The 72,089-nt window shown below is 40.2% G+C and overlaps 4 protein-coding genes across 4 annotated transcripts; 2 read left to right on the top strand and 2 right to left on the bottom strand.

Annotated features, from left to right (window-relative positions):
- The first annotated feature begins 1,190 nt into the window (after positions 1–1,190).
- Positions 1,191–8,577, top strand: LOC128469656 (olfactory receptor 6B1-like). The gene is made up of 2 exons (XM_053451499.1): positions 1,191–2,104; positions 8,544–8,577. Exons 1-2 carry the CDS (start codon positions 1,191–1,193, stop codon positions 8,575–8,577), a joined length of 948 nt encoding a protein of 315 aa, XP_053307474.1.
- A 21,253-nt stretch (positions 8,578–29,830) lies between these two features.
- LOC128469762 (olfactory receptor 6B1-like) lies at positions 29,831–34,430 on the bottom strand. The gene is made up of 2 exons (XM_053451593.1): positions 34,355–34,430; positions 29,831–30,780 (listed from the first exon to the last, which is right to left on the bottom strand). The coding sequence occupies exons 1-2, from the start codon at positions 34,428–34,430 to the stop codon at positions 29,831–29,833; spliced, it is 1,026 nt and encodes a 341-aa protein (XP_053307568.1).
- A 7,418-nt stretch (positions 34,431–41,848) lies between these two features.
- LOC128469866 (olfactory receptor 6B1-like) lies at positions 41,849–47,785 on the bottom strand. The gene is made up of 4 exons (XM_053451694.1): positions 47,755–47,785; positions 45,620–46,447; positions 45,437–45,447; positions 41,849–41,923 (listed from the first exon to the last, which is right to left on the bottom strand). Exons 1-4 carry the CDS (start codon positions 47,783–47,785, stop codon positions 41,849–41,851), a joined length of 945 nt encoding a protein of 314 aa, XP_053307669.1.
- Positions 47,786–53,573: 5,788 nt separating this feature from the next.
- Positions 53,574–54,515, top strand: LOC128469956 (olfactory receptor 6F1-like; the record flags this gene model as incomplete). Its single annotated transcript, XM_053451801.1, has 1 exon — positions 53,574–54,515. A coding segment is annotated over one exon (942 nt), but the record flags the coding sequence as incomplete, so codon positions are not given.
- Between the last annotated feature and the right edge of the window lie 17,574 nt (positions 54,516–72,089).

Consider the following 72,089-nt stretch of genomic DNA (forward strand, 5'->3'; position numbering starts at 1 on the left):
GGGGGCAGCTAGTCAGGTTTCAGCATGTACTGGCTGACTTGGCATGATAGGAGTGTGATTGCTAACAGCAATCACAGTCCCATTATGCCTAGGTTCCAGCACTTACACATCCATGCTATCACACACACACAAATTCATTCACAGATTCATTCCCTCAATCTGACATACTCATTCACACAACCTCCCCCACCCCCTTACAGCTCTCGATGCCGATCACAGACTTCAGCAGGGGGCGCGGCCTCCCTCGTTCTTCCCACAGAGGAAGCAGGACTGGAGCAGAGAATAGACCCTCCCACAAGTAAGCAGCAGGGCTCTTGTGATCCTGGCTGACGATCTCACGCGGGCCGCACCTTGAGGTTCCGCGGGCCGCATTTGGCCCGCGGGCCGCATGTTGGACGCCCGTGATATAATGTCTGGGTATAGATTTACTGAAGATTATTTGTTACCGTATAGAACATATTATTTAGCCTGACAAGAAAGCTATAAAATAATTATTGAAATATATCACTTTTCTTTTTTATATCTCAGTAAGTCGTCCCATAAAAATATATTTTTCAAATAAGCAAAACTCTTGAATTACATTATTGAATTATTACTAACCAAATTGTCTCTTGCTAGGATAGAACACAGCAAGCGATAAAGGACTTCTTGCTCGGTTCCAAGCATACAGTTATTTTTTCCTTGTGCTGATTCTTAATTTTATTTTTTTAGATAATGCAGTTTGTTTCCCAAAGTGTATCTGGCAAGATATTGATATATATCAAATAATTCAATTTGTTCAATTTTAAAAGAATGTATGAAGGATTGAAATATGCCTTACACATGCTTTTTAATATGCATTTATAGTGTGAAGCAAATGTCTAGATTTGAGAAGTGCACTGTCCATTATAAGGACATCATAGTATAAAACCAAAATCTTTGAATTGTGGATGCTTTCAATTCTAAACAGAATTATTTATAGGTCATACATTCTACTATCACATATATCTATATTTCATGTATTTATTCAATGCCATGTTTGTATATGTTCTCTGTTATATTTTATGTTCTAATACAACCCAATGAGTCCAAGCATTTATCAGTCCAGATTAAGTTCATGGTATGTTTTTTTCATCATCAAATGTTCTAAACTGTTCCACTTGATATGGATAGATAGCTTTTATTTAATGAATATCCTAAACTATGAAACCATGGGTCTGGGAAATGAAAGTGTGGTGACAATATTTGTAATTTTAGGATTTCCTGGAAGTCCATCATTGCAGTACTTGTTGTTCTTTTTACTATGTATCACCTATATAATAACCCTTCTCAGCAATATTGTGATCATTGCTATAATATGTAAAGAGAGATGCCTTCACACCCCTATGTATTTCTACTTGCGCATATTTTCTTTATTGGAAGTCTGCTATGTCTCTGTTATTGTCCCCAAGATTCTGACCACCATTACTCAACATGGGAGACTTATTCCATATTCCAGCTGCATCACACAACTTTTTTTCTTCTTCTTTCTTAGTTCCACTGAATGTTTTTTGCTGAGTGTCATGGCTTTTGACCGTTATTTAGCAATTTGTCATCCCCTACGTTACCCATCTCTTATGGACATGGACATGTGTTGGAATTTAACAATATGCTCATGGTTTGGTGGTTTCATTACTACCTTTCCTCCAATACTACTGATCTCCAGGCTTCCATTTTGTGAAAGTAATTTAATCGACCATTTCTTTTGTGATGCACCCCCTCTTTTAAAACTTTCATGTGCCGACACAAATCTGAACGACCTCTTGGATTTTATTTGTGCTTCTGTAGTAATAGTAACTTCTCTCATAGTGACTCTGATTTCTTACCTCTATATTCTAAGAACTGTTCTGAAAATGCCTACTGCTAAGGGGAGAACAAAAACATTTTCTACCTGTGGCTCCCATTTAATTGTAGTCATTATTTATTATGGGGCTGTTATATTTATGTATGTGAGACCAAAGGTGGGTTTTACCTTCAGTCTCAATCGAATAGTGGCAGTGTTTTACACAGTAATTACCCCTATTTTAAACCCTATTATTTATTGCCTGAGAAATAGAAATGTGAAAAGTGCATTTAGAAAACATCTGTTGTTGTTAAAAGATTTACAGTAACCATTCAATAAACTCTCCACATTTCGAGATCTGTTTTTCAAGATATAACACACGATTATGTTTCTTTATGTTACTTATATTGATTATCTAGTTTTATTGCCTTGCAACATTATGAGGATACTAATTTCACTCTCTTTATGATGACAAGCTTGTTTATTGATATAACCTGCTTTATATGCAGGCCCGGATTGACTTAGGGGCTGATGGAGCTGCAGCTCCAGGCTCCTACCTTAAAATAGGCCCAGTCAGGACCCAGCCTATGCCTATTAACTTTATTTAACATGGAGAATGTTAAATAAAGTTAAAAAAAACCCAAATGTTTTAATTTAAGCTCTGTGCGGCCGCAGACCCCTAAGGCCGGCCCCTTAGAGTGGCGGACCCGGTCGCAGTTGCGGTGGGCTTGAGGGGCCCTGCGTTAATGCGGCCGTAGAGGCCGCATAGGCCCAGTCCTGACTGGACCTATTTTAAGGTAGGGGCCTGGAGCTGCAGCTCCATCAGCCCCTAAGTCAATCCGGCCCTGCCGCGGGCCCGGTCGCAGTTGCTGCTTGCTCCGGCAACAAGGTAAGTAGGGTGAGGGAGGGGGGTGCAGTGAGAAGGGGCAGAGGGGGGTTAGATAGTGAGAAATGAGGAGAGGGGATACATATTGAGAAGTGGGGAAGGGGGTACATAGTAAAAAGGGGGAACATAGAAGGGGCAGATAAGATGGGGAGAAGGGGTAGTGTGAATGCGTATGAGAATGAATGAATAAATGTGTGGATGAATTGTGTGAATGCGTATGACAATTAATGAATTCATGTGTGGATGAATTGCTTGAATGATTTGTGAGACTGCATTAATGAATGTGTTAATGATTTGTGTGAATGAGTGAGTAAATGCAAAGATGGTACTTGAAGGGTGGGCTTTAACAATAAATAAATAAATAAATAAAAATGGGCTGCTCTGGCTTAAATGCCCGGGCCTATTTTTTGTCCCAGTCCGGGCCTGTTTATATGTTTGATTGTGATAAATCTATTGGTATTAGATTGGTGAATTTGGATTCATACGAATTGCAAATTTACTGAATTTTGAAAAATTAGGCCTTTCTTATGAAGCCCTGAAAGCGAGGCCAGAACCCAATTATACAAATTGCTAATTTTTTTAAAAATATATTTTAATATAATTGATAAGACATAACAAGACAAAACAATATGCTAAAAATAATAAACTTACAAAACATTGACAAGTGTACATTGCCCAATCAATATCTAAAGTACAATCTTTTCATTAATTCCCCCAACTAAAACATAAAGGGGGAGAGAAGGAGAAATGAGGAGGGGTCCAATCTTTTTATAGGAGGTAATATCAATTTATTGAAGGGGCCTGTAGATCTTCACATTAACACCTATCTGTAATATATCGGTCCCAATCTATCCATGTCTGTTGTAAGGTTACATTAAAGTCTTTTTCCATCTCTAATTGGTAGGTTATTTGCTTTTTAAAAACTTCCCATGAAGGTATATCTGTGCTCTTCCAATTAAAATGTTTGCGGCAGCTAGAATCTGTGTGAGGGTATAGATGCCCCCCAACTGTCCCGATTTGGGGTCTCTGTCCCGCCATCCCGCCTATCCCTTCCTCTGTCCCGCTTTGGAGCCGGGATACCGGCAGCCGGAGGAGGCTTTTAATCCCGTTCGCAGCTGCTCAGCGGCTGTTTTGAATGCTGGCCAGCAGACCAACATTCAAAACAGCCGCTGAGCGGCTGCAAACTGGATTGAAAGCCTCTTCTGGCCACCGTCGCCTAATGATATGAAAGGGGCTGGCATGCGCACACTGCACCGCCTGATGACCGTACCTCAGCTCTTCGTCCCACACCTTTTAAGACCTGGGACGAAGTGCTGAGCTACGGCCGTTGGGCGGCACGGTGCGTGCACGCCAGCCCCTTTCATTTCATGAATGCCGGCCTCTACCTGCTGCCCCCACCAGACATCAGGGAGTCAGAAGCAGTGGTATGGGGGCATAGTGTTATATGGGAGGCATAAGGCTTTTCTGGAAGCAGAGTGCCCCATGGTATGCCTTTCAACCCCCTTTATGCCACTCTGCCTGCAAAAATGCATTTTAACCCCTATATGCCACTCTGCCTCCAGACTGGCATATAGGGGTATAAGGCATTTCTGGAGACAGAGTGCCATATAGGGGGTATAAGGCATTTCTGGAGGCAGAGTGGCATATAGGGGGTTTAAGGCATATAGGGGGTTAAAAGGCATATCATGGGGCAGAGTGTCATATAGGGGGGTATAAGGCATTTCTGGGGGCAGAGTGGCAAGCTTGCGGGCAGATGTGCATAATTGGGAGGCAAGTTGGCAAATAAAAGGAAATAAAAACAAAACAGAAATTTCTCAATCATAGCTTTTATTAAATATGAAAACATAGTTTACATGAATTAATAAAGAAAAAAAGTTTCTTACAAGAATATCGTGAAGAATAATGTGATCACTGTTTTGCTCCACTGAATAAAATGGAACTTTTTCATCTAAAAATGTTTGCAGTAGAAAATGTTTTGATTCCAAAATCAAAGGGCAGTGTACATGTATGTGTGTAAGGGCAGTGTATATGTGTGAGTGTAAGGGCAGTGTACACGTATGTGTGTGTAAGGGCAGTGTATGTGTATGTCTAAGGGCAGTGTATGTGTATATGTGTGTGTAAGGGCAGCGTACGTGTATATGTGTGCGTGTTAGGGCAGTGTACGTGTATATGTGTGTTTATGGGCAGGTGTGTGTAAAGGCAGTGTATGTGTATATGTGTGTTTAAGGGCAGGTGTGTGTAAATGGAGTGTGTAGGAGTCCTGGGAGGGAGGCTAACATTAGCCTTTTTTTTTTTTTTTTTTTTTAAGACTTAAATTCTCCATTTATTCAAACATGCATTTAAATAAAAGTAAATATAAAAAGTGGTGGAAAATTGAATTGCCCCTCTTTTATCACTCCGTCAGAATCACAGGGCAGCAAAGTTGGACTGCTCAATGTGAACGGAGCTTCATTCCCAGTTACTATTACAAGAGTTACACTAACCAAAAAAAAGAAAACATCAATAGTTTAAGCAACAGCAACCCGACGCGCGTCACATTGCTTTTATTTAAACCACTGACGTTTTATAATAAAAAGGGCTACATAAAAAAAGAAAGTACAGTGTGATGATCGGCATTTTAGAAGGATTAAAGAACCTTAATATACCATAAATTCCTTTTTAGGAGTGCTGGTCATACGCAACTCGGCATGGCTGTTTTTTTTTTTGTTTTTTTTTTTAAAAAGCAATTTTTATTTTGTCAATAGAAAAGATGACTTCCAGAGAGCTCAAATACAGACAATACACGACATCGTAGATACAGTATACATATCAGGACAACCGAGATGATCACATTATAGGGGGCGATGTGAATAAGCTGTAACACAATAACAGACCCGTGCCGTGACGCCCGATTAACCAGGGCCCAGAAAGGCGTACATTAAGCTCACAGAATGTCAGCGTTGGTGAGTCTGGAGCAGGTGTAAGCCTCGAAAACCATCTCCAGAAAGAAGTCCGGAGAAAAGAAGAAAGATAAAGTCAGAAGACAAAAGAGAAGTACCGAAAAAAGAAGAGGGGAAGAAAAAAAAAAAAAAAAAAAGAAAGAAACGAGATAGGGGACAGTCGAGAACCTCAGAGCCTCAGCAGCCATAGGTCAGATCCACGGGAGTGATGCAGGCGACATCCCAAACTTCTCCATCCATGGTCCCCAGGTGAGAAGAAAAATATGGGACTGGTCATGCAAGTAAGCCGTAATTTTTTCCATCTTCAGCATATGCCAAATTTTAGCTTCAATAACGTGCAGCTCAGGAGTGCCAGATTTCCACACTTGGGCAATAGCAAGACGGACCGCCGTACAAACACGAAATATAAGACGTTGTGCTGGTTTAGCCAAAGCGTCCGAGGGATAGCCTCTACAAAGAAGGGCCGACCAAGGCTCGGGTTGGAGGGATTCCCCAAGTGCATCGCTCAGCAGGCTGAAGAAATGGGCCCATATCGGCACAAGCTTAGGACAGGTCCACCAAATATGTAGTGGGGTCCCGGCCTCGTCACAGCCACGGAAACATAGAGGTGAATGCGTCGGGAACATACGGTGCAGGCGTGAAGGAGTAAGATGCCAGCGAGACAACACCTTAAAGCAATTCTCCTGGACAAGGGTGCAGGCGGTGACTTTCCAAACGTTCTCATAAATTTCCCCCCAATCGGAGGAATCGAGGGTTTGATCCAGGTCGGTCTCCCATTGGCTTTCAAAAGAGGGTGAGGACGGGTATTTCACCCCCAGAATATGGTTGTACAGTAGGGAAATCGATCCACCGATTTTATGGGAGCGTACACATACATATTCATAAAAGGTAGGAACATAATCCGGGTAGCGCTTGAGAAACAGAAGGAGAAAATGAGAAATCTGGTGGTACCGAAAAGTTTCAGACGCAGGGATGTTGTGCAATGATGTCAGTTGCTGGAATGAGTAGGGTCGGTTGTTCAGGAGCAGGTCTCCCACTGTAACGAGTCCCTTGTCGACCCACCACTGGAACGGGCGAACCTGAAGACCTGCTGGGAAATCACGGTTTTGGAACACCGGTGTCAATCGAGACCCATTGTCCATAAGCTTATATTTGCGACGAACCCGGTACCAGAGAGAAAAGGAATGTAGGAGGGTAGGGCTGTCGGAGAGCCTGCGTTTATCCAGGGTAGGAAGCCACATAAGCCATCGGAGATTCGCCCCAGAAGAGAGATCAGACTCCAGCTGAACCCAGCGCGCAGGTGATGGGCGCACCGAGAGGGATAGAAGCATAGCCAATTGAGCCGCAACATAGTATTCATAAAGGAGGGGAGCGGAAAGTCCCCCAGCCTTCTTCGACCTATAAAGGGTCGATCTAGCAAACCTACTCCTTCGGCCCTGCCAAACAAACCTCTCAATAGCCCCTTGAAGGCCCGCAATATCTTTCCGATGGATCGGCAAGGAGATAGAACGAAAAAGATATAACAACTTGGGCAACAGAGTCATTTTCACAGCATAGATTCTCCCCATAAGTGATAGAGCGTAGGCGGACCAGGTGGTGAGATCACGCTTCAGGGTCTGGAGTAGCGGCGGATAGTTGGCCGCATACATCTGCTGATGAGAAGGGGTGATATTAATGCCCAAAGACCGTATGGCGAAGGGCTGCCATTTAAAATCAAAGTTAAGGGAGAGGAGCTTCACCGTAGGGGAGGGAAGGTTAACATTTAAAGCTTCGCATTTGTCTGAATTGATTTTATATCCTGAAAACCTCCCGAACTGGCCTAGCAAGTGATACAAATTAGGTAGGGACGTGAGTGGGGATGTCAAAGAGAGCAGAACGTCGTCTGAAAACAGGCTAAGTTTGTAGTCCCGGCCACCCACAGTAAGACCCTTAATATCCGGGTGTCGACGAATGGCCTGAGCTAATGGTTCAATGGCCAGTGCAAATAGTAGTGGCGAGAGGGGACAACCTTGGCGTGTCCCTCCCTTAATTGCAATAGACCGAGAGCGGAACGTGCCAATATCCACCACGGCAGAGGGAAGCGTATACAAAGCCTGCGCACCTTGCAAAAAAGCCCCGGAAAAGCCAAAGGCCCGCAGGACAGACCACAAATACCCCCAGTCCACTCGGTCGAAGGCCTTTTCTGCGTCCAGAGACAGAAGCATCATTGGTGACCCGAGTCTCCGACACGAGTGGACCAGGTTCAAAGAGCGCCTAATATTATCCGGGGCCTCCCTCCCCGGAACAAAGCCCACCTGGTCAGGATGGACCAGAGCGGGTAAGACCCCGTTTAACCGGATGGCGAGTACCTTGGCAAAAAGTTTCAAATCAATATTAATAAGGGAGATGGGCCTATAACTGGAACAAAGCGAAGGGTCCTTGCCCTCCTTGGGAATCATAACTATCTTGGCCCTCTGCATATCCACAGAGGGACACGCTTCCCCCTTAAGGAACAAGTTAAATAATGCGGTCAAATGCGGAAGAAGGCATGCAGCAAAAGATTTATAATATTTAGCGGTGAAGCCGTCGGGACCCGGGGCCTTCGGATTTTTAAAACACTTAAGGGCAGCAGAGACCTCATCCACCGTTATAAGAGCATTTAGGTTAGCTAAGGCCGAAGGAGCAAGCGAAGGCAACTTACACTCAGAGAGAAACTGTTGCAGGTCAGCTGATAGCGAAGCCTCAGAGGAAGCTTTCTTGCCGTCGTATAAATGAGAGTAGTACTCCGCAAACCGATCCGCAATGGCTCCAGGGTCAGAGGTCAAACAGCCTGATGTTGTCTTTATATGACGTATAGTCCGGGAGCGAATGAGGTTCTGTAGCCTCCTTGCCAACATAGTGTCCGGTTTGTTAGCTTTCTCGAAAAACCGTTGTTTAGTGCGGAGAAGCGCTTTAGTGGTGTCAGAGGATAGTAACAAATTAAGTTGGCCCCTGGTGGAAACTATCTCCTGAAGAAGACGAGAGTCACCGGAGCTTTTGTGATCCGCCTGAAGTCTGGATAAGGTGGCCCCAAGGTTCTCTATCTGAGAAAGATGTTGCTTCCGTTTGGCCGAGTTCAGAGCTAGGAATTGTCCCCGAAGAACTGCCTTGTGGGCATCCCAGGTAGTACTGAGGGAAACTTCCGGGGTCAGGTTCTCCCCGAAGTAAGTGGTAATGGATTGGCTGATGGTCTCACGAACAGCAGGGTCGAGAAGGAGGGAATCGTTGAGTCGCCAGAAGGGGCGCAGGTTTGGAGGGAGAAGGCCGGCCAGCGAAATCTCAACCATGGCGTGATCCGACCAGGAGATCTCATGTATCTTAGACCCAAGAAGCGATGGGAGGAGGCATTGATTGAGGAAAAAATAGTCCAGCCTAGAATACATTGTGTGGGGGTGTGAGAAAAAGGAATAGTCCCGAGCAGTAGGGTGTAGGAGCCTCCATGCATCAAAGAGTCCAAGTGACTTGACAAAGTGCTGCAAGGGTTTAAAAATAGAGGTCGGGCAGGTCCGGGCCGTCGAAAGAGTCCTATCCGTGTAGGGATCCAGAACTGAATTAAAATCTCCGCCAATAACAAGACCACCCGGCGGGGTCGTGAGGAGTAACTGTGCAAGCTGATCGAAGAACGCCGATGTCGGGGGGCTAGGAGCGTACACGTTTACAATCGTGAGCGGCTGATCGTTAAGCAATCCGTCCAAAGGTAGGTATCTTCCCTCCTGATCAGAGAACTTGTGGAGGACACGAAAAGGAAGTCTCTTGTGTATGAGAATGGATACACCATTATGCTTATCCGGAGCTGCAGAGTGAAAATGCACAGGAAACCGTGAATCCCAAAACCTGGGGAGACATCGCTGTCGGAAGTGGGTCTCTTGGAGGAGAACGATGTCAGCTTGGGAGCGTATATAATGCCTCACTGCCATACGTCGTTTTTGCGGGGCGAGCAACCCCTTCACATTGTGGGAAACTATCTTCAGCCCGGGATGATGTAAGGCGGCCATTTGTCAGACGGCTGGGCTCGGAGGAAGAGAAAAAAGAAGAAAGAAAGAAAAATAAAAAAAAAAAATAAAAAAAAAAAAAAGGGGGGGGAGAAGTAGAAAGGGAGAAGAAAGAGAGGAAAAGAAAGCAGAAAAAGAGAGCACCAGTGGGAAAGACCACCAGGAAAAGAACAATACGAGGTAAGAGGAATAGACTCAACCCGAACGTGTCTATATCGAGAGAAACACAGGGGAACCTGGAGGAGGAGGTAAGAACGACACCCCCCCGACAACCATCAAGAAAAACCTTAATACATCAATGGTAATATTAAGCAACAAAACAAACCCGATCAGGGCAATAGGAGACAACAACCCCTATGATGGACCCTGGCTACAACATACCCATAACAGATTCAAACCATGCAGGGACCTGAGTGGCGGAGATATGAGGCGAGTGTGGGTGAGAAAAGAAAAAAAAAAAAAAAAAAAAATATGTGTGAGATCGTGTGGAGAGTGTATGAAGGCACATCGGGCAGGTAGCAGCTAGAGGAGATGGACAGCAATGAGAAATGCCCAATATAATAATAATAATAAAATAAATAAAGAAATAAATGTAAAAAAAAAAAAAAAAAAAAAAAAAAAAAGGGTGTGCGTGGAGAATGTGCGTGCATGTGCAGGATACCATATGCAGGAATTGAAATGACAGTGTGTAGTGTGGAGAGATAGAAATATGTATACAGGGCGAATAGTGAGTGATACTCTCATGTAGCACAGCAGCGTGATATCCAGGACGGGATACGCACATATACAAACAAGTGGGGCACACCATGGCGTGTCAAAGATAACAGGCGTGCGTCAGAAGGTAAAACCGCAACCCCAGTACTGGTGAGGGGCAGCGGCGCACATTACGGCGACGACGATAAGTAAAAATTAAAAAAAAAAAAAAAAAAAAAGGGTGTGCGTGGAGAATGTGCGTGCATGTGCAGGATACCATATGCAGGAATTGAAACGACAGTGTGTAGTGTGGAGAGATAGAAATATGTATACAGGGCGAATAGTGAGTGATACTCTCATGTAGCACAGCAGCGTGATATCCAGGACGGGATACGCACATATACAAACAAGTGGGGCACACCATGGCGTGTCAAAGATAACAGGCGTGCGTCAGAAGGTAAAACCGCAACCCCAGTATTGGTGAGGGGCAGCGGCGCACATTACGGTGACGACGATAAGTAAAAATTAAAGAAAAAAAAAAAAAAACCAGTAGTCCGAAGTCCCACGAAAACTATAACCGACCGGAGCAATAAAGAAAGCAAAATAAACACAAATTAACGCGAATCGAAAACTTAGCTATCCTCCATGATGAGAGCAGGTACGATCCCCAAGGCGCACGTTGAAAGAGCCGCAGGGGTCAACAGGATCTAAGCCATTCCCGAAGGTGCTTCAGGGCCATCAGCCGGGTGAGGAGGCGAGCGGTTCAGCTCCAGAGCCCGTGGGGAGCGTTCCTCCGGTCGGGGTGAAGTTGCCGTCTCGGGAGGCGGCCGGTCCAGGCTAGCAGGCGGTCGGAGTCCCAGGCGGCGCAGGAACGGCCCAGCATCGGAAAGCTCCCGTAGTTGCAGAAGCAGACCGCCTTTCTGTACCAGGAGCTTGAAAGGGAAGCCCCATCTATAAGGGACCCCACGCTCCCTCAGGAAATCTGTTAGCGGTTTCAGGGCCCGGCGCTTACGGAGTGTTGACGGGGCAATGTCCGCGTACCACACCGGGGCAATGCCATCCAGCTCCGGGGAAACATTCCGTGTCGCTCGGAGAACTGCCTCTTTTGTGGTAAAATAGTGGCATTTGAGGACGATGTCCCTGGGAGGCTCGCCGTGTCCCGGCCTGGGACGCAGAGCTCTGTGGATCCGCTCCAGGCGCAGCTCCTCGTCCGGTACATCGGGCAGGAGTTGCTGTAGCTGGCGGTGAATATATGAGCGAATGTCCGTCAGGGTCTCCGGAACCCCCCTCACCCGCAGATTAGAGCGCCTAGAGCGATTATCTATGTCTTCCACCGCGTCCTGTAGGTCAGCGCACGTGGCCTCCAAGCGGGCAATGGCGTCATCTCGGTCCCGCTGAGCCGAGGTAAGGTGATCAACCGCTGCTTCAAGGTGGACGGTCCTGGAGGCTAGAGCAGTTAGATCTGCTGAAATAGCCGACAGACCGGCTTTAAGATCAGATTGCAGCTCCTGCTTTACAGATAACATGCAGGCCTTGAGGTCAGCGATGTCACTGCGTGTGCTTAGGCCTGCTGCATCCGCGCCCTCTAGGCCTTCACCCCGCGCAGCGTCCTTCCTCCTAAAAAAGTCTGGCATCTCAGAGGAGGCCCCCGGTTTTCCACTCCTCCGGGTGGACATCTCGTTGCTGGACGGCAGGGCAGCAAAAACGATCGGGTAAGGCTATTTTTAAGGGCTGTAAAAGCTGTGGTTGCCGGGTGAGAGCAGGAGCTCACTCAATGTGCGTCCATCTCCCTCAAGCACCAGGACACGCCCCCCAACATTAGCCTTTTTTAATTAAAAAAAAATCTCTGCTGCTGTGGACTACTCTTCCAATGATGCTCAGCTAGCATCTGCAGCTTTACTGTTGCTGCGCCTCCCATGACGCTCAGCCAGCATCATGGACGTAGTATGTCTGGCTGAGCCTTATGGGAATTCAATTCAATGCGTTTGTTATTTTTAATATGCATGACTGTGCTAACAAAAATAAAGCATGTTTTAAGTGGCGATGCAAGCGCAACATTTTAAAGTGCAATTGCTTGTATGGGTGAGTTCCGCGAGATTAAAAAAAAAAAGTGTCCCACTTTCACATTTTGAAATTTTGGAGATCTCTAGCGTTTAGCCCAGAAAATCTTAAATTAGTGCGCAGACCATGTTCCAAAACAGATTTAGTTTAGGGCACTCCCATCAAATGTTGAAGAATGTTCCTTGGCGTGTACCACAACTCCAACAGGTAGGAGAAGAATTCTGGGTACATTTTATTTAATTTATTAGGAACCAAATACACCTTTTTAAATTTGGGATTATTCTTAACCAATCAGTGATCAGAATCTTGATATTTAGATCTTTTTCCCATTTAGTAGTTATAGGTACGACATCTTCAGATATTAATTCCTTATTTTCCATGAAAACCTCACTTTGCAAACACGTACTCATCCTTAATCCCTGTCTCAGCATAAGATTTAATCCCGGTATGTCCTTATCTGCTTTACAGGATATTTTGGACAAAAGGCTTTTAATTCTTTGATATTTAAAGATTTCCTTCTGTGATAGCTAAAATTCCTGGGATAACATCTGAAATAATTTTAAATTCTGTCGATCTAGAAAATCTGCAATTTTGGAAATCCCCTTATCGCAGGTTGGATCTCCAGATCTTCTATAACATGCTCCAATAATTTAATTGAACTTTCCTTCCCGATAATATTCTTCCAATTCAGTTTATAATCCTGTTTATCTATTTATCTGTTTATTTATCCCAGAATCTTACCATTTGTTCTGTTATTCTATTTTCACATTTGGAGCTATTAATCCCCCATTTCCCTACTTTTAATTAACCATAAAATCCAGGACAGATCATAATATTTAGCATATTACTTTTTATATAGGGCCACCCTTCCATATTTTCCTTACTAAACCATTTAGATAGATGCCTAAATATGGAGGTATCATGGTATTTTTTAATATCTGGGAAAGCTAGGCCTCCTTTAGTATTTTTAAACTTAAGTTTTTGTCTTATTCTGGGTTTCTTTCCCATCCAGATATAATGGGAAAATAGTTTATGTATCTCTTTTAATTTTGTACTCGATAGATATATTGGGAAGGAACCAAAACATATATAACCATTTTGGAAGTATATAAGATATATGTATGTTTATGTGACCTCACCATGACACTTCTAAACCTGACCAACCTCTGAGCATTTCTGAGGTTTTTGAAAGCTAACTAAAAAATTCTATGGCTTCCATCTTTCTCTGTCTCTCAATGTTAACATGACATCATCTGCAAAGAGGCTTAATTTATATTCTTTTTCTCTAATCATCATCCCTCTAATATTTTGATTAATTCTAATATATTGTGTCAAAGGTTCCAGGTAGAGGAAATACAATGAGGGTGATGTCTGGTGCCATTTCTGATATGGAACTAGGGAGAGCTGATTCCTGATCCTACACTTCTGGTGGATGAGTCCTGATAAAGTGCTGCAATTGCTTGATATACAGGGGCGTACCTAGAGTATTTGGCATCTTGGACGGATCCTGTATGTGCCACCCCCCCACACACTTTAAAACTTCATAGTTTCTATCGTTATATACTGAGGCACACATTGATGGGGGTACAGCATAAATATTCTTATTATATACTGAGGCAGACATTGATGGTGGTACAGCATAACATCTATCACTATATACTGAGGCACGCACTGATGGTGGTACAGCATAACATCTATCACTATATACCGAGGCACACATTGATGGTGGTACAGCATAACACCTATCACTATATACCGAGGCACACATTGATGGTGGTACAGCATAACACCTATCACTATATACTGAGGCACACATTGATGGTGGTACAGCATAATACCTCTCACTATATACTGAGGCACACATTGATGGTGGTACAGCATGATACCTCTCACTATATACTGAGGCACACATTGACGATGGTACAACATAACACCTCTCACTATATATTGAGGCACACATTGAGGGTGGTACGGCATAACACCTCTCACTATATACTGAGGCACACATTGGCAGTTTTACAGCGTAATCCTTATCACTGTACATTGAGCCAGACATTGACAATAATGCAGCATAACCCCTATCACTATATACTGAGCCAAACATTGATGTGGTGTAGGCCTACCACTTCAGTGTCTGGCTTAGTATATAGTAGGGATGCACCGAAAAAAATTCTGGACCGAAACCTATAATTCAGCATTTACTTGGCTGAAACTGAAAATTATACTACTCTGTCCCCCAGAAATGCCTTATACCCCCTATATACCACTCTGCCTCCCTGATATTCATTTTAACCCCTATATGCCACTCTACCTCCTTGATATTCGTTTTAACCCTCTTTTTGCCAATCTGCCTCCCTGATATTCCTTTTAATCCCCTATATGCCACTCTGCCTCCCTGATATTCCTCTTAACCCTCTATTTGCCACTCTGCCTGCCTGAAATTCATTTTAACCCCATATATGCCACTCTGCCTCCCTGATATTTCTTTTAACACCCTATATGACACTCTACCTCCCTGATATTCCCTTTTACTCCATATATGAAACTCTGCCTCCCTGGTATTCTTTTTAACCCTTATATGCTACTCTGCTTCCAGAAAGCCCTTTAAAGCCCCCATATGCCACTCTTACCCTCTCCTGACTTACCAGTGCTTCTTTAGACTTCTCTCCGTGCTCCGGATTCTTTGGTGTCTAGTGGGGCAGCCGGCGGAGGACCTGAGCTGCTGCTGCCGGCTCTTCCCCCGGAGCTTCTATGAATGAGCACCGTGATGTCATAGAAGCCCTGGCAGAAGTGGAAGTTGCAGACGCTGCCGGAGAGGAGGATCCAGGTCCCCTGCAGCGCTGTGGGGGATCTGGATCTTAATCTTGTAGTCAGACCTCTATTTGAGGTCTGATTAGAAGAAGACCTTGAATATAAGACGATGGTTATTTTTCAGAGCATTTGCTCTGAAAAAAACCTTGTCTTAGAATCGAGCAAATACGGTAATATATATATGATTGCTAACAGCAATCACACTCCTATCGTGCCCAGGTATAGCCAGATTCCAGCATGCACTGGCTGACTTAGCATGATAGGAGTGTGATTGCTGTTAGCAATGTAGCAATTATATATATATATATATATATATATATATATATATTTATATTGTTATTGACTGTCCAGTTTTAGTATGTTACTTACTTTTAATAAAACCTTTCCTCTGTCACTGTCACTTTTCCCACTACAGCTCATTTTCCTCCTCCTCTTTGTTCTTCCTCTTGGCTCTTCTTCTTCTTCTGTGTACTTCTGGTACAGCGAGCGTGGAAGGCGGTGGGCGTGGCTTCAGTGTTGTGCGCTGGGATATGACAGAAAATCCCGAAGCACAGCATCAGTTGCTGCGCGCATCGCAAGGGAGCAGAATCGGAGGTCTGCATTAACAGACATCCTGCTCCCTTGATTGGCTTTAAGCCAGCTAGAGGGGGATCCTTGATCTCCCCAACCGAGCCTGCTCTTCTAGCAGCGGACATTACCCTAATGAGTGGAACCCTGGGCGGACCGTCCCCCCCGCTAGGTACGCTACTGTTGATACATCAAACCTTTAAAGCCAAACGTATTGAGAGTGTAAAACATAAATCTCCAATCAACCTGATCAAAAGCTTTCTGAGCATCTAGTGATAAAATTATAGTCGGGTCTCCCTGTCTGTCTGACCAATATATCAAATCTATTAGTTTTCTTACGTTGTCTGAGGCTGCCCTTCCTGTTACAAATCCCACCTGTTCTGCATGTATCAAGTGTGGAATCACCAGTCTCGGTCTCTCAGCCAAAATAACAGAATATATCTTTATATCCGTATTTATTAAAGATATTAGACAGTAATTATCTATTAGTGTTGGGTCCTTATGGTGTTTCAGTATTGGTACATTTGACTGAAATAGTTCCGCTGAGGCCTCAGGGGCATTAACAAAATTATTGAATTAGTGAGGGATATAATCACTCACCTCTTTCTTAAACATTTCATAAAAAAGCCCAATGAACCCATCCGGGCCCGGGGCTTTATTTTTTAAATTTTATCAATCTTTATTAATACCTTACTTCTACCTCTTTAATGTGGCAATTCAAATCTTCTAATTGGTCTCTAGGTATGGTGGGAAGGTTGCATCTTAAATATTGTTGTATCTGGCTGTCACTTTTATCATTTTTTTATTTTATAACCCTTAGTGATAAAATGACCCAAAAGCCTTCTGGGGAATATATTGTTTTTTCTATATATCTTATTTTGTATATCCTTTGAGCAGTGGTTCTTTTTTTAATTTTGCTGCCAGAATCTTATCAGCTCTATTTTCTTTGGAATAGAAAAGCTGATTAAGCTTCTTCATGTTTTTCTTAGCCTCGTCCAATAATCTTTTATTAATATCTGCTTTACTTTTTATAATCTGAGCTACCAAGCCTGTCACGAACGCACTCTACTCCAAGCGTGCGCGTGACTTGGTTCTGGTGGTAAAAGGGCTAAAATTCACTATCTGTCTGCACTAGACCGGAAATAGTGATAAAAATACCAATATCCACCCTTAATACCACCCGCGATTAACTATAATGATATAGCAAATATCAAAATAACGCTGCCACCACCAAGACAATTTAGAAATGGGGTGTCTTGGTACCCCAAATGAATCAGACTATAAAAACCCACACAGTATATTTTAACACAATAATTATGTGATTTAAAATTACCAATAAAACGGTCTACTCAGGTAACGTGAGTCTTTACCAGACAAAGGCAGAACTTAATAAAGGAATATTTATTATGAATACAAAAAATCACAGTGCATACACAAAAAGATGATAAACAGATTTACACCAACAGATAAAAATAAAAAGGAGAAAATTACAGAAAACCTAACTACTCACTGAATGGTCAAGTAACAGTTTTTCTGTCCGTAGGGCTCCGGCAAGGAAAGATGGCGACTTACTCAAAATTAGATCTTGGCCCCCAGTAAGCACAATGACCCATCTTCGCTCGTTAATTTTATACACTTTCCCAGTTCATCTCGAGTTTCCAAGCCGGCCCAGAGGTGGTATAAGCGGAGGGAAGGTGTACCATAAGTGACCTCCCCCTCGTGTGGTGGAAACATATCAGTCCAAATAACTTATATTCATTTTATCGTCCCTCCTGTGCTCGCCACAGCCATAATTCATACATTTATGATTTTCCTGTAAATTGTGAAGTCCATAGATATGTCACACTAGCTACTTATGACTAAACATCATAGACTTCACAATTCCTTCCAAACTGGTTAAGTGGAGCTGCCATGTTTGTACTCTTTTTGTAGGGTGCGCTTTCCCCGTTCTAGGTATGCACACAAGGAGGTATGATAATGAATATATAAGTTATTATTGATATGTGTTTGATATGACCTGGATATGAAATGGTTTTCCTGACTGCTAGTGGTCACTTAGCATATCAAAGAATCCAGTATCTATGAGGGGATACAGGCATATGGTCGTCTACATTTGAACCTAGACAAGACGGCAGCTCCACTGCAGGACCTAACACCCCGTAGAAGGCCCCAGTTGGAGTCCGAGCTTCAAAAGGACAAATTTATCTCACAAGACCTTTTGGCACCACATGCCTGTACAATCAAATTAACCCCTCTAATACTGAAATTGGCCATACCATCTCTACTAGGTAGCAAGTCCATGTATGCACTACACAAGTTGGTGTGACAAAGCCCAGTGAAGGAGCTTCCTTATTGCTATCAGGGACTTGTTTTAATTCAATATATAGGTCAGAAAGGGATGGGCCCTCTACTTTTTCAATCGTGTTATTCAATCTCCATGATGGGCGTACTGAAGATACGCGTACTGAAGATCTGAAGATGAGACTAGAAACCCCACAAAATTAACAAAACAGTAGCAAAAAGCTCAAAATCATACGAATTTCATGTGCTCATTCACCCCCACTCTCTAACACTCTCAATAACGTTCTTCCACACTCTCATTCACTCCTTCTCCCACTACTTCCACGTCTCACAGCTCCACCTCTTCTCTTGCATCTTCATCTTCTTCTCTCTTCTGTTTTCCGTCTTCTTTCTTATTTCGCATCTGATGGACAGTGAGAGGTCATGAAAGTAGGAAGACATCTAAAGAGTGTGAGACAGAGCGAATTAGAGTGTGAGAGAGTGAGAGAGAGTAAATGCAGGTATTGGACAACAAATTTTGTTTCCAAATTTAAAAAGCTAATCAATTTTGATTCAAACTAATTGGCAGAAAACGGAATTCATTGTCCAAAAATGTCATCCAAATCATTTTTGGCTATTTGCATATTATTATTATTTTATTATTTATTGTTTTATATAGCGCCATCAAATTCCATAGCGCTGTACAATGGGTAGACAGGACATAACAAGTAGTATGTAACATAACAAATTGACTAACAGAGACAACAGGTGAGGAGGGCCCTGCTCAAACTAGCTTACAGTCTAGAAGGAGTTGGGTTGTATTACTCAATAGGTAAAAGTGCCGTTGTTAGGGATAGACCAGCCACACTAGTAAAAGTATTGCAGGAGAGGGAATAGGAAAGGTGAGCTAAAGGAATATGGGAGTATGAGAGGGTGTTAGTGTGCTATGTTGTAAGCATCCTTAAAGAAGTGGGTCTTGAGGGATTTTTTGAAGGAAAAAGGCAGGGGGAGAGACGTATAGACCGGGGGAGGGCATTCCAGAGGATAGGGGCAGCCGTTGAAAAATCTTGTAAGCGGGCATGAGAGCTAGAAATCAGAGGAGAGGATAGCAGGAGATCATTGGATGTCAGGCTGCTAGGAGCGAGGAGAGGAACCCAGTACGCAGGCTACCTTCCAGAAGATGAGGGAAGGTTTAGTGGATAAGGCAAATCAGAGATGGTCTGAAGATCAGGGCGAGAGAGAGCAGCGAAGTCCGAAAGACGAGCCAAAATTCAGGGTTGGAGAGGTCAGGATAAACGAAGTACAAAGCCAAGGGTCAAACCAGAAATCACAATATCAGGAGCGCAAACTAAATAGCTCTGTCAGGGAAAATAACTGAGCACTAAATGAAACTCAGTGCCAGTTTTTAAATCCTCCACTAGATGTCGCCCCTCCTCCTTGCGTGGTGCCGTTGACGTGCATTCCCCAGGCTACGTCGTGCAGGAAACTAGAAGAGGCAGGAGGGGGCGCGCGCGCCTAAACACAGTCTGAAGGAGCTGGTTCCGGGAAGATGGAGGTTGCAGCGTGGGAGACAGTACCCGCTATCGGCGGGTACTCAGGTGAGTTGCTGCGGCGAGGATTCTCTCACCGCGGACCCTGACATTGGATGAGCAGAGAGACTGGTTAGGAGTATATTTAGAGATGAGAGAGGAGATGTAGGGAGGGGAACTGCTGTGAATGGCTTTGAAAGTAAGAGTCAGGATTTTGAAATGAATCCTGAAGCGCACAGGCACCCCTAAAACTGAGCCTTGGGGTACCCCAACTGAGAGAGGGAGGGGAGGGGAAGTGTTACTGGAGACAGAGACACTGAAGGTACGATCAGAGAGGTAGGAAGTGAGCCATGAGAGAGCAGTATCACGGAGGCCAAGATCATAAAGCATTTTAAGGAGAAGAGGGTGGTCCACAGTGTCAAAAGAAGCAGAAAGGCCCAGTAGGATTAGCATGGAGTAGTGGCCCTTGGATTTAGCAGTGAGTAAGTCATTAGTAACTTTAGTAAGGGCGGTATCAGTAGAGTGTCAAGGGCGAAAACCAGATTGAAGAGGGTCAAGCAGGAAGTTGGAGTCTAGAAACTTAGTTAGATGTATATAAACAATTCATTCAAGAAGCTTGGAGGTGAAAGGCAGCAGAGAGATGGGATGGTAGAGAGAGCATTCGGGTCGAGGGAGGACTTTTTCAAGATAGGAGTAATGGTAGCATACTTGAAGGACGATGGGACAGATCCAGTAGTGAGGGAGAGGTTGAAGATATGAGTAAGAGTAGGGACAAGGGTAGATGAAAGAGACTGGGTGAGAGGTGGTCAAGGGGGCATGTGGTTGGACAAGAGGAAAGAAGAAGAGCATGTACATCCTCTTAAGTGACAGCTGAGAAATTAGTTAATGTAGTGAGGGGAGAAGAGGTCAGTGGGAAGGGGGGTGCATAGTCAGAGGGAGGTGCCTGTACAGATATGTCATCTCTGATAGTTTGAATTTTATTATTGAAGAATGTGGCAAAGTCAGATGCATTAAAGTTAGTGGAAGGGGTAGTAGGGATCGGTCAAAGTAGGGAATTGAAAGTATTAAAGAGTCCTTTAGGGTTGTGGGACAGGGAGGAGATGAGGGAGGTGAAATAGGTTTCTATGTCTAGTTTCCATCCCTTTCTTAAGCCTTAAAAAGTTATCTTGGAATGTAAGAGGTGGTTAGTATTCAGCCTGTGAGCTGGCATAGCTAAAATAAAAGTAATTGGTTTTGCATTCAATAATTTCTGTTTGGGGCTCCCCATCCCCAGAAGCAGGCCCGGCTTGGCCATCAGATGCAACCAGCTAAATGAATGGCCGATCTGCCACACCAGCTGCAAATGTGTTCCTGCAGTGTGAGGCTGCGGGCTGGATGTGCACAGCCTCCCACTGTACCAGATCTTTGAAAATCTCTATCAGATAATTATGATATTAAAACTGTGCATAATTTATAGGATAAAAATTAACAGGGTAGACTAATAGATCTGTCTGTATCACTTTCAAATAAAGCAAACATATAATATAAAAACACTTGCACACAAATGTGCATTAAGAAAGTTTTCAGAGAAAAGTGGATTTTGATAGACAGAGTTCTAGCAGATGTGGTGGATGTTAATACAATGCAGAAATGCACATACAGGCACATACATGCACACTTCCACTCTAACACACAAACACACATCCATTCTAACACACAGACACATTCATGCTAACGCTTTCGCACTCATGATAAAACACATTTTTGTTGTAAAACATAGACTCATATATCCACAGAACTGCATTCACATAAATTAACAGATACATGTATTCAACCCAACCTTTAATTCCCTTGGCAGCAATCCTATTGATGGTTTTAGGTAAACAATAGGGCTATCTGTGCTATCTTTGTTTGACAGTCAGACTGGAGCCATCTCTGAGTACCTTGGGGCCCTGTATGACAGGTCATTCTGTCACAGTACCGTCATCAGCTTTAGCATTTAACATGCTAATATGCAATTTCTCTGAGCATTGCACTTGGGTTGAATTTGCTGGGATGTCCACTCCAGGGAACATTGGCAACTCTCTGGCTGTACCTTCTTCCACATTGTGTGAAGAGGCCACTCGTGCCCTTGGTGATGTAACAGCCAGACTCTATTTAAAAGGGAGTTGCTCCTGTTCCTCGTTGCTTGGTGTTCTGTGAATTCAGTACCAAGTGCTCCCCATCCTGCTGCTATTTGTTCTTTTGACCTCAGACTACTTAACCATTTTGCTGCCTCTCTGGTGTTCCTGACCTTGGATTGTTTAACCATTTTGCTGGCTCTCTGGTGTCCCTGACTTTGGATTCTTAACCGTTTTGCTACCTCTCTGATATACCTGACCTTAGTTGAACTGCTTGTTATTCGGGATACCTTCCCTGCATATTGGGCTCCCTAACACTCACTGTAGAATGATGGACTTTTTTTGAAAAATTGCCTTATAACCCTTCACAGATTGAAGGGCAGCAACACTTGCTTCTCTAAAATCATTGCTGATGTCTTTCCTCATTGGCATTGTGTTAACACACATGAATGCTCCAGACCAGCAAATAGCTAAAACATCAGGCTTTATAAAGGTGGCCATATGTACTAATAATCAATGAATCAATGACATTTGATTAGCACCACTTGTCTGCTAAATAGCATCTTAATTCTTATGGAAACAGTAAGGTTATACTTAGTTTTTTAGACATAGCTTCTCTGTGTTGGCTTTATTTTTGTTGAATAAACCATGATACGGCGTAACATGTCATGTGTTGTTGCTCATCAGAGGTTGAATTTACCTAATTTTGAGATAATCAATCACTTCTGACCCCCCATTGTGGTCCTTGAATAGTCTTGGTCAGTTTCCCTTTACTTACTTGGAGCAAAAAATAGCCAAACACCTGTCCATTCTTAACCTTTCATTGGACATAAAGTCACACAGAAAAGGACACACAGGGTTAACATAAAAATATCCGCTGAGGAACCTAAGGCATATAATCAATATTCACATAAGGAATAATAATAACATGGATGCAACTGGTCCAACTCAGCACAGGTCAATTGATTTGTGATGCCAAGAGGCATGTATTTGATCATTGTATGTGTGTGTATGGGCTTGTTTGTTTGATTTATGAATGTGTGCACTTATGACTGTGTGTGTCACACAATAATACATACTATTACTTCCTTTCTATAGAAAATAAGCAGAGCCTTACAACAACTTCCAATAATAAAGGCCAAATCCCATACCACACAAGAAGTTAATTTTTATTGGCCCCCATCATGTCAAAGAAAGATGTAATCTATTCATGTTCACTTTTGCAGAGGAGTTTATGTACAAGCTGCTGCACAACCAACTGCCATTTTACACTTTTTTTTGCATTTTACAAATGTTGCTGCACAATCTCCATTATATTGCGTTGTTAGGGCACTAAGTAGCTATAAAAAATAAATGTGTTCCTTGGAGAAAAGTCTCATGTGAATAACATTTCTCTGGGAAACAAGTTATTAAAAATATGACAATGATGGGGTAATGAACTAGTATATATAGAAAAGAAGCAGTCAGCTTAACCATCCAATTACTCTTATGTACCTGGATATATTATTGCAACAACTGAGTATTCAGGTATATGCATAAAATGTTTAAAGTGCTAATGATATATGCTTACTTCACAACTTAAACAACTGAGCTATTTACAATTTTTCTTTTCTGATATGAAATATAGTATAGAAATATTGCTCATGTTTCTTTGATGTTACCAATGATGTTATACTGTTTAACTGTTGAAAAAAATAATGACAGCTTGGGTTAAAAAGGCATCAGAATTTTAGTACTAGATAGCTATAGAATGTTTATAAAAAACAAGATTTTAGATATGTCGTATGCTCTGTTTGCCTGATTCTGCTTTTAATAGGCCATTATATTGCATGGATTATGGAAGTCCCACTTAGTAAACATGAAACATGTTATATAATAATGATGCACAATTTGCTATTTATGTGCTTGATGTATGTTTATTTGATTTAAAAAAAAGTTTAAATATATAAGAATGATTTATATTTGTTGCAACTGTTTTGTGAACACTAAATAGAAAAACATTATAAGTGAATACCATTTTTATACATATTGTTTCATTACTATTATCATGTTTATCTTCCCCCATATAAGTACACATTATATCTGATTTCTTGCAGGTTTATTATGTACATAGTAAATGGAGAAGAAAAACCAATCCAATCTGGGAGAATTCTTTCTTTGTGGACTTTTAGGTCAATCAGATTTTGACATGCTGCTATGTATCCTGTTCACTGTTGTTTATATTGCATCATTATTTGGAAATTTTATTATCATTTTTACAACAACCCTATGTTCAAGTCTTCAGACTCCCATGTATTTTTTTCTTACTAATCTTTCCCTATTGGATATTTGCTGTATCTCCACTACGGTTCCCAAAATGTTGTACAACTATGCCACAGCTTCATTTTCCATAACTTATAATGAATGTGCTATGCAACTTTACATTTTTACATGGCTTGAAATCACAGAGCTCCTGCTTCTCACTTATATGGCATATGATCGCTATGTTGCTATATGTAAGCCCTTGCATTACTCTGTCATCATAACAAAAACATCATGTTTCAGGGCATCTATTACTGTTTGGTCTTTAGGAGGTTTTAGCTCAGCAGTTCATACATCAGCGACATTCAGTTTGTCCTTCTGTGATACTCGAAACATTAATCATTTCTTCTGTGAGGTTCCTCCATTACTGAAAATTTCGTGCACAGATACATCTGTTAATCAAATGCTAACATTCCTTACAGATCTCATTTTAGGTATCCTGTGTTTCCTTTTTATATTCATTTCTTATGTTTTTATAATATCTAGCATTTCACAGATTCGTTCAGTAGAGAGTAAAAGAAGAGCTAGTTCAATCTGTACTTCTCACATTTTGGTTGTGCTTATTTATTATGGGACCTTATTTTTGGCCTATATTAAACCTCAAGCAGGATTTTTTGTAAACCAAGACAAAATTCTTTCTGTAATGTATGCTATATTTATCCCTTTACTTAATCCAGTTATCTATACTCTACGAAATAAAGATGTGACCGAAGCATTAATGAAGATCAGTAAAATGATATACGATATAAAATATTAAAAGGTATGTGTCCGGGGTCCTCCACCGCTCACGTACTGATGCGCACACGTCCTCCCCACAAGATTTGGTGGACTGTGAGATGAGACCTGTCTCCCACCCCGAAACATCTTGTCCTTGATATAAACAATGTACAGTATATCGTATTTTGATTAACTTCTAGAGTGAATGTTGTATACTTACTGTTACCCACCAATGTTTCTCTGATTACAACCAGCTCATTTACAGTATGAAATAGATGTTTTCAATTTATTTGAATGTGTGTATGGATTTAGATGTAAAAAAATCCAGGTTCAGATGACAACATGCAATCTGTTCTTCAACACACATCTTGTCACAAGTTGTCTTGTAAGGATTGACATGTGACCTCTCCACTTTATTACTAATTTGAAAACAATTTTTACACTATTGTTACTATTTCCTTTTTTGTTTGTAGAGGTACACTGTGAATTAAGTGGAGCCCTGCGAGCATATTTAAATATTTGCTTAGTTAGAATGATAGACCGGGTCACTAAGTCACCTAACTTATCCTGTGCTTCTCCCCTCACTCTAATCCTGCAATTCAAAACAAAAAAAAAACACTAAAGTAGCTTAACATGCCAAATTCACAAATGGGTTGCCCAAAAATGTGTTTCTCTCTGTGCTACCTGCCCTCTTCCCCAGCCCTGTCTAGGAACCCTGCCCTTCCACCACCAGCACTCTCTGTGCCCCTGCCCTTATTCCCCTAGTCCTCACTACCCCATCCCTACAGCCCTCTCTTCCCTTCTTGCTTTGTCTGTGCATGTGCCCTCTCCTCCTGTCTTGTATCTGCCCACACCTGCTTACTTACCTTCTAAAACTGCTATCTAGTCTCCTATGATCTCTCTGTTCAGCAGCAGTGTAGATACTAACAGGAGAGATGGGATAAAGCAAGAGAGGGGAGATGAAGTGATCCATTGTATGAGAGAACGTGCAGCTGCAGAGAAGATACTGACAGGAGAGGTATGAGAGGGTGCAAGAGAGGGTGCAAGAGAGGGTGCAAGAGAGGGTGGGTGAGGAGGGAGTCAGTGTGTATGAGACAGTATATAGCTGCACGGAAGAAACAAACAGAAAGGAGGGGAGTGAGCATTTTATGTACACAGTGCTTACAATAGAAGCTGCCCTAAATTAGAATATAATCCTTGCTTGTCTGTAATGGTAAATTAACACACAGCTTTCCTTATAGATACTTAAGTAGGGAATTGTAATTTGCATAATAATTATGCTAGGTAAATTTATAAGATGTATTAGTTTGATAACATTTGTTACCCTGTCCATAAAGGTTTTTTTTGTTGTTGTTTTTTTTTTTTTGAGAAACATAAACTGACAGCATAAATGACCCATTCAGCCTATCTAGGCTGCCTGTTTTATCTGTTGTAAATCGCAGGGGTTCTGAGGATCTAAGGCCGTTAGGTTTGACTGTGCTACTGCTGTGGGGGCAGCACACAATTCCCCTAAAAAACAAACAGTGGCTTGAAAAGAAAACTAATGTTGCCTCACTCAGCTGCCCTAAAATATAATACAATCCCCACTTGACCAGGCCCAAAAAATACTTGTTAAGATTGTGGAAGATGACTTGAGCTTTTTATTTTTTATTTTTTTTTATATAATTTACATTATAAAGGTAATCTTGAAAAAAAGGGAACAACAAGGGGGCATAATGATTCACATGTTTCAGTCTTAACATATTTCTAGATTTTAATAGGTTAAGATTATATATATTTTTCTTTGTACCAAAAGCATCCACAGTGCCCAGAAACTGATATGAGAAAATTTTGTTTTAAAAATGAAATGTGACGCATGAGACATTAAACCCAAATAATTAAAGTATATAATTGGCCTCTTTTGTGCTAACTGGTTCAGCATTCCTATATATTTTGAATACTTACAGTCCCAACTCTAATGTCTTTTGGATATCTTTATCAGCATGTACCTGACCTACTTCCTATATGTTTTGTATTAAAGTGTTTACATTGTTACATTATTATTTTATATTTTTTACTTGCAATACTTGTAATTTATCAGCTGTTGTAGAGTTAAAAAGAATGTTAGCACAACACAGATAACATTTATTGTCTAATGATCACTGCAAAACTCCATTTTAAAAGTCAGTATAAATTATGAGGTTATTACATCTGGGGTTCAGAATACTTGATAATGCGGATGCTGTATAATTTAATCCCTGTTATCTAGATTTCCATGGAAAAACAATTTCAATTTCATAGCACGAGCACTGAAAGGGATGCTATTAAATAACAAAATATGCAAACATGCATAAGCCTTGATAAACTTGTCTACAATCCTTTTAAACTCTATAATAAATAGACATTGTTTTCATGCAAATTACTACAAACAATACTGATATTTAAGATATTTATTATGTGTTCTATTTCTTATAATTTAGGATGCACAGTTTTGAAGGATGCCTAATATAATGTTTGTTAAAGAGAAAACATGAAGGTATACCAGAGATATTTATAAATTCAAATTAGCCTATTTCTTCCAATTTATTGTTTCACTTTTTTGTTTTTGTTCTACCTAGTGAAAATTCTTAATCAATTAATGGTGATATATAACACAAATCCTTAGATAACATATTGTAGTTGTTTTGAATGTGGCAGCAATTTAAATTTTGGCACCTTTTTCTTCCTATTCCTTATATGAACCATCAGAGGATGATTACACCTTGCTCTCTGATGGTCATATCTATGTTAACCTTATTGTTTTCTATTGTTCCTGTGCTCCAGTGTTTGACCTGGCATGCATTTGCCTCCGCTTCATATAACGGTGGCAACCCTGCAGCCTGTCGGGGTTTCCTGAACCAGTGAAAGATCCACTTCGAGTTGACACTTACAAGTGTATTGGTACTCCTGACCATTACAGCAACAAGGACTTTTATGACATTGAATTCTAAATATATAGACATTGATATGTAGTTGGCCCCCCCTTTGCAACTATAACAGCTTCCACTGTTCTGGGAAGGCTTTACACAGGATTTGGAGTTTTTCTGTGGGAATTTTTCCCCATTGATCCAGTAGAGCATTTGTGAGATCAGACACAGATGTTGAACGAGAAGGCCTGGCTTGCAATCTCCGTTCCAGTTCATCCCAAAGGTGTTTGATGGGATTGAGGCCAGGGCTCTCTCACCAAACCCATCCAACTATGTCTTTATGGAACTTGTTTTGTGCACCAGGGCTGGAATAGAAAAGGACCTTCCCCAAACTGTTCTTACAAAGTGGGAAGCATAACATTGCCCAAAATGTAGGCTTAAGCATTAAGATTTCCCTTAATTGAAAATAAGGGGCCTAGCCCAAACTCTGAAATACAACCCCATTAGATTATCCCTCCTCCACCAAACTTTACAATTGGCACAATGCAGTCAAGCAGGTAACGTTCTCCTGGTATCCCCCAAACCCAGACTCGCCCATCAGACTGCCAGAGTCTGGGCCACAAAAGACGTTTCCACTGCTCCTGAGTCAAGTGCTTTACACCACTCGATCTGAGGCTTAGCATTGTACTTGGCGATGCATGCCCTCCAACTGTCCCGATTTGGGCGGGACAGTCCCGATTTTGGTCCTGCCTATTCCTACCTCTGTCTAGCTTTGCAGGGGTGGAGGAAGGGTGAGGTGAGAGCGGCACTCACCTTGGCCACAACACCGAGGGGGGTGCACAGCTACCCGATCAGCAGCTGCAGGACTAGTTGGGAGATCACAATCTCCCTCTAGTCTGCTCAACATTAGGGAGCACAAGGTCTGTCACTTCCGACCTCTGCTTTACTGCTCCCTAATCACTATGCGCCGACACGTAGTGATGCAGGAGCAGTAAAGCGAGGTCTGAAAAGAAGATCTACACTTCTACTTACTTCTTCATAGAATATAATTATATGTCAAAGTTAGTTTGACTCCAAAATAAAGAAGCAGAGGCTCAGCACTCAAATGATAAGGTGAGTTTATTTCACACAGGCAACGTTTCGACGCACAGTTCTTCCTCAAGCCTTGAGAAAGACCTGTGCGTCGAAACGTTGCCTGTGAGAAATAAACTCACCTTATCATTTGAGTGCTGAGCCTCTGCTTCTTTATTTTGGATATATTGAGGGACTTGGTGGTACCCTGGCTCGTGCACCATTTCACTGCTGAGTGCTGCATTCCAACCTCTCTTTTTGTGAAAGTTAGTTTGACATGACCTATGTTTCATAAAACCATGCTGATTTTTGCTGATAACACTGTTCTCCCCAATGAATTCCAATATTATCCCTTAATAGCCCTTCAAATACTTTCCCAGCCACCGAAGTTAAGTTCACAGGTCTATAATTTCCAGGCAAAGAGTTTGAACCATTTTTTAATATAAAAACCACAACTGCCTTCCTCCAATCCTCTGGTACAATTCCTGAAAGAAAAGAATCGCGGAAAATTAGAAACAGAGGTTCACTTATTTCCACACTTAGCTCCTTAACCCCTTAACGATAAAGACCCTTTATAGCTGCATCGCCGTGTAGCTGTTTTTTCCGCCGCGATCGGCGGCTTTGCAGCATCCACGGAAGCCTCACAAGAAAAATTGCCGCCACTGCACCAATGTAAAACAGCTTAGGAAGCGATCGGAATCGCTTCCTAAGCATAAACCGTGTTGCTGACATGCCTCGATATCAAGGCATGTAGCAACACAATCCCCTACCCCGATAGCCTTGTGATTGCTCCGAAGCGATAGGGACATGAAGGTGGAGAAGGTGGGAAGATATTGAGAAACACAGTAAGACAACGTGAAAGTAACTGAGGGTGAGTTACAACTAATTTCCAAAACAGAAACACAAAATGTTTTATTTCTGCAAGTCTATTATCTATCACACCCACAGTAAGGTAAAAGTACCTTCTATTACATCTGAGCATCTGACCCTCTAGTTTTAGATTATGACCTCTTATTCTAACATTTCTTCTCCTTTACTTTGTGAAATCCTTTTATGTATTTCCTTCACATCTCATTTCTCTTGCAAGTTGTATTGGGATTTGTTGGGATCCTTTAGTCTTTCCAAATAATCTTTATCCTGCAAACCATTCCCAGAAATACTCTTGAATGTTATCAAGATGCTATGGAAAATCTTTTAGAAATAATATTTTTTTTCTAATGGAATCTATAACAATTCTATTCCTTAAACAGTATATCATAGGGTTCAGAATAGGTGTTATTACTGTGTAGAACACTGCAACCACTCGATTAAGTGTAAATGCAAAACTCAATTTTGGTCTAGCATACATAAATGTTACAGTGCTGTAATAAATGACAACCACAATCAAATGAGAACCACAAGTGGAAAATGCTTTTTTTCGTCCTTCAGAGGAACACATTTTTTGCACTGTTCTTAAAATATAAAGGTAGGAGAACATTATAGTGCAGAATGAAGTTAATACTACTACAATGGTAGAGATGAAGCCAAGAAGGTCACTTGAGGATGTATTGCCACATGAAAGCTTTAAAAGAGGGGGTGCATCACAAAAAAAATGGTTAATAAAATTATTACCACAAAATGAAAGCTGGGAGATAGACATGACAGCTGGAAATGTCACAGCAAAACTTCCCAGCCAGGAACCTAGCATAAGATTTCGACACATGTAAATACTCATGAGTGCAGAGTAATGGAGGGGGTTGCATATGGCCAAATAACGGTCAAATGCCATAATACCCAACAAGAAACACTCAGCAGCTGCAAAATAGAAGAAGAGAAACAATTGCATTATGCAGTTGCAAAATGAAATAAGTTTTCCATGTGGAGTAATTGTGGCCAGTAACTTGGGGACAATAACAGAAACATAACAAATTTCCAACAAAGAGAAACTTCGAAGGTAAAAATACATGGGCGTTTGAAGATTTTGTTCTGTAGATATAATTAGTACAATCATGCAGTTGCTTAAGAGAGTTACTAAGTAGGTAATCATTAGTAGCACGAAGAAAATGTGCGGTAACGGTGTAGCTCCAGGAAATCCCAAAATAATAAATTCCTCCACTTTGCTTTCATTGTTCAATGATGTGATTATGTAATCTGCATCAGAAGAAGATGTATACGAAATTAATACAACATGATCCATTATATATATATATATATATATATATATATATATATATATATATATATATATATATATATATATATATCTATATATACACACAGTAACCATATACAGAGTACATCAACAATGAGTAATGGACTGGATTTTTTAATATCTGCATTGGAGCTCAGTATTATGAAATATATTTGTAATGCATAATAGAAAAATATTTAAATTGAGTTATCCTAGAGTTAACCTAGATTGTTATTTGCTTTAAACATGCTATATTACATACATAAACTGTTAAATGATCCAGTGTAAGAATCTAAACTCAACACTTACCAGATGATTTTGTCACCCTTCACCTTCAACTGAGCATATGACTAAGCACCAGATTATGAGAAAACGTGTAATAATTGTTCTCAGTCTTACACACTGCCCTTAAGTGTGTGCCATCATGTGCCAAGAATATTTTTCTTTTTTTGTACATCTATACATGGAATTGGCATTGTAATTTTCAACACAGGATTGTCAAAGTTCAACTGGCTACATCTACTGCACTGGCTTCTGCAGGTTGATCCCTGCACCATTCTGCACATAACAAGTATAGGCTCTTAGAAAGGAATTTTTCTTTTACTATTACCATATTCGATTATAGGCTGCACCCGATTATAGGCTGCACCCTAAAAGTTAGGTGCTTTTTTAAAGAATTTTTATATATATATATAATTGCAAACAGCAATCACACTCCTATCATGCTAAGTCAGCCAGCACATGCTAGAACTTGGGCATAATAGGATTGTGATTGCTGTTATCTCTCTCTCTCTCTCCCTCTCTCTCTCTCTCTCTCTCTCTCTCTCTCTCTCTCTCTCTCTCTCTCTCTCTCTCTATATATATATATATATATATATATATAGTATATATTAATATTGTTATTGATTTTTTTGGTCTAATTTTGGTCTAATTTCATTAGGCGCCGGTGGAGTGACTGCCGCACGACGGCCACTTTCGATGTCGCTCGCAGCCGCTTTGTTGGAGCAATGGGCCACTTGACTAGACTTGCCCCCCAGGCCCCTGTATAAATTCATGTGCTTCTTCCTTAAGTGGCTACCTAGTTGTGTAACGGAGAGCAGTGTATTCACTAAAGAATGAGTTTGTAGAAGAGTTAAGCTTTTAAACTCCCTGGTATCACTCTATATTGTCAAATGATCTAGATGTTTCTCCTGCAAGAATTTGCAAGTTGTCTCAGTTGGCTCTACATTATATAAAGACAATGTGTGGAAATTAAGACTTTCTTCCTGGAGAAGCTGATCAGTGATTGATCTTGGTCAACATATACAAAGAAACATCACTTGGATTCAATTTAGGTGTCCAAAGAAAGTTTAGAACAATGTGAGAATCAGTGTTACAGTACTACAGATTCAGCTTTATTGTAAGCATTGTAGGCGCATTAGCATTAGATAGGACTCTGGAGGTATTGACACATGCACACTACTGAGCAGTGCACAGGTAAAGGGGCTGGCACACGGCACAACGCCAAATGCATTCTGATGAAGTCAGAGTGTATCTTTAAGGTTTCTATATATGAATTAACTTTGTTAATATATATATATATATATATATATATATATATATGCACATGGATTAAAATGATAAAAGTTATTATATCAGGAGAAACTGCAGTTCCAAAGCCGCAATGCAATGCCCACTTTGCTGTCCCATTTGCACCCCACTTGACTGAAACCTGATCGGCAAATCCTCATGCATTTTGTGCTAGAATTGACTGCATGTGCCACATGGGCACCAGTAGAACGAGATTTGTTTGGCCAATCACTTCTACAAGTCTATGAGATGGGAGGCAGCGAAAAAGGCACATGGGGAATCACACAGTTATCATAGGTATTAAAGTGCATATTACAGCTGTAGTGTCCATTTAGAGATCATTTTAAATCAAACTAAAACTAAAAATTAAACAGGTACATACCTTGTGGCACAGTCAAAATTGACATAGAAGAATTCATTGATCTTGTTACTCTTTTTTTCAACTGTTTCTTCAATCCACTCAAAACAGTTTTAACACTTAAATGATGTTTATTCTTTTATTTAGAGGATTCTGCAAAAAAAAAAGTTTCCATTTTCCTGATCTCCCTAATGTTTCTTGAGCACACACTCATACCCACACATTCGCACATGTATGCTTTTACTCCGAAATAAGTATTTATATGGCAACATAGCATGTATTTTAGCAAGCCAGCCCTTCGAGGTTACATTTTATTATCCAAACTCTTTAACTGTCTAATTATTCTCCTTAGAGTAATTTTATATTTTTAAATTGCATTTGAGAATTGAGATTCCCTTGGGACTTTTTTTTTATTAACCCCCCTCGTGAGCTAACCTTATACTAATTTAGCATATTACAAATGTAATGTTTTAAATACAAGGGAAACTGTACAACTATGACAAGAGATATCTTTAAAACATATTTAAAGATGAACTCATACATCTATTTTCATATAGATTTTGTTAAAATTGTAAAACTTTATAGCAATTTTATCCCTATCCACCAGTTTATGTAAATATGTGCATGTATTCACCAAGTGTAACAGGTTATACCTGTTATAGCTATTCCTTACTTTAAGTAAGCATATATATTTTATGAAAAATAACTTGTGAATACTATTGAGAATAGTCAAAAAAGGAAAAAGTCTAAATATTTTATATCAATTATAATTTAAAAATTATTTTAAAAATATTATATTAAGTAAATATAACATAAAAAAGCAGAGTATATGAAGCAAGTTTAGCTGCACGTCTCAGGGTGCCAGATCTCTCCATCAAGCATGCTAGTTCATCCTTAGCCAGTTTTTAAGATTGAAAACTAAAATGCGCATGTACCAGTTCTGGTACATCTGAGAAAATGACTTAACCATGCATGTTGGTATTGCTGAATACAAATAATAAGTTATTTCAGTAATTGTGTGTTCTGGAGATGGTAAGTAACGGTAATTGTTTGTTTCTGGGGAGCGGGAAGGGCTAACATTAATTAGTATTGTATTAAAACTTTAAATAATCTTCAAAAAGAGTCCCTCTCCACGTCCCTCTCCACCTAATCTATCCTTTTTTGTCTTGCTGAACACTTTTTCTACCAACTTCTTGGAGTGTCTTTTCTCTTTGAGGTCTCTTTTTCTGTCTCTGATTAATGTACAAAAATAAGGCAGAAAGAAAGAGAACAGCAAGAGAAAAAGGGTAGAGAGGCTTGAAAAACAGAAAAAAGAGGTAGAGAAGTTGGGTGAGGAAAAAGAGATAAAGGTAGTCAGCCAGAAGATGGGTCAAATCCAAAGCGGGTAGTCGGACGATCCAGGGCATACACGTGGAGGAACAAACACAGCCAAATCACAGATCAGAGGTTAGTCAGGACAAGCCAAGGTCAGATTCACCATAGAACGCTACTGAACAGGTTAACAGCAAAAGACCACACCAGGGTACAGGTAACAGGGCTTCCGGATTTTTAAATTTGGCGCTGGTAGCCACCACGCCCCCAACGCTGACGTCACGCGCGCCCCCTACCTGCCAGAACGCGGCAGCTGCTGCTAAAACTAGCTGCAGTAGCGCGCATGTCCAGCAGGGGGAGCACGAGCGCCATGCCGAGCACCCAGCCGACGCTTCCTCCTGACCTCGCCACGAGGTAAGTGTATCGGCGAACCGGGAGCCGGACGGACAGACACAGGATTACGGGGGACAGCGGATCTGACAACATATACACATACACTGCCCTTAACACACACACACATGCACATACACTGCCCTTAACATACACACACACACACACACACATACACTGCCCTTACACACACATATACACATACACTGCTTTTATACACACATATACACATACACTGCCCTTACACACACCTGCCTTTACGCACATACACTGCTCTTACACACACACCTGCCTTTACACACACATACACTGCCTTTACACACTCACATACCCATACACTGCCTTAACACACATAAAACATACACTGCCTTAACACACACACATATATACTCAGGACAAGTAGTAGAATCCATGTAGCTTTTGTAGATGAGTAAAATATGTTTTTCAAATAAAAGTCAGAAAAATACTTTTTTTTAAAAGTGAATAAGGTGATATTATCAAATTAATGGTATCTAAAGAAAGCCCTTCCTGTCCTGAAAAACACAATATATATACCGTATTTGCTCGATTATAAGATGACCCACCAAAATCTGAATATTAATTTAGGGAAAAAAAAGGAAAAGCCTGAATATAAGATGACCCTATAGGAAAAAACTTTTACTAGTTAATGTTAATTCATGTAAACTATTTTTTTAATAAAAGCTATGATTGAGAAAAAAATTTTTTTGGTTTTTATTTCCTTTTATCCCCCCCCCAGTTATGCACATCTGCCCCCCAGGCTTGCAAATCCTATATGGCACTGTGGCCCATGATATGCCTTTTAACCCTCTAAATGCCACTGTGCCCCATGATATGCCTTTTGACCCCATATGTGCCACTCTGCCTCCAGAAATGCCTTATACCCCTATATGCCACTCTGGCATTTAGGGCGTTAAAAGGCATATTATGGGGCAGAGTGGCATATAGGGAGGTATAAGGCATTTCAGGAGGCAGAGTGGCATATAGAAGGTTAAAAGGCATTTCTGGAGGCAGAGTGGCATTATGGGGGTTAAAAGGCATTTCATAGCGCACTCTGCCTACAGAAATGCCTTATGCCCCCATTTAACACTCACCCCCCCACACACACACACTTACCAGTGCTTCCGTCTCCCTGCTGTGTAGCCAGGGCGCGGGTTGACGTCTATGCGATTCGCGTAGGAAACTTCCGTTGCAGCCGGAAGGAGGTGCGGTTAGCAGCGCGGGTTGTCTGCGTCCATCGCGCAGACCTTCCCCGACTGTCAGAGAGGTGCGGGGAATTCTCTCTGACAGTTGGGGAAGGTCTGCGCGATGGACGCAGACAACCCGCGCTGCTAACCGCACCTCCTTCTGGCTGCAGCGGAAGTTGCCTACGCGAATCGCGTAGACGTCAACCCGCTGCCCCGGCTACACAGCAGGGAGTCGGAAGCACCGGTAAGTGTGTGTGTGGGAGGTGTTAAATGGTGGGGTAAGACAGGAGGATCCAAGTCCCCTCCAGCGCTGCAGGGGATCTGGGTCTCATAGTCAGACCTTTATTTGAGGTCTGGTTATAAGACGACCCCGATTATAAAAACCTTGTCTTATAATCGAGCAAATACGGTAATTTGTGTGGGTTCCGTAAATGAGAAAGAAGGAAATTACAGCTAAAGACAAACACTCCAGAAACAATAAAACAGCCATTGTCACAAAATGGGGTAAATGGTCAATATAAGACCTGCTTGTTTCCAAAGCTAAAACATTATCTTAAGTTGGTCATGTTCCAGGTGTGATCAGAGAATGGAGATGTAATAGAGAACCTGCTCACCTGCAAAGATCTCACATAGGCAAGCTTAAATATACTGTACCCTGTATATTTCTGTATCATATCTGGTTGGAATAGTAACAAAGTCAAGTTATACCACTTTTTCTTTTAAATATAGTATGGGTAGTCCACTTTAGCTACCAATTAATAACACATATCGGCTATGATTCTATTGCTTGGATATATTTTATTTTAAAGTTGGAATTCAAAAATGTTAACATTTTAAAGGTTATATATAATGGATCTTGATACTTTTTACTTCAATCATATGGAATATGTAACATTTATAAATTTTAATTACATTTCATATGTATAAAGTTCTTGCAAAATAGTTTTGCTTTATATTTAAACCTATATTTCAATTCAAATAATTTACAAATGTACAATATATTTTATTAGTAGTACTTTTGTTTAGTATATGTATTTTTTAATTCCAGCTTTCTGACAACACATTAATTAACATAACAGTTTGCAAAAAAAAAAACACCAAATCATTAATAGGTCTCATTGGTAATACACAATCCAGTTTCAGTTCAGCTTCTGGTGTCATTGTTAGTTTGTTTTGGAAGGTGATGAAATTAATGGCAACTTAGATCCACAGGGATTGTTTGTTGAACCTTGTTAATGAGAAGCACAATGAAGCAGTGATAATTAGATGTTCTACCATAAACTTCCCCAGATACCACTTAGCTCACACATGTAATCCCAACTGGCCTTTTAATTTATTTTTGTTTGTGGCAAATATCTAATTTAGAGCCTCATTCAAATTATATTGATATTGAATACAAGGTGGCTAGCATTCAAATTTGAAACATACAATGTTAAAAGTTATCATAAGCATTTCTTGATACTGACATTGTCAATATCTTCTATGTATAAGGAGATATCTATTTTAGAATCAAGCGTGCAATTTTACATTAAATATAGGAAAACATGATCTGTCAAATATCTGTCTTATAAGTATCTAGGTTCAATAGTTCTATAATCACCTCAATAGGAAAGTATGACAACATCATCCTCCTACTGCCGGGTCTGAGCCAAAATTATCATTCATAAATGATTAGGAGAAGGGCAGCACTTGGAGACAATCATAATACATAGTAGTAATAATAAATACATAGAGGGCTGGAAAATAGATCAGTGGATGCAGGATAATGAACAAAATATGTTGCAGATTAGGCAAAAACTATGGTACACAAATGGACAGGCTTATGACTGTGTACCGCTTATTAAGTTAACCTAATAAAAAAACATAATAATAAAACACAGGAGACTGAAATTTAGTTGGAAAGTGTATGGCCACAGCGGTTTATTAGATTTTTTTATTGTACCCAAAACAGCATTCAAAATAGTAATACTCCTCAAACACTGCTTGATGCTCTCTCTGTCAAGCAATACACCTTGTAAACAACAATAAACCTTAAAATATTCCTAAAACATATGGCAACAAGCCACTGTAACCAATGCCCACATTACTCCTGCCTGCCGTAACCCTACACTGGCAGGCGGATCGATGTAAATCACATTACATTTCCAAAGGGACCCTGCCCTAGGGAAAACAATACACCAAATTACTAAGGGATACCAGCGCCTCAACATTGACAAACCGTCTAAAAAAAAATTCTTAACAGGAACCACATAAACACAAAACGCCTATCAAAATACATCCAAATAACCTAAAAACAGGGAGGGAGGGGCTCTGTAAAACTCCTGCTGACCTCCAACAAAGTGCCAGGAACAGGGAAAGGGCATCCTATTTATATAATAATCTCTTTGTTCCATCCCTTCCTGTTGCCCATTCCCCACCTCCACTACACCATATGGTTTCTAAGGATATGCTGTTCACTTCAGCTTGCCCCGGACATGCAGCCCCTCTGTTCATTTTGGGCTTTCTGGGGACAGGACAGGGGACATAGGGCATTGTGAATGGACACAGGGCAGTGTGAATGGACACAGGGCAGTGTTAATAGAAACAGGGCAGAAAAATATATTAAAGAACACAGATAAAATTGGAAAAAGAAAGATAAAAAAATGTACTGAGGAAAATCTGCATGAATTAAGAGTCCACATTCTTTTTTTGTTGATGGACCAATGTCTATAAGTTTTTACTCAGTATCAACATTTATTTTTCACAGGTTTTCCAACACCCTTTTTATTACTATTACTTGTATGAGGAAATCCGTTGCAGTCAATATCATGTAAGTTACAAGTCATGTTAAGCCCATATATAATTTTACTAAGTTGGTGGCCATTTTGGAAAAATTGGGAAGGCTGACCCAGGGTACAGGAGTAGTAGGGTCAGGTAACCGGATATTATGGGACCCGATTGAAATCACCACCCAAGATACGGTTGGGGGTTGGTGTGTCTGTCAGTGTAGTGTATAAGTCTGCAAGAAAATCTAGTTGAACTGGGTACATATTAGTGGACCAAAGTGAACTGCTCATTTTCATTTTTTCTCTTTAATATAATGTAACGTCCCTTACGTCTTAAATTGTGCACTCTACTGTGCAAGAGATATGTTTAGAGATTAAGATAGAGGTGCCTCTGGATTTACTGGTAAACACGGTGAAGTAGCAGGCTGTCCTTCAAGGGGTTTATAAAGCCTTAACGAGGATCTGTCCAGTGTGTTTGGACTTTTTTTTCTCTTAATTGACAAGTTCCAAGTAAGTTCCAATTTCCCGCTATGTTCCAAAAAAGGTAACAAAGTGACTGTTTACTATGGATTGTATTCATGTTTTCTTTTGAAGAAAAATTGTGCATACGGAGGGGCAGTCAAGCTATGGCCGTTCATAGTAAGTAGCCCAGCTGACAGCCCCATTATTTGGGCCAAGAGTGCACCTGTCAGGGTTTCCATCCTTTCCATGCTCCACTTTTTTTACTCTGTTAACATATTTACCTGATTAGTTGCTCACTAGCCAGCCCCTTTCCTGCTATGCTCTGGCTATTTTGCTGCAAAGTTTCAGTACCTCCCTGTTTCTAAACTTCAAGTATGTTCCTGTATTGTATCCTGTATTCTCGTGTATGTGACTATTCTCGTGTATTTGACTATGCTCCTGAACTGTATCGTTTTCATTATTTTTTTACTATTTGTAAATGAATGTGTGATTAAACTGAACTTACTGTATCCTTCTGGTTTGAGGTTCCTTACAGCACCCCAGTGAGTGCTCTCTATTGGCCATCTAGCATGATAAAATTATGTGGCCTTTTTAGTATCTCTGAAATCGTTCCCTATACTTTTAAACAATTACATTACATTTATAGAGTGCCAGCAACTTCTGTAGCGCTGTTACTATAGAGTCAATAGAATATTTTAAATTCACAAACAATAATAAACTATTACAAAAAGAGAAGAGGGTCCTGCTCTTCCGAGCTTACTATCTAGTCAGTGGTTGATGGGGAAGTGAAACAGTAGGAGAGAACTGCTTCATAAAGGGATAATAGAAAATTTAAGGGTAGAGGGTCGAGAGGGCAGGAGGTGAGGTTGGGGTAAGATAGAACCTCAGAAACTTCAGTAGGTGTGACCGGGCCGAAGCAGTTGAGGGTTGGTTGTGGCGAGGAGTGAGGTAGAGTTACCATCTGATTGACGTCATGGGGAGGACCTTATGCCTGATGGTGTCAATTTTGTTTTTAAAGTAGGTGGCAAGCTCTTAGCTGGAGAAGTTGGAAGGTGAGGGAGGTGCTGTTTGGCAGATAAGGGTGTTAAATGTCTAGAACAGACAATTAGGGTTATGGGAAAGGGAGGAGATTAATAAAATACAATAGGTTTGTTTGGAGAGATGGAGGGCTGATATATGGTATAGAAATGGAGCAAGAGTTTGTAATGTGTAAAGTGAGCATGGAGAAGAAGGGTTTGTGTGGAATTCCATGGCTGAGGTGGATGCTGTAGAGTGTGGCGGACAGTTACACGAGCAGCCATATGTAGGACTGGTGCTAGCGTATGGTTATACTGAGCTGTGGCAAAATCAGGACAGGAGGAGGAAGAGATACATGAGAGAAGTGGCAGACGTGTTTTAGTAAGCAAAATAGTGTTAAGGTCACTGAGGTTACAGAAGGTTTGAAGTTTTTTTAGTGAGAGGAGGTATGGGAGATATGGCAAGGTTAAGCATTAATAGACTGTGGTCACAAAGAGAGAAGGGATAGTTGGAGATATTGAACAAATTTGGAAAAACACTAGGTATGTTGGGTCCTCTAGGTGGATTGGTCCATTGAGAGAGACCAAGAAATGAGGCGAGTGACAGCAGTTTGGAAGCAGCAGGTGAGGATGGGTCATCAATCGGTATATTGAAGTATATTGAAGTCACCCAGGAGGCCGGTAGATCACAGCCACACACATGGCAATTAAGGAGAAGAGAGGGACACAATGTAGTTCAAAAGATGAAAAGAGAAGAGAGGAGATTGGAGGCAGACATTGAAACATGCCATCCCTGTCTGAGAACTGACATCTTTTTCCTATTACTGCTGGGGAAAATATATTTAAACACTGTTTTGAATGAAGTGACAATGTGAAATATAGAATAAAGTCCTTGGGGGCCAGAATGGGCTATATTGGGCCCAGAGTGCAGACCATGGCTAGGCTAAGGTGGCAACTGTAGGATTTGTGGGAGGAGTTTTAGAGGAGGGTTATTTAAAGTCGGTGGTCACAGGGGTAAGGAGCAATTTTTTTTGTATAACCTTACCTGGTGTTATTTCTCCCATTCTCTCTCCCCTTATATGTTTGAATTTTGGGTTAGTGCTGCTGTGTTTGTCACAGACCTGGGTGACAGCTTGCCAGGTATTTAAGAGGTTAATGCAGTGGTATTATTTTTGGTGGTTATAACTGGTGCAAGGTTCCATGCAGGAAGTGGTGCTTGGAACCTAAGGTTTTAGTTGCAGCATCTGGGTATGTGCCGAAACTGGTGTGTAGTATGGTACCTGGATAACTTGCAAGTTAGGTTGTTTTTGTTGTGTTGGATATATATATATATATATATATATATATATATATATATATATATTCACCTGTTTTGTGCGTTGGTAGTCATTGTCTCGGTTAACACATCGATGTTTACCATTTCAGGTTTTTACAAGGCCTTTACGAGTTGCTTCAACTTCAATGTGAGTCAAAGCTACATGTGTCATAGGTAAAGCCAAAGAAGGGGGTAGAAGAGAGTAAGCAGATAGGATGGTGGCAGCAGTACTTGTTATTAAGTAAAAATCATGGAATTAATATTATCAGTAAATCATATAAATTGACAGTAGAGTAGTCAGTACCTGAGCTATTTATTAGCCCCTTAACGACAAAGCCCGTACATGTACGGGCTCACTATGCAATGCATTCATGACAAAGCGCATACATGTACGGGCTGCTATCAAATACCTGCATATCGTTTTTGCCGTGATCGGTGGCTGTGCAGCATCCACGGGAACCTCACAAGTGAGGCTGGCAGTGGATCATGGGAGGTAAGCAATCCACCCCAAAAAAATGGCCACCTAAAAAAAGGTCAATATCGAGGCATTCAGCAACACAAGCCCTCTACCCTGAATGCCTTGTGACTGCTCCGAAGAGCAACCGCAAGCGCCATCAGTGAATGACATTGCTGCCATTCACAAGATGGTGACGCCAAGTGTCATATCAATGAGTTCACGATCAAGACCCACCTGAGAACTCTCGAGCTCCCCCTGCAAGTTGAATGCAGATAATATTAGAAAAAACTAAAAAATAACAATAATAATAAAAACAATAAAAAAAATAAATTGGGAACGTGAAAATAATCCCCCACTATCACCAAAAAAAAAAAAAAATATATATATATATATATATATATATATGAGTCTGGAGCACTGAGGTGGGTCTGGGGGGGGTGGCATATCAAGGGCACAGTGGCATATAGAGGGTATAAGGCATATTTGGAGGACACAGTGGCATATTTGGGGGCATGAGGCATATAGGGGGTTATAAAGTATATCAGGGAGACACAGTGGCATATTTGGGGGGCATATCTGGGGGTATAAGGCATATCTGGGGGGCAGGGTGGCAAATAGGGGGTTATAAGGCGTATCGGGGGCACAAAGGCATATAAGGGATATCAGAGGGCACTATGGCATATGGGGGGCATAAGGCATATCTGGGGGGGCAGAGTGGCATTTCAGGGGGTATAAGGCGTATCAGAGGGGTATAAGGCATATAGGGGATATAAGGTATCCCTCCAGGGAGGGCGGAGTGGCATATCTGGGGGTATAAGGCATACTAGGGTATAAAGCAGATCAGGGGGCACAGTGGCATATAGGGGGTTATAAGGCATATCAAGGGTGCACAGTGGCATATTTGGGGGAAGCATGGAATATCTGGGTGTATAAGGCATATCTGGGCAGGGCGGAGTGGCATATCTGGGGATATAAGGCATAACTGGGGAGCAGATTGGGACATAAAAACAAGAAATGCATTTTTCTCAAAGTTTTTTTATTCTGCTGTTTGTTTTTAACATCTTGTTTGTTTATTATATTATTTTAAATAAAGTAAAAAATTACGGCCAATAATCAATTATGAAAATAATAGTTAGTTGTAGCCCTACGCATATTGGGGTGTTGTGTGACATATACCAGGAGAGGTAAATTCATACCTAAAGTACAATGTGTGTGACAAAAATACAAAGAAAAATTACTACCATGAAGTAAGGCTGGTGGTAGAATTAGTGCATAGAAAGGGTTAAAATACCAGCTTTTGAAATACCCTGGGGTATCTATTTTCAAAAATAAATGGTTTGATGGGGTAAACTGCATTGGACGGCTTCAAAGATGTCCCAAATACCAGAATGACTAGATCTGGGAAAAAAATGGTTTTGAAATAGCAAAAAAAAAGCTAATTTTTGCCCAATCACTTGCAGAAAAATAGCAAAAAAAACATAAAAACATTGGGTATTTCTAAACTCAGGACAAATAGTAGAATCTATTTAGCAGTTTTTTTCATTAGTTTGCATTAGTTGCAGAAGTCAGAAAAAGTCCCTTTTTTAAATACAAAATAACCATATTGTATCTTTTTTCTTATAGTAAATTAGATGATATAATACAAATAATGGTATCTAAAGAAAGCCCTGCTTGTCCTTAAAAAAGGGGGGAACAATTTTTTTGCAGAAGTGTATTGGTTGATGCAGTAGTTATTTTGTGCAACAACAGTTCCGAAGTATTGTGGTGCCTCTCCAACGGGCAAGTTTAGCACACAAACACACTGTCACGACCGCTGACACCACGGCACTCACTGCAGAAGTTCTTCCACCTGGAGAACCGTTTCCCAAAGGAGACCCTTGTGAGCAGCAACCAGGACTTAGATGATCCCAACAGTGAGGAGGCCAGGTGTAGCAGATAGAGTAGATATGAGATGAGATTGCAAGGTGTAGAAGTCAGCGGAGAGCAGGATTCACAGATGAACTCAGCAATGCCGGGGCTAACACAATCAGGATGGTCAGGATAGCTAGGTTGGTACACAAATCAGGTAGTCGGACAAGCCAGGGATCAATAACAGAGCGGGTAGTCAGACGAGCCAAATAGATAACAAGATATCACAGGCAGAGGTACAAAATCGATAAGCAGAAGAGGAGTCAGGCAAGACAGGAAACAAACTCTCAGCAATATTGACGCACGAAGACCACAACAGGGTAACTAGAGAGAGCACTTCCCAAAGCTCCGCGTCTCAGATGACGTCACTGCAGCAAGCCTCCAGAAGGGCATCACTGGGGCCACCCGATCCACCCAGTGATGTTACGCGCAATGACGCGATGATGACACCGCGCAACTTTATTAATGACTGATAATTGTCAGATAAAGAGGTATGGGGGCATGCTGCTGTAGCAGCTACAGACCCCCAACATATACCGTTGGAAAGGTAATTGCCTCACCTTTCCAACAGTATAAGGCTTGTAAAAAAAGAATAAAAAATATTAAGTAAAAAAAGTAAAAAAATTTAAAAAGTAAAAAAAATGATTTGGGGGTCACTAAAGGCAGATAAATAAGACCCCCAAATTAAATTATCTGAACATAAACTAGTTTAACTTTAAATAAGAATTTTAAGTTTGTTGTCAAAGCTGTTTAATTGACGGCAGCCATGCATTAAATTTAAAGATGTATTTTGTGAAAGTCTAGTAAATTGACAACTCAATTTCTGTTTATTTTAGACCTGTTACCTACTACAAATATTTAGCAACACAGGTTTTGATATTAGAGTTTAGAAAAATAAAATTACAAACTAGTTTTTATTGAGTCGGAAGTGAAAAAATACACTTTTTTCCCATATTTGGCTTTATATTGCAAACCTAATGAGACATACACATATGAAAATGGTATATTTGGAATCTGCTGGGTGTGCTTCTAAACGCGTTTAAACGTGAGATGCACCCAAATGCCGAAAACCAGCTTAGCACCCAGGTGGGAAATGGCTTAGCACCCAAGGGGTTAAAAAGAAATCTACATTCTATCCAAAAAGAGAAAAATCATCTGCAATGGACACCTTTTTGAATATGGTAATGAAAGATATGGATATATTGGAAAATAATAAATATTTATTAAGTATATATTAATAAATGTAAAGATAATCTAACCAGAGATCAAAAAGCAGCTTTAAATGACTTGCAAAATGAGTCTCTGCTCCGTTGGGCCAAATCCTGGTGCCGTAGCTTGTTGCACCTTAAGGGGTTAAGGGGCCATGCGAGTGAGCCTATTGGTCGCTTGCACAGTCCTTTAACTTAAGGATTTCCGCTGCCGTTATCTGACGCAGCATCGCAGGGGTTAACTGGAGCGTAAATCCGTAGATTCGCTATCAGGGGTTACAAAGGCTGTGCGAGTGAGCCTATTGGTCACCTGCAGGGTCTTCCTCTGGTCCCTGTAGGCGACCAATAGGCTCACTCGCACTGCCCTGTAACCCCTGACGGCGAACCTACGGATTTCCGCTTCCGTCAACTCCTGCGATGCCGCGAAGATAAGGTAGGCTAGATGGGGAAGGGACCGGGGAGATTAGTAGACGAAGACAATCACGAAGATCTTCGTGGTGTGTGTCTTCATCTTTGTCTACGTTTTACCGCCGCTGTCTTCTCTTCTTCGTGTCTTCGGAACGAACACAAAAAGCACTCTTCGTGTTTGTTTTCATGTTCGCCAGAAGACGAATGCACAAGTCTAATTGTTATTCTCACTAAAGAGACATACGTTAAAGAAGCCTAAAATCAGTTAAAACTGAAAAAAGGGGAAAAAATTCAAACATCATCATTCGTAGAAAAATTGATTCCAGGAAAAAACCCTAATTCTACTGATAATGAAAATACTTTGATTGTGTGTGTTAAACTTACATGCATTTTATATTGATTTTATTTGCGTATGATTTTAAAATACCCTGGAATTCTTTATTTCTCAGACTGTAAACTATAGGGTTAAAAAATGGGGTCACCACTGCATAGAACACAGACACAATCTTGTCAAACTGAAAGGAATGTTCTCCTACAGGCCTAACATATATGAATGTTACAGATGCATAATATATCACAACTACTATCAAATGAGAACCGCATGTGGAAAATGCTTTTTGTCTCCCAGATGAGGACGATATTTTTATTATGGTCAAAATGATCTGTAAATATGATACAATTATAAAAAAGAGGCAAATGGATATAATTAGCCATGTGAGGGTAAAGAAGTACAATTTTATGGCAGATGCGTTTGTGCATGAAAGATTTAGCAATGGAGATATGTCACAGAAGAAATGGTTAATTGTATTATTACTACCACAAAGAGTTAGCTTGCTGAGAAAATATATGGGTATCAGGGAGCCAAGGAAACTAGATATCCAGGATCCAAAAACCAGTTTATAACAGATTTTGACGTTCATTTTTGCTGTGTATCTTAGTGGATTGCAAATTGCTTGATAACGATCATAGGCCAAGACTCCTAAAAGGTAGTTTTCAATTGCTCGAAGAACAAAAAAGAAGTAGCACTGAGCAATACAGTAGGCAACAGATATTGTCTTCTTTTCAGATAAGATATCTGCTAAAATTCTAGGGACTGTTACCGATGTATACCATATTTCCATAAAAGATAAATTACCAATTAAAAAGTACATTGGACTGTGGAGTTTGGGGCTCTGGCAGATCAATGTTATAATGATAACGTTGCTTAGTATGGTCACAATATAAATAAGGCAAAAAAGAAAAATAGCTGCAGTTTCTGGTTGATATAAAGTCCAACAAGTTGAAACTCCACTAGAATACTGCTATTTTCAACATCCATTCCTTAACCCCTTAAGGACAATGGGTGGTCCCAAAACCCATTGAAAACAATGCATTTTGAGCCCGTACATGTACGGGCTTTGTCATTAAGGGGTTAAAAATGAAGGTATAAATCAGGATAACTCATAAAGGTTGTGAAAATCTAAAAATATCAGAATGATTTAAATATGCTTATACATTTTCAATCAAGATTATCAATTAGTCAATTAGTCTTTAAGTATCAATAAAACTGATTTACCTATTAATATGTAATATCTGATTTATTCTGCGATAAATCATACAAATGCAACAAAAATTGTTACTGGGGCAAAGGTGGAATATGAATAAGGGAAATTTTGCATCTGTTGGTAACTTTATACATGTTTTCACAGTTTGGATATTTTTTTTTTTTTATTTTCCTAAAAGGTTTTACACATATCATTTGATCAGTATTTTACATTTTTCTTCAAATAATTTAGATTAAAAGTTCAGTCTGTGTCATTTCACAGTTTTGTTTGATTTTGTTTGATTTTGTATATCACTAGTGCTATTTTGTATGCCAACTCCCATAATTTATTCTGGGGGGAAATCTAAAAGGAATAGAGTTTATTTGAAAAAAATAACACATTTTCAGAGTTTTGCAAAGATTAATTTCTACACACCTAAGAAATTACCCATATACTCACTGGCCACTTTATTAGGTACACCTTGCTAGTACCGGGCTGGACCCCTTTTTGCCTTGAGAACTGCCTTCATTCTTTGGGCATACTTTCTACAAGGTGCTGGAAACATTCCTTTGAGATTTTGGTCCATATGGACATGATGGCATCACGCAGTTGCTGCAGATTTGTAAGCTGCACATCCATGATATGAATCTCCCATGCCACCACATCACATAGGTGATCTATGGGATTGAGATCTGGTGACTATGGAGGCTATTGGAGTACAGTGAACTCATTGTCAGATTCAAGTTTGAGATGATGTGAGCTTTGTGACATGGTGAATTATCCTGCTGGAGGTAGCCACTAGAAGCTGGGTACAATGTGGTCATAAAGGGATGGATATTGTCAGCAATACGCAGGTAGGCTGTTGCGTTTAAACAATGCTCAATTGGTACTAGGGGGCCCAATGTGTGCCGAGAAAATGTCCCCCTCACCATTACACCACCACCACCAGCCTGAACCGCAGGATGGATCCATTTCATGTTGTTTTTACCCCAAAGTCTGACCCTGCCATCTGAATTTCGCAGCTGAAATCGAGACTCACCAGACCAGGCAATGTTCTTCCAGTCTTCCATTATCCAATTTTGGTAAGTCTGTGCAAAATGTAGCCTCAGTTTCCTGATCATAGCTGACAGGAGTGGCACCGGTGTGGTCTTCTACTGCTGTAGCCCATCTGCTTCAAGGTTAAATGTGTTGTGTGTTCAGAGATGGTATTCTGCATACAGTCTCCCCATACTGGGGGTCAGAGTGACATATCAGGGGGCATAAAGCATATCTGGGGGGGCAGAGTGACATATCAGGGGAGCAGAGGGGAATATCCATAAGTAAGGTGCATTATGCATTAAGGGGGACCTTAAAATGGCTATTGGTTTTCCAAATTTCTGTTTATATATAACATATGCTGTATTACAGTTCATTAGGTAAAATACTGTTTTACCATTCCACTAATGTGTATTTTTTCTTCAAAAATATTTTTTTCTTTAAAATAGCACCAAACTTTTAGGGTGCGGCCAATATTTGAGCCAATACGGTATATGTGGTTCTTATTTGTGCCCCTCTGGTGATTATGGTTCAGATGACCGCTGGAGAGCCTCTGTCTGTGTATCAACATCGAAGAATGCTGCAACGCAAACCTGGAGTATGTAAACCCAGAAGTCATAAGAGGTGCTGTGATATTGATCAAATAAAAAGGCCCTGAATTTGTTCAACTATTAGGCATAGCTTAAGGTTGATTGTTGACACAGTATACACTATGATTTTTGCTTTTTTGACTTTTCTTTGTATTTATCTGAGGAACCCAAACAGAAATATTAGGTCATTATACACTAGGCGCACATGGACACTTGAATCTATTTGTATTTTTCAAGTATTTGTGGGGCTTTTCACACTTGTCCCTATAGCAGCTGGTGCATTCCACTGGGCACCGGGTTTTCACAATTTATCTCACTTGATGCATCTGTATATACGGCAACTCTTGTAAATTCAGAACACCCCGATAAATAACGATATGTAGAATATCTGAAAGCCTTTGTTGGAAATGTTTTTTTGGATTAAAAGTTAACCTTCTAAGTCTGTGTAACAATTGTCTCATAGCTTTTTCCATATATAAGAGGTCAGTAGCGTACCTAAAGGGGGGCGAAGGGGGTGGGTGCGCTCACTGTGGGAAAGAGGAAACTCTTGACCCTTGCACTGCCCATAACCAGGAGGTTCCCCATTTCCCAAACCCGAAATAAAACTCCAGCAGGATTGGATTCAGAGAAAAGGCCGAGACATTTATTTAGCAAATGTCTCGATGTAACTTTATTTAACATTTTGTAAATTATTTAAAAACGCTTTAACTATAACCTCTGTATAAATACTGTACAGTCTTCTCTACATCTGTGTACAAACATTCAACTAAGGGTTCCCATCCTAAATGCAGATATGGGCACACTACCCCATCCGCCGGATACCAGCAATCGTCCAAACGACCATGGGTCAGATAGGGGGAGCTCCACCTTAAGTTTCTGCTTAATCCTGCACAGGAAGGACATTAACTCTAACCTCTCACCAACAAACAACTCGCCGCTCCCATTATCCTTCAAACTTCAGGGCACTCTTCCGCCATCAGCAAAGAAAATGTACCCTGCAAAAGAAGCAGAAAAAAGAGAGACAAAGGGGGAAAGAAAACACCAGCCATCCTGGAAACCTTAAGCCCAAAAACAAAGGGGAGGGCAGGTGGGAAACTGCTCCTGTGGTGTTCAGTAATTGCCCCCTGCACATGTGCTTAGAGGGGCTTTATAGCCCTGTCCCCTTCCCCCTACAGTCATGTTCCCTGTGACTTCCTTCCTCTTGCTGACCCTTGCTGGGTTAACCTTTTACTGCCCTAATACAATGTGCACCGTCTTGTAGTGGTAGCAGGGTCATGTTCACCTTACGCCAATTACTCCAGGGGTTCTCTCCCCACCCAGGGGGAGCAAGAACCTGAGTAGGGAAAGATATTCCTCACACAGTGCACGGGCGCCACAGCAGTGAACTGAATGAGTTGGTGAGTGAATGAAGTAAGTAAGAAATGGGACAGGCAGGCTGTTTAAAGGGGCAGAAGTGACACAGCCAGGTTGCTTCAGGGACAAATGTGGCACAGACAGGCTGCTTCAAGGGGACAGAAATCTGACAGGCAGGCTGTTTAGGGGGGGGGGCAGAAATGGGTCAGCCAGGCTGTTTAGGGGGGCAGAGGTGGCACAAGCAGGCTTCTTCATGGGCAGAGGTGGCATGGGCAGGCTGTTTTAGGGGCAGAGGTAGCACAGGCAGGCTGCTTCAGGGGCAGAGGTGGCATAGCAAGACTGCTTCAGGGCAGAGGTGACATAGCCAGGCTGCTTCAGGAGCAGCGGAGGCCATATTTGAATTAGGGCCTTGCTATCCTTTAATGGTAGAATAAATGATATATATATATATATATATATATATATATATATACAAATAATTTGGAAAATATATATATATATATATATATATATATATTATAGATGCATTCCAGACAGACATTTAAAGTCTCTGTTGGATCATCAGTTTGTCTTTTTAAAGTCAATCTCCTTACAGAATTGTTCACATCCACCAAGGTGTTCAATGTGGGAGAATGTATCCAGAGCTATCCCTTAAATTCGGTTCTACCTTTTACCACCTTCTGCCACACTAATCTCAACCTTTTCCTCAATACTAACCAATTATATGTAACAGGCATACAAGATAAGGTTTCCCTACACAGTCCCTTAGCGCACATACTGAACCTGGAAAAGGAGTTAAGAAGAATCTTTAGAGACCTTGCAAATGATAACACGGATCTAGCACAGCCTTTTTAAACAAATTCTTCTCATTTCTTTGGCCTCTATCCCCAGTCAGCATTCAGTCAGCACTCCCTCACATGGCGGAAGAACTGAGTTGCTACGGACGTCTGTTGCCCTACCATGTTACTCTTTTGAGGTTATACTGGGCTGGTGGTGAGTCACAATTGGAGGTGGTTACGGATGGGAGCTTATTTGGGAAACCTGGTTTTATTACCCATTCTTAGAACAGGGGTTTACCCCGCCGCGACTCTGGAACTCTGGCCCAGCCATCATATAGACTATTCCTGGGGATGTTTCCGATGTTTGAAGTTAACATCCTTGGACCTTGAGATCTTCATCGGTAGCCTAGGATTGACACCGCTCCCTTAGGATCACCCTGAAATAGCAACTCTTTGTTGGGTAAGCATTGCTGGCCATAGAACTGTATGGAGGCATTGGGCTGTCTGGTGGTTGATGAGATCATACTCATGATTATGTTTGGTTGTAGAAATATCTGTGCTGTTCCCAATAAACTCAGTTCGTGTTTTCTACTTCAACATTAGTTCTTTTTGATGATTGGGGTGGGCTGCTATGCCAACTTATTGTCCTTTTCAGGATAACATTAGCACTGTGAAGCTATGCTCTGGCTAGCCACAGTGCCAGCACGGCTCCATTGTATTGTGTCTCGCCAGAGCTAGTCTTGTCTAGTGCTGAATGTGTTAACCGCTGATGTCTCGGTAGAACGTAACACGATTTGATGGGGTGCCCTGTTGGGGTACAGGTCATCCCGTCACACTAGGTATCCAGGGTCTCTGGGGTATATGATTTTTACTGTTTTCCTTCTTTTAATATTTTTTTTTTGGATGGCCTGTTTCCATTATGAAAAGACCATAGCTGTGGATGACAGCTGAATGGAGAGGAAGGAGGTGTATATAGAAATATACCGTCCAGGTTCTTTTCTTTTTTTTTTATGTGAAAGTGGGGTTTACAAGTTTCAGGATAGGACATACAAGTTTACATGCACAGTTGTTTCACAAGTGTTAGCATGCAAATGCATCCGACTAGAGTTGAATCTGGTCAGTTGCGTTAATTCAAATGACAAATCGACTTCTTAGTGAATTGACCAAATATACCTTTCATTCATTCATTTATTTATTTGTTTGTTGTCTCACATTGCCTGGCTCCAAGTATATATTGTTATTTGTTTGATAAGGTAAATAAAATATTGGAACCCACTCATTATTTTTGAATACTTATCCTGTATTCCAAGAAAGAATGCATAGTGTGAGTCACACTATTTATGCAAACATTTTTTCCACTCAGAAGCCTTTCAATGCTACTTAGTATATTACTCTTATTCCATACATATTGCCGTATATTACTCTGTATTAAATCCCTAAAGTAAAGATATGTACATACAATGATTTCAGGCTTAAATAAATTGCTACTCCCAAAGGCAATGATACGATTTAAAAGCCTAGAAATGATCATTAGGAAGAAATTGCATTGGATGTATGCATCCAGGTATCATGGATTTGTGGCAAGTAAAAAGTAATATTTTTTTCTGAACAGTTATAGTTTTGTGATCCACTTAAACAATTTACGGAGTGGTGTAGTGAAATGTCTTTTTTTAATTTTGAGGTTTATTTACAAAAATTGGAGTTTGGCAGGAGAGTTGCAAATTTAGATAAAGTTATGTTAGTAAGATTTCTTGGATGTTATTGTACAAATCTGTATTATGCATTGTGTAGGGACAGTTCATGCATTTTTAATGCATAATGATCTCTGTAAATTTAAACCACAGTTTGTCTGCCAACATGTTAATTAAACCTGTTGTTTTATGAGGGAATAATAGTGACAATGTGTTTACAATTCATATTTTCCTTTTGTGAACAGTATTTGGGCAAATGTGTATTCTCTAGATATGTGTTAGGAAATTATTTGCTATCACATTTAATAATAATAGTAATTTTGCCGTGAGATAAACGTGTATTTATTGCAAAGTGCAAAAGTGCATGTGTGTATCTATCAAACTTACAATGACAAAAACTTTAGCATGTACTATTACATCTTATATGTCATGTAGTACATGATTATCCAAACAGAGGAGTGCCTAAATTATAGATAGATAAATAAACAGATGCGGGGATAACCATTAAACAAAAAACAAAACACTGGAAAATCAAAAAATGGAACAATATACACATAAATGGTATAGACAGTCATTTTTTTGTTAATACGTGATCTGCAGTGTTTGATAGCATGTCTTAAAGTAATAAAGTGCATATATTTGCTGTACTTTAAATGTGTCTATTTTAATACATAATACACTTCAGGTTGTCCTGGATCCTTTATGTGGTTAAAGGGGTACAAATGTTTTGTATTAATATACATTACTTCATAATTGTGCCAGAAACAACACTATAAAAAGAACAAAAAAGAGTACATCAATGTCGGAATGTAGAACTTTTAAGAACTGTTTCGCTTGAGGGAAATAAAAGTACTATTTGTTCACACAAGCTGATTAAGCTGTCATTCAAATTTTCAGTTAAACACTTGGAATTCTGTGTTTTGATTTTTTAGCAAAAGAACAATAATTACTCAACATAGCTTTTCCAATTCTACATATTGCAATGTGTCACGTTTCAGTTAAATGCCAAGAACCATAATCTCAATGCTTCACCTTTTGTGAAAGAAACAAAAAAACATAATTGCTTTTTAAAGTTGCAAAATCCAGTTTATAATGAACCCCTGGTATTCTCAACCAAACATTGACCAGCAAAACTCTGCATGGGATTTGTGTGAGGATAGGGGTTAAATATACATGTTCTGGTTTAATTGTATTGACAACAATAGTATTTTTCTTTGCAAAGTTAAATCAGTTACAATACCTTATTTTTGTTCATTTATATTTTAATAGCATGAACTAAACACAAGAAAGAAAGAAAGAAAGGAAGAAAGAAAGAAAGAAAGAAAGAAAGAAAGAAAGAAAGAAAGAAAGAAAGAAAGAAAAGAAAGAGAAAGAGAATAGAAAGAAAAAAGAGAAAGAAATAAAGCACACATTCTCAGGGACATGAATGAAACTGCGATAACTGAATTTATTTTGTTAGGGTTTTCTGGTTCGAAAAATCTAACATTAGTTTTGTTTACAGTGTTTTCACTCATCTATATTGTCACAGTTATGGGTAACATTGTGATTATTACTATTGTTTACACTGATAGTCATCTACATACACCTATGTATTTCTTTTTAACCAACTTGTCATTTTTGGAGATATTGTACACATCTAACATTATTCCAAAAATGTTATTAAACATCATCACTGAAAATCAAACAGTTTCTTTTACAGGATGCATAGTGCAGCTCTATTTCTTTGGGTCTCTTGGCTCCACTGAATGCTTTCTTTTAGGTGTAATGGCCTATGACAGATATGTGGCCATCTGCAAACCCCTTCACTACTCTGTACTTATGAGTGCTCGGTCAAGTATGATGATGTCATGCCTTTCTTGGACTACTGGTTTTATAGCCACTTTTGGTGCAATTATATTAGTCTCCAAGTTGCACTTCTGTGGTCCTAATAAAATTAAACATTTTTTCTGCGATCTTCTGCCAGTCCTAAAATTGTCTTGCCAAAATGCATTTACTATGGAAACTGTAGCTATTACTTTGGCTTCAGCAATTCTCCTGGGGTCATGTTTTGTCACTCTAGCATCCTATGTGCAAATCATTGTAACAATCTTAAGAATCCCCTCATCTAAAGGTAGGCAAAGAGCTTTCTCTACTTGTGCAGCCCACCTTACAGTGGTAGTAGTGTTCTATGGTGCTATGATTTCAATGTATGTCAGCCCAATTACAATTAGCAGTTTTAATCTTAATAAAGTCATATCTTTGCTATACACAGTAGTGACTCCATTTATGAATCCATTCATCTATACATTGAGAAATAAAGACGTTAAACAAGCTCTTAGAAAAGCAACTTTAAAATCTATTTGCATGCAATGATTTTAAGTCTTTACATATGAACAACCACATGTAACACTTTAACAATATTAATAATAAGTTATTTTGTCCATATTTTATTATACTTTATGCTTTATGAGTATCAGTGAAATGAATTGAATAGAGGTTTTAAGCTACCTATATGTGCTATGCTTCAAAAAGATTTCATTGAAGTTAATTATGTTTGGCTTGCAGTGAGTGAAACAGAATAAAATAATGAAAATGAAAACCTCAAGTGTTTTATATGCAGGTTTACAGATTATATGCATCTAATTTATATACCGTATTTGCTCGATTATAAGACAAGGTTTTTTTCAGAGCAAATGCTCTGAAAAATACCCCTCGTCTTATAATCGGGGTCATCTCATAATCAGACCTCAAATAGGTCTAACTATGAGACTAAGATCCAGATCCCCCGCAACGCTGCAGGGGACCTGGATCCTCCTGCCCCCCCCCAAAATTAGCGGTGCTTCTGAGTCCCTGGTGTGTAGCCGGGGCAGAGTGTAGACTCACCGGGGAATTCTCTCTGACAGCCGGGGAAGGTCTGCACGATGGACGCAGACAACCCCCGCTGCTAACCGCACCTCCTTCCGGTTAGCAGCGAGGGTTGTCTGCGTCCATCGCACAGACCTTCCCCGGCTGTCAGAGATCAGAGTTCCTCTCACCGCTGCCAGTAGAACGTCCGGAATAAGGTCAAGATCCAAGGTTTCTGTTCAAAATAAATTGTTTTATTTTGAACAGGGACCTTGGATCTTAACCTTATTCCGGACGTTCTACTTTCATGTATACTGCCTGTTTTACATAACATCTCTTGGTTATCCCACCAACTTTGTTAGTTTTTTACTTTTCATTATTAAATTGTGATAAAAAAGATACTGCACCATTTGGGGTTATTTGCCTATATTCCAGATTGCAAGAAGAACCAAAGTTCTTATGGTCAATTTTGATGAGCCTCCTATACTGCTATTTTTTAATATCACATATTAAGAGTGTATTTTTCTATAAACACTTTTATTGTTGTTTATATTTTATTTTTTCCACATGTCCTTGCGCCCTATTTTTGAAGTATATTCTGTATGAACATTTGTGAGGAGTGTTTTCTCTGGGAGCTGCAGAACGTGTAGGGTATTTTTCTTTTGTCTATAGAGTTTATTAAGACAGTTGCCCATTTACATTACCAGCTAAATTTTAAAACACTCACAAAAAATATTTTATTAATGGACTGTGTTACATTCCTGAGTAGGGGTATACATTTCTATTATTTTTCAGTACGAAAATATGGAAATGTTGCTGGCTGCAGATATGTATGAAAAATGTAGTCAGGTGACCCCTTGTATACCAGTCCCAGTAAAACTACTACCAGTGCCAGAACAAAGCTTTTTGGCACTGCTGCTGCGGGTGATTGGACCACAGACAGGCACATATGCAGAAATAAGAGTTGCTGAGAGGGAAGCAAACATGGTGAAAATAGTTAGAGATGGGGGCTTTATGGGTTGTGCATTGGGTATTGTGCAGCATATATACAACACCTAGGGGTAAGGACAGCTATTCCAACCGATTGGCTGTATACACTGTTGAAACTGATTGAAAAGCGCCATAAGATTCCCGGGCACTTTTACTGCAGCACAGATGCAAGCCAGTAGATGAGGGAGGAGCAGAAGAAAGCAGGTCTACCCCATCATGATGGAGTGGATCCTAGAACAGCTTTGGGCTCTTTGCTACATGCCCTCTGAGCAGAACATTAAGGTGAGGGAGACCAATTTATTTGGGCATTAATCTGGCAGGTGGTGGTGGTCATGAAGAAATTCAGGGATGTGACCAATAATTTAAGCCAGATCACTGCTACTTTGGGGCAGCTTCCCCTACTTACCTACCTTAAACAAAAAATGCACAGTTTTCTGGAAAAAAATATGTATTTCTGGGCGACATATTACACATGGAGGTTGAAACACTGATAGAAGAGCTAACAGGTCACATGTGAGCCACCATGGGCACTCCAGAGTACAGACTGACCACCTTCTGTGTAATGGCAAGTTGGTCCTTAATAATAATTTTAAAACTTAGAGGCATGTATTTGTCCATAATGTACATCAGATGCAACACCAAGGACCATGTTAAGCGAAGTAGAGATGCAGGAGTTGGAAATGGAAATTCTCAGCAGCAGTTGCAGTAACCAATCTCTTGCACCAATACAGAGCAGTAGCACTAGATCCACTGGTATCACTCAAGCTCCCCAGAGTCAGACTAATGCTTCTGAAATGGTCAAAGTCTACTTTGAGGAACTGTCACTACCTCCTACTACTGACCCTTTACGTTTTTTGGACTCTCCTTAGTGGCCCAGCAGCTGCTTTCATGTCCATCCAAAGGACTTTCTCTATGGCAGACAACATACTCAACCCTCAGAGAACACAGCTCTCTCTTGACCTGGGGGAGCACATGGCATTTATGAAAGTTAACCGAGTACTAAATATTCAATGTGAGCGAGGTTGCTTTTTCACTAGGAGAATCATTTCTTTTTGGCTTTTCAAATATTGGTGAAATTGAGTGCAGTAGCAAGGTTCGCCCAGTACCTGCCAAGGCCACGTGCATTAAAACTGCTGCTCTTCTATCGGCTTCCTTATTCTGGGGAATCAATTTTAATAATTTGTCGTATATTGTGGAAATATAGTCTTATGTCAAGTGGCTGGATATGTCAGTCTGCCAGTGCTTGCCTTGGCTTTGTGCACTACTATTTCTGGTGCTCCGTCTTCTTCTAAAATGTGGGGGATCAGTTCTTTACAATTGTCATATATTTTGGAAATTCAGTCCTGCACCAAGGGGCTGCATATGTCTATCTACCAAAGCCTGTCAGGCCACATGCCCTACTCATACATGGGAACTCTTCGTGTTTGACCCGGAGATCTCCAGGTAAAGCACCGCTTCTTCGATTCACCAGGTCAATATCCAAATCCTCCAGGTCATGGGAGCGGGGTCTTGACATGTCCCGCTCCCCACCCATTTTCCCTTGATGGGGAATGCCCACTGACATCAGCAGGAATGCCTCTGACGTCAACGGGCCACCCACCGTCACAGGACCTCCCACCGACGTCAGCGAGACCGCCCGCTGGCGTCAGTGGGCAGTCCTGGCTGAATCCCGCAGGGGAAGGCTCCACGCAGCCGGAGCTCAGAAGTTCCCGGGTATGGCCCTACTACTACTGCTGCTCCTCCTCGATCTCTTTCCTTTTGAGGGGAAATTCAGTGTCCTTCTGTACTGTGGGTTGGATGTATTCCTAGAGCCCTACTTCTGCTGCTGCCTTTTCACCTTCATTACTCTTATGGACCAATTCATCAAATTGGTCCAATTTTGGAGAAATTATATAACCTGGCATGCTACTAGATGTCTATTGGTGCAATGCAGCTGTTGCTGATGGGGGTCCTACAGTGCAAAATCGGGTCTGAATCTTTTCCTAAACCTTGAGATGGTGCTGCTGTAGATGGAAGGTAAGTCCAGAAGGTGTCAGGGACCTCCCCCATTTGGAAACACCCCCATATGTCGTTTCTGAATAAAAAAAGGCCTCCGTCTTTCATCCAAAGCAAACAGACGGAAAAATAAATTTGTTGCCTGAAAACAAGTATGGTAAAAACCGAAATAAAAATGTTGTCAGAATCAATTTTGCTTGCTCTGCACAAGTCCAGTAAACAATGTGAATTGGTTAAAAGTACTGAAGAAAGTGTTTGAGAAAGTATGTAATGAAGATGACAGATCTGTTTTGTTTCGTGCTTTTAATTGGCCAGGTTATTGAACATTTTTAGATTTGAGGGTCTTATATGACTTGTTTTCAGACCCATTTTACCCACCACTTTCCTTCTTTTCATTTCGCATTATCTAATGTGCCACACCTCTTGTACTAATGTATATGTAATGAAACATACACTACATAACCAAAAGAATGTGGACAACTGACCCTCATCCCTAAAGGAGCTTGTTGGACATCCCATTGCCCATATGTAGTTGTCGACCTTTTTAGATTATGTGCTCCAGAGCCCTAGCAAGGGTGAGGCAAGTAAACCTCACAACTTTCTCCCCCTGCAAATCAGGACATCAGGGAGTAGACCTTGAGAGGTATTTGCTACAATGCATTTGCGCATGTGCAGTAGCCCTTACCGTTCAAGCTCTGTCCTTCATGTGTCCTGATTCCCATGAGGAGGCTTACTGTTCACCTGCATGATCAGGTGTCCCAGACAGTGTGTAAATGGGCATTCATATGTAAGGGTAGTGTGTGTATATGTGTGATTATAAGCATGTGTAAAGGCAGTGTATCTCTATATATATGTGTTTATGTGCAGGCTTGTGTAAGAGCAGTGTATGTGTATAAAGGCAGTGTGTATGGGAAGTTGTGTGTAAGCACAGTGTATGTGTATATGTGTGTTCATGGGCAGGTGTGTGTGAAGGCAGTGTGTATGGGCAGTTGTATGTAAGGATATTATGTGTGTATATGTGTGTTTATAGGTGTGTGTAAACGCAGCGTGCATGGCTAGTTGTGTGTAAGGACAGTATATGTATATATGTGTGTTTATGGGCAGGTGAGTCTAAGGGCAGTGTATGTGTTTATGGGCAGTCATGTGTAAGGGCAGTGTGTATGGGCATTCGTGTGTTAAGGCAGTGTATGTGCGCAGGTGTGTTTATGGGCATGTGTGTGTAAAGACAGTGTGTATGGGCAGTTGTATGTGTATATGTGTGTTTATGGGCAGGTGTGTGTGAGGGCAGTGTATGTGTATAAAGGCAGTGTATATGGGCATTCATGTGTAGGGGAAGTCAGGCACTGATGTGGGATGAGAAGGCATGGTTTGCAATCAGCATTTCAATTCATCGTTATTGAGGCATTCAGGAACACTGAAATCTGCTCCAAGGATCCTTTATTATAATGGAATCCACTTAGCGGGTTTATTTGCTCTTGTAGATTAGTAAAATATTTTTCAAATAAATGTGAAAAAAAGTGCTGTTTTTAATTTTTCACATTTTTTTAAAATTTTTTTAAAGGATATGATCAAAAAATGTTATCTAAAGATACTTCTTTGTACTAAAAATCTATATATAACAAGTGTGGGTACACTAAACAACAGATAAAAAACATGTGCACCACAAAAATGTTAAAATGGTCAGGGTAAAAAAAAGAAAAAAAATGCACGCTCCTTATGGAGTCCATTATCTTTTACTGGAATTAAGGGCCCAACCTTGACAAACCAGACCATTATCCCTCATCCACCAAACTTTATCTCCTGGTATCTGCCAAACCCAGATGTGTCTATCCGACAGATAGTGAAGTGCAATTCATCACTCAAGAGAACATGTTTCCAGTGCTGCATATTTCAGTGGCAGTGTGCTTTACACCACTCCAACAGAAGCATTGCTCTTGTGTGCAGCTGCTTGGCCATGGAAACCTATTTCATGAAGCTCTTGATGCATAGTGCTTGACTGTGTTTTTACTTGTGAGCTCTCGGCGGCCCCACTCTGTGAGTGTGCTTAGTTTATGTCATGACTGAGCTGTTATCTGGACTGGGACAGGTCTAGGCGTGAAGACATTTTATGAACTGTATTGTGGCAACAGTGGCAGTATGACCCATTCTATTGCCAATGTTAGTCTATGGAGATGACTTGCCTCTGTAATGGATTATATATACCTGTTAAAAATGGGTATTGCTTAAACGTTTAAACTCAATAATTAGGATGGGTGTCCACAAACATTTGTCATATAGCACTATATAGTTTCTCTTAGTGATTGTATTTGTTCATATAAGGGCCTTGTATGATTTATAAAATAATTTTATTAGATGTAATATGTTTTTATGTATTTTTTTGTGCTGTTATGTTAGTTAATAATTTTAGTTTTAAAGGTTTATGTAGAGTATTTCAAACATTCAGTTTCATTTGATTTAATAAATTATAGTCACACACAATGACAACTTGGTAAATGAATAAACACCTACAGGGATGTAAATAGAAATCACAGGGCCCTGGTGCAAAGATTGCTCCAGGGCTCCCCTACAGCTGGTCTGTGCTATCATTGCCCCCAAACAACTTGTCTGTGCCTTCTTTGCCCCTTGCCCCCCTTTCCAACATATACTCTGGCACACATATGTAAACATATATAAATTACACTCACTTACTCATACTCACAAACACACGTACACATTCATTTTAACACACACTCCATCTCACCCCACTTACACATCCATGCTCACGCACAAAATTACACACCCATGCTCTCTCTCACACACACACAATTACACATGCATTCTCACACACACAATTACACATGCATGCTGACACACACACAATTACACTTCTATGCTCACACACACAATAACACATGCATGCCCATATGCACAATTACACATCCATGCTCACACATACACACAATTACACATGCATGCTCACACACAGTGTTTTGTTGCTGCCTTATGGAACAAACATATGGTAAAAATGTCAAAAAGCTCCAAGTAGATGTGCTTGGCATATACAGTGCTTAAATGTGGTACAGTCAGTTCCCGGAATAAAAATGTATTCATTAGGTAAATTATGAAGAAATTATGCTTGCATGATTTCATAGAACAGGTTTTGCAAAAAGGGTTGTTTTGTATTATTTTGTACCCATCACATTTGATGAAATAATCCTATTATTTCTTCATCGGTGCACTTTTCTAGCTAGAAGGATTTCTTTTTTTTTCCACACCTGATACAAGAGTGAACAATGTAATAATGCAAATACAAGCAGTAGTACCATAAAATATTTAACTTACCAAAATAAAGTAAAAGAGACAGCATTTTGGTTGCTTTGTACAAAGTCTATTTAACTTGAGTGAAATATTTTTATTATACAGTATATTCATTTATAAATACAAATTGTAAGCTAGTCTTCTGGGATAACATTAATACATACTAGTTATTCCTTATAAAGCAATCAAATAAAATTTTTCGAATGGCAACCTTCACATCTTTGTTTTTTAATGTGTAGATGAATGGATTTATTAAAGGTGTAACCACAGTATACAACAAAGAAACCTGCTTCTGTAAAGTGATATAAGGGCAAAAAGCAAGAAAAACATAACTAAATATCCCTGACGTATAAAATATTACCACTATAATAAGTTGAGAGGTGCAAGTTGTTAAAATTTTCTGCAGATTCTGAGATTTTGACATTTTACAGGCAGCAATTGTTATGTGAATGTAGGAAAGTGTGGTGACACCACAGGAGCTCAGTAAGACAGCTGAAGCAAACATAGTACTTATTAGCTCAGTGAAACTAACATCATGACAAGCTAATCGCATAAGAGGCACCAAGTCACAGAAAAAATGATCAATTTCATGAGAGCCACAGAATATTAGCTTGGATATCATGAATACTGGGATGATAGGAGTCATAACGCCAACAGCCCATGATCCAAATGCCATTTTCATACACATATTGTTGTTCATAATTGTCGTGTATCGGAGTGGTTCACAAACAGCCACGTAACGGTCAAATGCCATAGCAGCCAACATAAAATTCTCAGTACAAGCAAAAGATAGGAATAAGAATAGCTGGGTAATGCAACATGAAAATAAGATACGTGTCACGTGTAATGCCATCACCTTAATTATTGTGGGGAATATTACTGAAATATAACATATTTCCAAAAAAGAAAATATGGCAAGGAAAAAATACATAGGTGAGTGTAGGTTCTTATCTTTTTTGACAATACATATAATGACAGCATTGCTAAAAGATGTAACAATGTAGACAATAATAAATAGTAATACAAATAAAACTCTTGTATTGTCTTCTATTGTAAAGCCCAAAATATAAAAGTCAAAGGCAATAGTATAATTCTCCATGGTGGTATAAAAGTCTTTTTCCTTAAAGAGTTTTTCTTCATGCTATATACATAATGACAAGGGCAAAACTAAGAAAAAGTAAGACAGCATTAAGGACATCACTCATGACATCACTCATGTACATATTATTTTCTTTACATAAATCCTAACTGTTAGAAACAGGGTGCAAAAAATGCATCATTTTACCTAAAAATGGACTCTTAGTAAAGAGTTGAAGTAGATGTTAGTCCATATTGTCTTCATTTAGTAATCTTACATTTGCTGATCTAAGTCCTCAAAGAATTACTAAAACGTTAGTTTTAATTTTTTTAACTATACTTTTTTACTATAGGCATGTTTTGCTCTATTGGGTTATTGTCATTATTTCTTAAAATGTAAATTTAAATAAATATTTGACTCAATGTTGGATTAAGTTAAAGGAAATAGATCACAAAATATTATTGAGACACAATTTATCATCAAGTTAGTATTTAAGTGCTTTCCACCCAGCTGAAACAAAATCCTCATGCTATTAAAATACAAGATTCATCATTAACATTTACAACTCAAAAGAAGGCATACAAGATACACATGCAGTAGACATTTTTTAAATGCAAGGTGGAATGCCTGCCTTAAACAACAAATAACCCGCAGTCATATCAACCGCAGATAATGTAATACACTCACCCAACTAAGGTATATTGCTGTGTGTTTCATGTGCATATTTGATAAATTGCAAATCTGCAGCATTTATAGAGGAGATTAAATGTCCCAAGAGATTATCTCTAAGAAGCACTAGCAAGATGACATGAGCAAAGGAGCAAGTAATGCATTAAATTTGAGGGTTACATGTTTTTATTTTTGACATTTTAATACTATCTATAAAATTATACATCTTCTTTCTATAATCGTCCCAAGTTAAATGAGACATCAGAAAAGTCCTAGAAGAAAAATGGGAAAGTCATTAAATTATACATAGTGCGGACTAGGTAAGAGTCCTCATTGATATGAGTGGTAGTTACAAATTGCGCAATCTAGAAAAGCCATTGTACTAGAGCAGGGGTGTCCAAGCTTTTTCTGCAGTGGGCCACTTCATCAGAATTGTATACGTGTGAGGGCCGCACTCATTTTTCACTGTAATTTTTTAATAAAATATGCTGATTAAAATAAAGCAAATGACACAAAACCTTTACTTTTCCTCTCACTGATTTCTGGGCCTAGAAAGTTGAAGGGATTCAGGATTCTGGATAACTAAAAATGAAATAGTTCTATTTATTCTAGGGATGCACCAAAATGAAGATTCTGGACTGAAACCGAAAATTCAGGGTTCACTTAGCCAAAACCGAAAATGACCTTTAAAAATAATAAAAAATCCCACACTTATAATAAAAGTAAGTTAGACACCAAAATTGTACAAAACATTTAATAATGTTTATATATATATATATATATATATATATATATATATATATATATATATATATATATTTATGGCTGGGCATGATAGGAGTGTGATTGCTGTCAACAATCATATATAAATTAATATTGGTATTGTATTTTTTGTTATCCAATTTTGGTGTGTTAACCACACTTTTATCAAAGTAAGTAACACACCAAAATTGCACAAAAAAAAACAATATGACTTGGCATGATAGGAGTGTGACTGCTAACAGAAATCACACTCCTATCATACCTAGGCAACCAGTAAATGCTGGAACCTAGGCATGATGGGACTGTGATTGCTGTTAGCAATCACATTCCTATCATGCCAAGTCAGCCAGTGCATGCTGAAACCTGGCTAGCTGACCCCCTTTGTGTATTGATGCTGTCAGCAGTATGGGGTGTGCACATCACTTACAGCCACCCTGTACCATGCCCCCCACTTACACATCCATGCTATCACACACACTCATTCATTCATATACTTATTCATTCAGATTAATTCCCTCAATCACGCATACTCATTCAAACACACTCCCCCCCACCCTCTTACCTGCACTGCAGCTCTCTCAATGCCGCTCACAGGCTTCAGCAGCGGCCTCCCTCTGTGTTCTCTTGTACTGCACAGAGGAAGCAGGAATGGAGCAGTCATGTGATGTCATGTACATTCACGTGACTCTGCTGGGTTCCCCTTCCTCTGTGCAGTACAAAAGACCCTCCCACAGGTAAGCAACAGGCCCTGTTGCCCTGGCTGCCGATCTCACGCGGGCTGCACCTTGAGGTCCCACGGGCCGCATTTGGCCCGCGGGCTGCATGTTGGACACCCCTGCCTTATACCCACTGTATGCCTTATACCCCCATATATATGCCAATCCCAACCCTGAGATATGCCTTATACTGTCCTGATATGCCACTGTGCCTTCTGATATGCCTTATACCCCCTGATATGCCTTATACCCCAGTATGCCTTATACCTCCAGATATGCCACTCTGTCCCCCAAATATGCCCCTCTGCTCACCAGATATGCCCCTCTGCCCCCTGATATGCCTTATACCCCCATATATGCCACTCTGTCCCCCAAATATGCAACTCTGCCCCACCAAATATGCCTTGTGCCCCCCATATGCCACTGTGCCCCCTGATATGCCCTATATAACCTATATGCCACTCAGCCCCTGATATGCCACTCTGTCCCCCTGATATGCCCCCGACTTTGCCCCCGTGCTCCAGAATCCTTGCTGTCTAGTGGGGGCAGCTGGTGAGCATCTGCGCGATTTGCGTTGACAAACCTCTGCTGCTGGACGGCACTTTCGCTGGAGCTTCTATGACTGAGCACCGGAAGGTCATGTGACGCCCGCCGGCTGCCAGAGAGGAGGATCCAGATCCCCTGCAGCGCTGCAGTGGATCCTGCTCTCTGGCAGCCGGCGAATGTTGTGCGCATTGCAGTGCATTGCGCAGACAACCTCCACTGCTGCTGGCCTGGGCTTCTGTGGTGGAGCACTGGAAGATCATGTCACGCTGGTGCTCCATCACAGAAGCCCCGGCGGAAGTGAAGGTTAGTAACGAAGGATGTCTGTGCGCATCGCACAGACGCCCGCCGGCTGTCAGAGAGGAGGTCACCTGCAGCGCTCTGGATTTTAGTGTTATAATCTGACCTCTATTTAATCTGACCTCTAAAACTCTAATTTTTCCATGCCAAGATTTTTGGGAAGATACAGCACTTTCTTATACTAATAAACGTTATTATTTATTTTATTTATTCATATTTTTAAATGCTACCACTTTTTTTAGCTTTTTCTTCCATTTTTTTCCCATTATTTAAAAAATATATCACATTGTGATTAAAAAACTGGGCTCCATTGACTTGTATGGTTGAATGCAGTACCTGTATTCAACCTGCGAGTGGAGCCAGAGTTCTCAAGAGGGTCTGGAAACCCTCTAGTGAACTTTTCCAACTTTGCGTGTGGCAAAATCACTTGCAGTGGTGGTTGTGACCGCTCTCCATAGTTCACTTTCTAAGCTTGTTTAATTTTTGTGTAACATGTCTGGCTCATCAATGGACGTTAAGGGGTTAAACCAACCATTGTCACAAAGCTGTTGGTGTTGGGGTTAATATGCTGCAGCAGTCAATGTAAGATACCTCCATAGCTCACTTAATACATACGCTACACTGGTTTCAATATACACACAATCTCCAAAACAGTGATAAAGTGCGCTCGGTGCGATCTAATAAAAAACAACACAGAACCTGAATATAGGAATGTATGTCACATTTGGTAAATTGGTTATTTGTTATTTTGTTAAATATACAATAACATTTTTGCATAGTTTTCATAAACACTGTGACAATGCAAGCCTTAACATTTAGCAAAAAATATGTAAATATGTAATGCCAATATTTAGTCTTGTAACAATATTGTGTCTATAAAAATTTAGAATGTGGTGTGATCTTTCAGTATTAACGTGATACCACCAGAATGAAGCGTTCAGTAAAAGAGGCTTACACACAATTACATATTCTCCATCAGACTATGCAAGTTCTCCTTTGAATTGTAACAGCTGTCAAACAGTGAGAGAGAGGGGTTGCCCAGCTCATATGTTAAAAAACACAAATCACATATAATTAAAAAAGGAATGCAATTATATGTTTACTTTTCCATTTTATTACATAATTCTGATTTTGATCTGATCACTGATTACTGACATTTTATGTAATTGATTATTGATCTGTCTCACTGATAGATTTCAGTTGAATAAACTTGTCATTTACAAAGGATTTGACATTGATAACAGATTGTTCTTTTAGTTTTTCAATATTTATTTTTAACATTGTTTAATCAAATAAATTTCTATCTGATCACCGAATAGTGACTATGTTAGGTCACTGATCATTGATCTGTCTCACGATAAATAGCCAGTGACCTAATCTGATTCTCATCCCTAATACTAACACTATACACTAGTTTCAACCTATTCTGAATATCTAATCACATCTAACACAATCATTATCCACTAACACTAACCCTTACGCCATCTCCTAACCCTTAACGTAAGTATAATCACAAAATTGTCCCATCACTATTTGTTTGCTAGTTTTGAATTGTTCTACTTTGCTAGTAGATTTAGTTAGTTATGTGAGAGGGAGCCTATCAGAATGGTGTGGTGATTCAGACTCGATAAAACAAGACATGTTTAAATTATCTTGCCACCAATAAGCTGTCAGTAACAGGCTTCTGTGTTGCATGTTTAAACATTGAAAACAGCTAACTTCTTTTTTGTTTGGAAAAAAAACAAAAAAGTTTCCTAACTCTGCAATGTACAGTAGACAATGCAGTTATAATGAATAACAAACAAATCCCCCAAACCTAGGGAAGATATGCTGGCAAAAACTATGCAATGTGGGCAAAGAAAAAGGAGACACTACAGTATGCAGCATTCACACATAGATGTGTAATGGTAACACACGACACACATGTGGTATCTATGTGTTCAGAAGACATGGATGATTCATTATATTCTTGTTTCTTTGTCTGGGTAACCTGGCATGCGTTATCCTTTCTGGAACATGAAAAAAATCATCTGTTCTTTGGAGATTTGAGGTTATTGCAAGCCACAATGAGCGGCGTACTTCAATACATCTGCTGTTAGATATCATTGTCATGTGATTGATGTGAAATCCAGCATGATCGCAATATTTTTATGGATTTAATCAAAGAGCTCATTAGGATATTTCCTCTTCTGTTTATGACAGCTGCCCCACTTGCATCAATAATTTCAATATAAAGTTTGAATCCATTTTAGCCCTTGCAGTAAAAGTGAGCACAACCCTAAGTGGGAATTGCCAAATTGGGCCAAAAGAGTATCAATATTTTGTGTGGCCACCATTATTTTCCAGCACTGCCTTAACCCTCTTGGGCATGGAGTTCACCAGAGCTTCACAGGTTGCCACTGGAGTCCTCTTCCACTCCTCCATGACTACATAACGGAGCTGGTGGATGTTAGAGACCTTGCGCTCCCCCACCTTCGTTTGAGGATGCCCCACAGATGCTGAATAGGGTTTAGGTCTGGAGACATGCTTGGCTAGTCCATCACCTTTACTCTCAGCTTCTTTAGCAAGGCAGTGGTCATCTTGGAGGTGTGTTTGGGGTCTTTACCAGTGTGGAATACTGCCATGTGGACCAGTATCCGAAGGGAGGGGATCATGCTCTGCTTCAGTATGTCACAGTACATGTTGGCATTCATGGTTTCCTCAATGAACTGTGGCTCCCCAGTGCCGGCAGCACTCATGCAGGCCCAGACCATGACACTCCCACCACTATGCTTGACTGTAGGCAAGACACACTTGTCTTTGTACTCCTCATCTGGTTGCCGCCACTCGCTTGACACCATCTGAACCAAATAAGCTTATCTTGATCTCATTGGACCTGGTTCCAGTAATCCATGCTTTTAGTCTGCTTGTTTGAGGGCTTTCTTGTGCATCATCTTTAGAAGAGGCTTCCTTCTGGGACGACAGCCATGCAGACTGATTTGATGCAGTGTGCGACGTATGGTCTGAGCACTGACAGGCTGAACCCCCACCCCTTCAACCTCTGAAGCAATGCTGGCAGAACTCATACGTCTATTTCCCAAAGACAACCTCTCAACTTCTTTGGTCGACGATGGCGAGGGCTGTTCTGAGTGGAACCTGTTCTGTGAAACCGCTGTATGGTCTTGCTGCAGCTCAGTTTCAGGTTCTTGGCAATCTTCTTATAGATTTATGTAGAACAACGATTCTTTTTTCAGAGTTCTTTGCCATGAGGTGCCATGTTGACCTTCCAGTGACCAGTATGTGAGAGTGTGAGAGCGATAACACCAAATTTAACACACCTGCTCCCCATTCACACCTGAGACCTTGTAACACTAATGAGTAACATGATCCCAGGGAGGGGAAATGGCTAATTGGGCCCAATTTAGATATTTCCACTTAGGGGTGTACTCACTTTTGTTGCCAAGTTTTAGACATTAATGGCTGTGTGTTGAGTTATTTTTAAGGGAACAGCAAATTTACACAGTTATACAGGCTGTAGACTCACTGCTTTACGTTGTAGTGTCATTTCTTCAGTGTTGTCACATGAAAAGATATAATAAAATATTTACAAAAATGTGAGGGGTGTACTCACTTTTGTGAGATACTGCATATGCAACCTTGAGTGATCCATTTTCCAAATTATGAGTTCATCCACTTACCTGATTTCAAAGCATCTTGTCCCAGTTGACTGCTTGCACAATATTCCCTTAATAAATGTAAAATAATAAATAAAATTAGAGTAAAATAATCTCTAATGTCTAAATAATTCTCCAATGGCCAAGTTTATTTACATCATTGTTTGATACCCATACATATTAAAGTCTTTGAATTTTAGGATCAGTGCAGGATTTTTGCCATTTGCAAGAAGGGAAGAGATCTGGAGGTATGTGTGTATGTACATATGTATTACCTGCGCAACATGAGAACTTTAGCTTACAATACCTGTCCTTACGAAAAAAAATTACTGCAGTTTTTTCTGAAGTAATACTGCAGTTTTTTGGACATGAAAAAACTGCAATACTGCACTTTTACTGCAGTATTACTGTACATTTACTGCATTTTTTTTATATTGCAAACCTACAGTTGTACTTCAATGTACTGCAGCTTTATTGCATTTGTACTTCCTTACAAAAATAACTGCAGTAAAACGGCAGTACAGTGAAGTACAAATGCAGTAAAACTGCAGTAAATGTGCAGTAATACTGCAGTAAAGGTTTTTTCATGTCCAAAAAACTGCAGTATTACTTCAGAAAAAACTGCAGTAATTTTTCGTAAGGGTGGGATGGTAAAAATTAGCCAGTAGCCCAGTCTACAATCCTTTGGTGTTCAGTCAGTAATGGCTAACTGTATATAATGGGAGTGTGTAGACCACCACAACCCTAGTCTATAACTACAATTCTCATGAGGTTCATCTAGCTATATGGCTAGCTAAATATTATTACAGATGTAGTCAACAAAAGTTTGTACTGTAGACCAATTCCTAAGCTACGGTTACTAGCTATCCCCATAATAATCAACTAACAATGCTGGCTCGACATCGTGGGAGTAGAGTCAAGTTAATGTTGTGTAGTGTAGGTCTGTGATGCACAGAAAACATTTTGAGGTATTACAAAAAAGAAGGAATTAAAAAAGGGACATAAAGGTTTGGAACCAAAATAGGACTACATTTAGCACTCAAAGTATTGTTATTACATTTCTTATAATGTCCAAATGGATGTCTAAGAGAATTGTGAGATGTGCATTGCACAGCAGCTGCAGTACCAATACATAATTAAATAAAAGCTAACCTTTGGCACTGCAGTTGTTAAGTACTCACTTTCCCATGATGCTTAATATACTAGACTGGCTGAGAGTCATGGGAAATGTAGTCTCAACAGATGGAGTACTAACCCTAGTTGCAATACATGTTTGAAATAAATTACCTTGTGTCTGCAGCATGCAAACTGTGTCTCTGCCAAGGTGGGAGCTGAAGGAGCTGCTGCCAGAGTAAAGGGGGAGAGATCTGTTTTTTAAACACAAAAAATAAACAACATGCTAAAAGGCAATGCACAACACTGTGAATTTAACGTGATGTCACATTATAAAATAGAACAATCACAGTACGCACTTTAATACTACAATACCCAACTGCCACACACATAGTTCTTAATGTGTTGTAGCATCTAAAATTCAGACTTTTTGGGAAACAGAGATCACATGTTAAATGCATACACTACAGAAAGCAATTCATCTCCCTTTGCAAAAAGCCAAAGAATGAGTGCTAACTGATCAAACGCATATAAGCATTCACTGATCATACCTCATAATCACAGCACGGCATCTGCTGATTCCAAATGTAAACCTCTGTGAGTCTAACAAAATCAAAGAAAACCTCTAGGCATCTAGTGAGCTATAAGTACTTCACGCATTACATTTAATTTGTTTAAATAACCCATAAAGTGTGGTGATTGCCCTTTGATTTGTTATAATCTCTGTGTTGAAATCCTTGGAAAATGTATCATACTTTAAGTCTGTAATTATGCAAATATTTTAATATTATAATTGACTAACTTAACTAATTAAGATGATCAGTGCATTTTATGTAGTGCAGAGTAGCCTTACTATTAAGATATTTCATGTATTGAAAGTTAAATGTTAAACTATTTTATTGTTTCAAATGTGATATATTTCATGGGTAATTTAATTTCTTAAAATATAAGTATTATAAAATGGTTAAACTTGTTGAACATGTGTCTTTTTCAAGATTGATTACTATGTTACTATTACTATTTAGCTGTCTGGGCTTAATGGCACAAATGTATCAAAATGAATTGGTTAAACCTCCAGTTAGAGAGGAAGTTAACTTGCATTGTTCCATTTTCCATGCTGCATTAAATTAATCTAGATGGTATGACAGCAAAATGTGTTTACTGTTAAAATAGCAACAATGCTTTTTTTTAACAACCGTTAACACCAGTTAAGATTTTTATAGAGGGATGAAGACAATCAAACCCTGGCTTCAAAGCCATTATGTCCTATGAATGACATGTTTAAAATACACTGTTCAGCCATAACATAAACACTGACAGGTTAAGTAAATAACACTGATAATCTTGTTATCATGGCACCTGACGGAGGGTGGGATATATTATGCAGCAAGTGAATATTTCGTCCTAAAGGAAAAATGGGCAAGCGTTCAAATCTGAGCAATTTTGACAAGGGCCAAATTGTGGTGACTAGACAACTGGGTCAGAGCATCTCCAAAACTGCAGCAAATTGCTGAAAAAGTTAATGCTGCTTCTGATAGAGAGTTGTCAGAACACACAGTGTATTGCAGTTTGTTGCATATGGGGCTATGTAGCCGCAGACCGGTCAGGGTACCCATGCTGACCCCTGTCCACTGCGGAAAGCCCCTACAATGAGAATCTGAGCATAAGAACTGGACCACGGAGCAACTGAAGAAGGTGGCCTGGTCTGACGAATCACATTTTCTTTTACATCACATGTATGGCCAGGGATGGCCAGGTGCGTGTCCGTTGCTTACCTGAAGAACACATGGCACCAGGATGCACTATGGGAAGAAGGCAAGCTGGTGGAGGCAGTGTGATGCTTTGGACAAGGTTCTGCTGGGAAACCTTGGGTCCTACCATGCATGTGGATGTTAATTTAGTGCATTCTATCTACTTAAGCATTGTTGCAGACCATGTACCCTTCCATGAATACGACATTCCCTGAAGGCATTGGCAGGATAATGCA

This window comes from Spea bombifrons, chromosome 1, assembly GCF_027358695.1.
Source record: "Spea bombifrons isolate aSpeBom1 chromosome 1, aSpeBom1.2.pri, whole genome shotgun sequence".
NCBI lineage: Eukaryota > Metazoa > Chordata > Amphibia > Anura > Pelobatidae > Spea > Spea bombifrons.

Excerpts from the sequence above, each read along its gene's own strand:
- LOC128469656 (XM_053451499.1), top strand. The coding sequence starts at position 1,191 with ATGGGTCTGGGAAATGAAAGTGTGGTGACAATATTTGTAATTTTAGGA. Across the intron at positions 2,105-8,543 it reads AGTGCATTTAGAAAACATCT|TGCGGAGAAGCGCTTTAGTG; the intron begins GTTGTTGTTAAA and ends ACCGTTGTTTAG.
- LOC128469762 (XM_053451593.1), bottom strand. The coding sequence starts at position 34,430 with ATGGCGCTCGTGCTCCCCCTGCTGGACATGCGCGCTACTGCAGCTAGT. Across the intron at positions 30,781-34,354 it reads CAGCTGCCGCGTTCTGGCAG|ATTACATAATCACATCATTG; the intron begins GTAGGGGGCGCG and ends CTTCTGATGCAG.
- LOC128469866 (XM_053451694.1), bottom strand. The coding sequence starts at position 47,785 with ATGGAAGACTGGAAGAACATTGCCTGGTCTG. Across the intron at positions 46,448-47,754 it reads GAAGAACATTGCCTGGTCTG|AAACTGCAGCTATTTTTCTT; the intron begins GTGAGTCTCGAT and ends TATATCAACCAG.